Source organism: Engystomops pustulosus, chromosome 6, assembly GCF_040894005.1.
Source record: "Engystomops pustulosus chromosome 6, aEngPut4.maternal, whole genome shotgun sequence".
Taxonomy (NCBI): domain Eukaryota; kingdom Metazoa; phylum Chordata; class Amphibia; order Anura; family Leptodactylidae; genus Engystomops; species Engystomops pustulosus.
In genome coordinates this window covers 100579525-100651613 of record NC_092416.1, presented here as the reverse complement: position 1 = coordinate 100651613, position 72089 = coordinate 100579525, and the positions used below count along the sequence as shown (strand labels likewise).

At 42.2% G+C, this 72089-nt stretch overlaps 1 protein-coding gene and 1 long non-coding RNA gene across 2 annotated transcripts; both read right to left on the bottom strand.

Moving 5' to 3' along the window:
* Positions 1 to 12855: 12855 nt before the first annotated feature.
* LOC140064048 (uncharacterized) lies at positions 12856 to 15439 on the bottom strand. The gene is made up of 2 exons (XR_011847685.1): positions 14913 to 15439; positions 12856 to 14791 (listed from the first exon to the last, which is right to left on the bottom strand). It is a non-coding gene; the product is annotated as an uncharacterized lncRNA (long non-coding RNA).
* Positions 15440 to 15596: 157 nt separating this feature from the next.
* On the bottom strand, positions 15597 to 54367 carry LOC140064047 (cytoplasmic phosphatidylinositol transfer protein 1-like). Its single transcript, XM_072110479.1, has 7 exons — positions 54306 to 54367; positions 39874 to 39945; positions 36411 to 36503; positions 23729 to 23884; positions 20403 to 20466; positions 18891 to 18977; positions 15597 to 16517 (listed from the first exon to the last, which is right to left on the bottom strand). Exons 4-7 carry the CDS (start codon positions 23804 to 23806, stop codon positions 16360 to 16362), a joined length of 387 nt encoding a protein of 128 aa, XP_071966580.1. The 5' UTR covers positions 23807 to 23884; positions 36411 to 36503; positions 39874 to 39945; positions 54306 to 54367; the 3' UTR covers positions 15597 to 16359.
* Between the last annotated feature and the right edge of the window lie 17722 nt (positions 54368 to 72089).

Sequence of the window (72089 nt, the reverse complement as noted above, 5' to 3'; positions counted from 1 at the left end):
CCAAGTGACAGTACAGCAACGTTTCCTGCTTGATATCACTGCTTGATAATGGCTACATTGAGTTAGCTGAAACGTTGCTGTACTGTCACTTGGTGAATAAACACCCTTGAATTGGACACGGAGTGCTGCTACTTCTTTGATTTGCTGTTGAACGTAGCGGTCTTGGATCAGACACGCCGTAGCCTGCACCCATCGGGTTGAACCCCTTTTCTTTTACTGTGCCGCCCACCCATACAGCAGTTAAGCCTGTACACACCATGCCAGAGAAGGGTCCAGCTTTTCTATCCACCAAACAATAGACAGAAACGGGAAGTTTGACCCATTCCACCCACTGACTGGGCGTTTTGGCGTTTGATAAAGCTACCATTCCAGCCCGCTTTAAAATGTAATGGTGAAAAATGGCCCGCAAAACATCATTCCCAGCAGTTAATACTTTCCTATGCAGGCCATCCCCGCCCATTACCAACAGGTTGTGGGGAAAATAAGGTTTGCACTGTGCAATGTCATTAGTCGCAAGGAGTAGATCACAACTTATATGTAGACTAGCAAGCATGGGCAGGGACGTTACATCTCCTTAACTGTCCAAAGGGTTAATGGTGGCTGAGCTTGAGGCAAGTATCGCTGTGGCAGATATACTTCTGAGGATTGTAGGAAATCTTTCCTTGCCTTCTCCTCCTAATCTGCGAGCTCTTCTCCTGCCTCCTCATCCAGTCAGCGACGACCAGCATCACCAGTGTCAACATAGCCATGGGAAAACACCACAAAAGTAGTAATCTATCCCGACCCCTATGGTGTTATGACTGTTTGTAATATTATATTTGTATATGTACCCTATGATTTGTAAAAATGATGGCGTTATATAAATGTAGAAAGGAGAAAGAGAAGACAGCAATCCAAGGCTCCAATTACAATTGGGTGGTGCTCGCAGCTGGGGATCCAGTGCTCAGAGTCCCAAAATCAGCATAAAGGATGGAGAAAGCCACAGCACCCGGTACGGTTCAGTTCCAGAAAATCTTTATTGTAACATCATCCAGGCATAAAATTGCAATTCCAACTGAATCTTTCTCAAGCATAAAAATCATGACCAAGACTAACATATATATAGAAAAAGTAGTAGTGACATAATTTCGTGTGTGACGTGATCAGCCAGTGAAAATTCATTATCAGTGTTCTTATTTACAATATATATATAAAACATATAAGATATAAAATGTACAGTATACATCCTAGAAGACCTTGTATCCCATAAAAATATACATCGTCTAGTGAAAAGGAAAATATGCGATAAAATGGACAACCATCCCCGTGTGCCGCAGCACCGCACGTGTATACTATTAAAATAACTGGCCCGTCTCCTCACCAGGGATCCGGGAGCCCAACTGCGCTTGCGTAGCTATTATGGTTGTCATGGAAGTCGAGTAATCCAGATGAACTCATTGGGCTCCGTAGCTCCATCTCTGGCTCCGGTCATGTGATTGCTACTCCGATCATGTGACCTCTTCGTGGTTGTCACGAATAAAATAGAACTACGCTGTTATACTTGATGAGAGCAATATCTTAGGTAAGTATATCGATTTAAACAAATCAAACAGTATAACAATCATCAACTGTTCCTATTAGGAATGACCATTTAATTCTGAGGGGCAACCCACTCAACGTATGAATAAACGCATATATCGCTCCCAGACGCAAAGTCGCAAAGAAGTAAAAAGTGGAGATAGATATGCATATAGCATTAGTAGTGCAGTTTATAGAAATCTGATTATTCAGTAGTGGGATGTCGCAAAGGGACAATCCACTGTGTCCATATGGATCTCAACAGAAAAAAAGAGTCTGATGGGTCCATAAAAATGGGATATATCTATAGAAAAAAAGTGTTAAAGAATGTATTCGGAGGTACATGCATTAATCTCAAGCACACATAGTTTCATAACATACATATTTATGCCTCCATTTTGGTACCAAGGGGGTGGCATGGAAAAGGTTGACAAAAACCCATAGGTGGTAATGTCCTATCCCAGCGCACGTCCCCATTCGATACTCCATACGGGCTAAACGGACCAAACGTGAATGGCACATCCTTCAGCTCATGCCAGACATATCCGGACATGTCATAAGCCAAGATTTCTATGCCCACGTATTTGTCCAACAATATATAGTCGCTACATTGAGCTACAGAGATAAAGTAACAGTCACTCTTTTTTTATGTTGAGATCCATATGGACACAGTGGATTGTCCCTTTGCGACATCCCGCTACTGAGTAATCAGATTTCTATAAACTGCACTCATAATGCTACATGCATATCTATCTCCACTTTTTACTTCGTTGCGACTTTGCGCGTATATTCATACGTTGAGTGGGTTGCCCCTCAGAAATAAATGGTCATTCCTAATAGGAACAGTTGATGATTGTTATACTGTTGGATTTGTTTAAATCGATATACTTACCTAAGATATTGCTCTCATCAAGTATAACAGCGTAGTTCTATTGTATTCGTGACAACCAAGAGATGGAGCTACGGAGCCCAATGAGTTCATCTGGATTACTCGACTGCCATGACAACCATAATAGCTACGCAAACGCAGTTGGGCTCCCGTATCCCTGACGATGATAGTATATTTTAATTAGTATACACGTGCGGGGCTGCGGCACACGGGGATGGTTGTCTATTTTATCCCATATTGTCCTTTTCACTAGACGATGTATATTTTTATAGGGTACAAGTAGAGATGAGCGAACATACTCGTCCGAGCTTGATGCTCGTTCGAGCATTAGCGTACTCGAAACTGCTCGTTGCTCGGACGAATACTTCGCCCGCTCGAGAAAATGGCATCTCCCGCCGTTTTGCTTTTTGGCGGCCAGAAACAGAGCCAATAACAAGCCAGGAGACTCTGCACTCCACCCAGCATGACGTGGTACCCTTACACGTCGATAGCAGTGGTTGGCTGGCCTGATCAGGTGACCCTGGAATAGACTAGTCCCTGCCCACGCTGCTCGGATCATTCTCTGTCTGGATGCCGCTAGGGAGAGAGCTGCTGCTGGTCAGGGAAAGCGTTAGGGTGTTCTATTAGAATCGTGTTAGGCAGGAGTGATTCTACAAGAACCCAACAGCCCTTCTTAGGGCTACAATAACGTTTTATTTAACTTTTTTTTTGGTTTGCCTGTGGCTGGGCTTGCTGCCATTAGTAGTGCAGCTAGTACCATATTGTGAGTAATTTGCAGGGAGACTTGCTACCGTTGTATTTAGCTCTTAGTGACACACATATCCACCTCAAACACCGAAGTGGGACAATTTATAAGGGGTTTGATTAGAATTAGGCAGAGTCTGCTGATTTATTTTTTTTTCCCTTTCTTTTTATAGCTCAAAGTCATCAGGCACAGCACAAAATCTAGTTGTGTGCTGTCAGTGTAGGTTAGAAACTAGCCATAGCAATAGGATAGCATCGTTTTGTTTAATAAAAATAAATAAAAAACACACAAAAAAAAAAATTTAAGTTTACACTTTAATTTTGAAAATGTTTAACCCGAGGGCTGGGGGTAGAGGACGAGGGCGTGGACGTGGGCGTCCAACTACTGCAGGGGTCAGAGGCCGTGGTCCTGGGCGGGGTGAGACCACCTGCTGATGAGGGAGCAGGGGAACGCCGCAGAGCTACATTCCCTAGGTTCATCATGTCTCAAGTTACTGGGACTCGTGGTAGAGCACTGTTGAGGCCAGAACAGTGCGAAGAGGTGATGTCGTGGATTGCGGACAATGCTTCTAGCCATTTGTCCACCAGTCAGTCTTCCACGCAGTCCACCCATGTCACCGAAATCAGCACTCCTCCAGCTCCTCCACCTCAGCCTCCTTCCCCCCAGTCTGCCCCCTCCCAGCAAAATTTGGCATTTGAACCGGCATACTCTGAGGAACTGTTTTCTGGACCCTTCCCACAGTCACAAACCACTTGTCCGGTTGCTGCTGAGCAATTTTCCGATGCCCAGGTTTTCCACCGGTCACAGTCTGTGGGTGATGATGACATTATTGACGTAGTGGAAGAAGTGTGTAAAGAGGTGTCGGACGATGAGGAGACACGGTTGTCAGACAGTGGTGAAGTTGTTGTCAGGGCAGGAAGTCCGAGGGGGGAGCAGACTGAGGGATCGGAGGATGATGAGGTGACAGACCCAAGCTGGGTTGATAGGCCGGGTGAACACAGTGCTTCTGAGACGGAGGTGAGTCCTATAGCAGAACAGGTTGGAAGAGGCAGTGGTGGGGCCAGACGGAGAGGCAGGGCCAGAGCTGGTGCATCAGCGCCAAATGTTGCCCGTAGTCAAGTTCCTGTGGCCTTCCACGCAGTCCACCCATGTCACCGAAATCAGCACTCCTCCAGCTCCTCCACCTCAGCCTCCTTCCCCCCAGTCTGCCCCCTCCCAGCAAAATTTGGCATTTGAACCGGCATACTCTGAGGAACTGTTTTCTGGACCCTTCCCACAGTCACAAACCACTTGTCCGGTTGCTGCTGAGCAATTTTCCGATGCCCAGGTTTTCCACCGGTCACAGTCTGTGGGTGATGATGACATTATTGACGTAGTGGAAGAAGTGTGTAAAGAGGTGTCGGACGATGAGGAGACACGGTTGTCAGACAGTGGTGAAGTTGTTGTCAGGGCAGGAAGTCCGAGGGGGGAGCAGACTGAGGGATCGGAGGATGATGAGGTGACAGACCCAAGCTGGGTTGATAGGCCGGGTGAACACAGTGCTTCTGAGACGGAGGTGAGTCCTATAGCAGAACAGGTTGGAAGAGGCAGTGGTGGGGCCAGACGGAGAGGCAGGGCCAGAGCTGGTGCATCAGCGCCAAATGTTGCCCGTAGTCAAGTTCCTGTGGCAAGGGCTAGATTTTCAGAAGTCTGGAGGTTCTTTAAAGAAACACTGGATGACCGACGGACTGTGGTGTGCAACCTTTGCCAAACCAGGATCAGCAGGGGTTCCACCACTACTAGCTTAACTACCACCAGTATGCGCAGGCATATGAATGCTAAACACCCCACTCAATGGCACCAAGCCCGTTCACCTCCGGCCGGGCACACCACTGCTCCTTCCCCTGTGTCATCTGCTAGTCAGCCCCCTGCCCAGGACCACGGGCCAAACACCTCCGGTGCGAAAACCCCATCTTCGCCTCCACGATCCTCCACAGCATCCACCAGCGTTCAGCTCTCCATACCTCAGACGCTGGAGCGCAAAAGGAAGTATAGCGCAACCCACCCACACGCCCAAGTCCTAAACGTCCACATCTCCAAGTTGCTTAGCCTGGAGATGCTGCCCTATAGGCTGGTAAAAACCGAGGCCTTTTGAAACCTCATGGCGGCGGCCGCCCCTCGGTATTCGGTCCCCAGCCGCCACTACTTTTCCCGATGTGCTGTCCCAGCCCTGCACAAGCACTTGTCAGAGAACATCATCCGTGCCCTGACCAACGCCATTTCTGACAAGGTCCACCTGACCACGGACACGTGGACGAGTGCTGCCGGGCAGGGCCACTATATATCGCTGACGGCACATTGGGTTAAATTGGTGGAGGCTGGGACCGAGTCTGACCCTGGGGCTGCTCATATACTGCCGACGCCGAGGATTGCGGGGCCTACCTCTGTCCAGGTCTCAAAGGCCTACTATGCCTCCTCCTCCTCCCACCCCACTTCCTCCTCCGAATTACCATCCGTGGGCATGGCGCCATCAGTCGGTAGCTCTAGGCACAGCAGCAGTGCCGTCGCTAAGTGACAGCAGGCGGTGCTCAAACTGCTGAGCCTAGGCAATAAAAGGCACACCGCTCAAGACATACCCCAATCTGTCTGATTTGCTCACGAAGGTGCGCCGCATCTGTGCGCATATCAGGAAGTCCAGCACAGATGCTGCCACTCTCAGGGCAGCGCAGCGCCACCTCCAACTGCCCGCTCACCGACTGTTGTGCGACGTGCCCACGAGGTGGAATTCAACATTAACCATGTTATCCAGAGTTTACCAGCAGCGCAGAGCGATTGTAGACTGCCAGATGTCAACTTCCACCAGAACTGGTAGTCAGGTCAGTCAGCTTCCTCAAGTCTACAATGAGGAGTGGACGTGGATGTCTGATATCTGTCAGGTGCTGAGTAACTTTGAGGAGTCAACACGGATGGTCAGTGGCGATGCCGCCATCATCAGCCTCACCATCCCGCTGCTTGGCCTGTTGAAAAACTCTCTGGTCAGCATGAAGTCGGAAGCTTTGCGCTCGTCACAAGAGACAGGGGAAGAAGATTCCCTTGTTGATAGCCAAAGCACCCTTAGGTCTGTTTCTCAGCGCATATCGGAGGAGGTGGAGGAGGATGAGGAGGAAGAGGAGGAGAATGTTGGCGAGACAGAAGAGGGGACCATTGTTCAGTCCTTCACTGTTCAGCGTGTATGGGCAGAAGAAGAGGATTTGGAGGAGTTGGAGGAGGAGGAAGAAATGGGCAGTCAGGCCAGTGAGGGGAGTGAATTCTTGCGCGTTGGGACTCTGGCGCATATGGCAGATTTCATGCTAGGCTGCCTATCCCGTGTCCCTCGCGTTCAAAGAATTTATTCCAGCACCGATTACTGGGTATTCACTCTCCTGGACCCACGGTACAAGCAAAATCTTTCCACTCTCATCCCTGGAGAGGAAAGGAGTGTGAGAATGCATGAATACCAGCAGGCCCTGGTGCACAAGCTGAAACAGTATTTCCCTTCTGACAGCGCTAGCGGCAGAGGGCGTACTTCTGCGGGACAAGTAGCGAGGGAGAGTAGGCGAGCAGGCAGCTTTTCCAGCACTGGCAGGGGTACACTTTACAAGGCCTTTGCCAGTTTTATGTCACCCCAGCAAGACACTGTCACCTGTCCCCAGTCTCGGCAGAGTAGGGCTGATCTTTACAGAAAGATGGTGAGGGAGTACGTAGCTGACCATACCATCGTCCTAAATGATCACACAGCTCCCTACAACTACTGGGTTTCAAAGCTGGACATGGCACGAACTGGCGTTGTACGCCTTGGAGGTTCTTGCCTGCCCTGCCGCTAGCGTGTTGTCTGAGCGGGTTTTCAGTGCAGCTGGTGGCATCATCACCGATAAGCGTACACGCCTGTCGACTGACAGCGCTGACAGGCTGACGCTTATTAAGATGAATAAAGCCTGGATTTCTCATAATTTCCAATCTCCACCAGGTGAAGGAAGCTCAACCTGAATAATTTATCCACTCCTCCTCCTCCTCATTTTCCTCCTTCTCCTCCTCTTTGTACACTAAAGCAGAGGAAACTGGCTATTTTTTGCCAGGGCCAACTGGCTCTAGCTATAGTACTCTATGTATTTAATTTTCTGGAGGGCCACCTACCCGGTCCTCTGTTTTAAGCAATTTTTGGGAGTGCCACATACAGGCACTCAATTTATTAAATTTTTCTGGAGGACCACCTACCTGCTCCTCTGGTTTGAAAACTTTTTTGGACTGCCACATACAGGCACTATCCAAATTAAATTGTCTCCATAGCAACCTCCACATGTCGTCTTTCTAGCTGGCTCCACACGTTGTCTCCATTGCTACCTCCACATGTCATCGCCATAGCTGCCTCCAAAAGTCGTCCATATAGCTGCCTCCATACATGGTCTCCCTATCAAACGAACTGTGTCAGGCAGAATTTTGGGTTGTTTTCATGGCTTCCACATCAAACTTGTTAACTTTGTTGCCACCCTGCTGTGTAATCCACAAAATATACTGGCAAACTTTTATCATTTACCGATATTATTTCAGCGCTTCTTGCGCATCTGTTTACATTCCCCTCACCCGCCATATCCTAAACTTATAAGAACGCTACTACACTTGATCTTATACAAAAGGTTCTTAGAAGTGCTGTTTGGGGAGTAGCCTAGAGACAGGGGCTTGGATTGGCGAAAGCTCGCCTGGCAGCGGAGCGCCAGCTCCATCTCAAGATCCAACATACATAGTTTTAACTGCAGCACCTTTAATCTACTACTAGTTCACTGCCTCCATACATCGTCCCCTTATCAAACGAGCTGTGTCAGGCAGAATTTTCAGGTGTTTCACCAGATACATAGTGGAACTCGGCCCATCTGTCGCCGCCATGCTGGAGACCTGAAGTTGCAATCATAGCAGCGCAATATGAATGCCCCATACTGTCGCTCTTAATCATGGAACCATTTCCGTAAAAATAGAACCACCATGCTATTCCATTATTCCTAGGTGAAATATTCAAACGACCCGGCCTGCTTTGAAAATTATAATTTTTTCAAAGTAAACGCTTCTGGCCCCCAGGCCCATTTTGGGTGGGCAGGAGCCGAGAGACAGGGGCTTGGACAGGCGAAATCTTGCCTGGCAGTGGACCGCCAGCTCCATCCCAAGATTAGGCAGCCTCAGAGGCATCCATACATGCTGCCCCTGCTGTTTCCTGTCCATTTTGCCTCCACGATCCTCCACAGCGTCCACCAATGTCTCATTTCAACTCTCTATATCCCAGACGCTGGAGCACGAGAGGATATGCAGCACATCATCCCCTTATCAAACGAGCTGTGTCAGGCAGAATTTTCAGGTGTATCACCAGATACCTAGTGGAACTCGGCCCATCTGTCGCCGCCATGCTGGAGACCTGAAGTTGCAATCATAGCAGCACAATATGGATGCCCCATACTGTCGCTCTTAATCATGGAAGTCGTCTCCATGGCTGCCTCCACATGTTGTCCCCTTATCAAAAGAGCTGTGTCAGGCTCATTTTTCGGGTGTTTCACCAGATACGTTATGGAACTTGGTCACTATGTCGCCACCATGCTGTGTTATCGACTAAATATACCGTCAACCTTTTGTTCACATAGGAAATCTAGCCTCATTCGGTCACTCTGTCATGGCCATGCTGTTGCCCATAATTTTGGCATAATGGTGCGATTAAGCAGCCTCAGAGGCATCCATGCATGCTGCCCCTGCTGTTTCCTGTCCATGTCTGTGGTGTTTCCATCCTTTTCTGAGGTTCCCAGGTGTTTGGCCAAGCTTCCCTGTGCAGAGCCTTGGTCCCCTTGAAAAATGCTCGAGTCTCCCATTGACTTCAATGGGGCTCGTTATTCGAGACGAGCACTCGAGCATCAGGAAAAGTTTGTCTCGAATAACGAGTCATTTTAGTGCTCGCTCATCTCTAGGTACAAGGTCTTCTAGGATGCATACTGATGTCACTACCACTTTTTCTATATATATGTTAGTCTTGGTCATGATTTTTATGCTTGAGAAAGATTCAACTGGTTGTTACAATAAAGATTTTCTGGAACTGCTGTGGCTTTCTCCATCCCTTATGATATATAAATGTAGTTTATTCTTCTTCTTATTATTATTATAGTACAGGCGGTCCCCTACTTAAGAACATTCGACTTACATACGACCCCTAGTTACAAACGGACCTCTGGATATTGGTAATTTATTATACTTTAGTCGTAGGCTACAATAAACAGCTGTAACAGTTATCGAATGTGTCTGCAATTAACCCCTTAACGCTGAAGCCACTTTTCACCTTCCTGACACAGCCCATTTTTTCAAATCTGCCTTGTGTGACTATAAATGGTTATAACTTTGAAATGCTTTAACATAGCCAAGTGATTTTAAAATTGTTTTCTCGTGACACTTTGTACTTCATGTTAGTTGAAAAATTTTAGTGGTATGTTTTGCATTTATTTATGAGAAAATCAGATATTTGTTGAAAATTTGGAAAAATTCTCGATTTTCAAACTTCAAAATGTTCTACTTTTTCCACACATAGTCATAACAGCAAAAAAACTTAATAACTAACATTAACCAAATGTCTACTTTATGTGGACATGGTTTTTTATGCATACTCTTATTTTTGTAGGATGTTATGGGCCTTTGAACGTTAGGTGCGATTTTTCACATTTTCATAAAAACCGCAAAATCCTGCTATTGAGGGACCTGCTCAGGTTTTAAATCACTTTGAGAGGCCTAAATAAAAGTAAAACCCCTTAAATTACCCCATTATAGAAACTACACCCCTCAACGTACATAAAACAACTTTTATGAAGTTTATTAACCCTTTAATTGTTTTACAGGGGTTAAAACAAAATCGGCAGTCCCGGGGCTGCGATCGGAACCACGGACCCCCCCGGTAAGCGCCGCGGGGGGGTTTGATTCTTGCGAAACGCCCCTAACACGCCGCGGTCAGCGCGGAGATTTCTCCGATCGCGGGTGTTAGAGGCGGGTGTCAGCTATAATATATAGCCGAAACCCGCAGCTTCTGGCCCCGGCTCCGTTCAGGAGCCGGGGCCAGACGCTTGGCGTAATAGTACTGCATTTTGCGGGAACGCACCTCCCGCCATGCAGTACTATTACGTCAAATGTCGGGAAGGGGTTAAGATTTAGTGTAAATATTGATTCTTATGACAACCCAACATTTTTAAAATCCAATTGTCACAGAGACCAAAAAAGTTCTGGCTGGGATTACATTGATAAAATATACAGTTCCGACTTACATACAAACTCAACTTAAGAACAAACCTACAGACCCTATCTTGTATGTAACCCGGGGACTGCCTGTAATGGTGATCAACCAACTAAAATGTTTTGAAAAAAATTGTAAAAATAAAAACAAGCATGCATGTGCAAACATTTGTATTGTGAGAAAAAAAAATCAAGTTCTACACAACAGAATGGGGCACATTAACTTACTGTCTCATCGCAATCCCCGCTGTGCGTTGTTCGATGAGGATTCGGGTCTGCCACGATTCACTAAGAACGTGGTTCCAATTTCCTGCATATGTCGCTTCCCCCGCTGAGGTCCGCCGGAGTTAACCTTTTTCTTCCAGGTGCATGTGAGTGCTGATCTTGCAACACAATTTTGTTTTTAAGTTGCACAGTTTGTCCGAATCAGTGGGGTTGTCTGACGCCCACGCCTCCCGATTTGTGTCGCATGCAAGCTGGCTCTAATGCGCCCATCACGTGCAGTGAACACGTATGTGGCGGTTTGTAATTATGGATGCAGAAAACGAATACTGCTATTTAGCAAAAAGAATAACCTTGCCGTGAGCTCATATGTGCAAGTTTGTGATGTATGCTCATGCATAAAACAGACATGGCTACTTAGAAAATAAACAATATTCTTGCATTGAACACATCAATGCAAGTTTGTGATGATTACTTATGCAGAAAAGTGAAAAAGCTACTTAGCAAAAATAACATGCTTCTATTGAACACCTGCTAGTTTGTGATGTATACTTATGGAGAACATTGACATGGCTACTTAGAAAAAAGCATACTTGCAGTGAACACCTCTGTGATGTATACTTATGCAGAAATCTAACACCGGCACCCAGCAAATAAACATGCTTGATGTGAACACATATGTGCTGGTTTGTTATTATGGATACAGAAAACTGACACTGCTACTTTGAAGCTATCAAGCAGTAATCCATAAAGTTTTTCTGCCGAATAATGAACTATTAACACTAAGTTTTAAATAATTTGGGGTTTTGGATCCACTCTTCACTTCTCATAAACCATTAATAAATATCTTGATTTACATTTAAGTAAATAAAACAAATATTCAAAGATTCAGTATAGTGAAAATAGTTCACTTTAGGATTTATTAAGATATGTGCAAAATATTCTGTACAGTACACAGTGCTTGAAAAATATCTGAAATAGTAAATATAATATATTTCACTTAAGCAAACTGGTTTGGGTAGGCATATCACTATGACTGGTCATAGAATGCACAGAAGAGGAAAATCAACTAAACACATTTCTACAGTTAGCTGGGACATCAGCACAGACACTTCTTAGTAGTTCTTTTATATACAGTGCCAGCAAAACCATAGGAAGGACTTGATTAAGGAGACCAAGATTACTTCCTCAACTTCAGGACCGTCCAAGAAAATTTCTGGTTCCATAATATAACTTTCCTCTGGTGCTTACTTTAATGTGTATATTTTAGACCTTTTATGATATTGTGCCCATTGGGGCAAAAGACCACTTGCTGTATCTTTGTGATGTAGGACATATATTATCACAGTCTACAGTGACATTTTGTCCATAGGAATGTATCACAACCATTGGGCCAAATGTGTATTCTAGCCCAGTAGAAGCTGAGGGAGATCTATACAAGTATAGCAATCTTTATTTTCTTATTTTCAATAGTCTTGGAAAACTATTGCCATGACAGACGGCTCATTCAAGCTCTTGCCCAGCACTAAAAAATATAATTTGGGGGAATTCATTAAGGCTCAACTGACAAACACCAGTCTTAAAATTTCCCCCCGCCGGTGGTTCTGCGCCGATATTCACTTAGCGGCTCCGGCCACTTATTTAATATGGGGATGCAAACTTCACCCATTCTGCCTTTAGCCCAGAACTGACAGAGTTTCCACCAGTTTTCCATTCACACCACATATTGGAGTACGGGTCGGAGAAACTCTAAAACTGGTGGGTAAATACAAAAGCTATTCCCTTTCCTAGATATAATACCCAGTTGAGGGTTTGTTCTTCATAATGATAAAGTCGGCTCCATGAAGTTTATGACAGCACATGCCGGCTCTGGAGACGCAAAAAATCCTGAGGTCACTACATTGCTTGATCATAATCCTGCAACTAATTTTTACTCAATTTCACTATTTACAGTGAAATCTTTGCGTGTCTAATAGCATCGTAAAACACAGTAATGTTTAAAGCACGTAATATTGGATAGGAAAAATGTCTGACTGTGAAATGCAATTTTATAACAAGCATATGTATAGTAAATAAAACAAATATTGCTCCGTCCTAAACATAACAATTAACAGCCAGCCACATCAAATACAAATGACAGGTCAGGAAAACAACTTTTTCTTTATCATACAAAATTTATAAAAAAACCTCAGCCCTTTTTTTTTTTTTTGTGCCACCAGATTTAGTTTAAAGGAAACCTACCACTTTAAAATGGTAGTTATAACCCACAAATACCTTGCTCCAGCTCAGGGTGAGCTGGTGCCGGAGCATATCTTTATAATTTTTAGAAACCGCTGTATTGCTTGAAAAACTCGTTTATTCATTAGATTTCACCCCCCTAGGCGCACCATGATACGTTCTTGGCGCACCATGTGCGCGACCGTGCCTGCGCCTGAATAGGAAGTGCCGGAGGGCCAGTGACTTCCCAGAGCTCTCGGGCACACTCGTGTATGCGCAACTTCAAATTTTTATCCTGGCTGGCTTCGCACGCAAAGTTGCAGAGGCGCGAGTGTGCCCGAGAGCTTGGTGATGTCACCGGATCTCCGGCACTTCCTATTCGGGCGCATGCACGGACGCGCGCTTGGTGCGCCGAGAACGCATCATGGTGTGCCGAAGGTGGGTTGAAATTTAATGCAAAAACAAGTTTTCAACTCGTTTTCTTTAATCCTAAATACATCATCATAAGTCTGTAACAGCACCAAAATTTTTATGGTGTGTTTAACAGTCATAATGTTGTGCTTGGGTTGATCTACCTGAATAATAGAAGTGGGACTTTTTCATCTATACACAGACAGATGTTATACACTGTATACATAACATGTAATTATAATCGTCATAACTAAGCATGAGTTATCCAAAGGCTAGTTATATGGCTTTAATGAGGCTTAAGGGGGTTGGCCACTTTACCTCATGTTTTTTGTAATGTGTGAGGTGCAGGATATTAAGTAATTTACCAATATACATCTATCAATAGTTTCTGCTTTCTTGATATGTAAAGTGAAGTCTCTTGTCTTTTACCTCATCAACCAGATATTCCTGTCCATAAAATGGCTGCTGATGGAGGGTCATGTGATCTCTAACTGGAGATTGTTCATGGACAGTTAGAGATCACATGATCCTCCATCTGCATCCATTTTATGGACAGGAATGTCTGTCTGATGATGTAAAAGACATATTAAGAAAGTAGAGCAGAACTTTCAAGAGATGTATTTTGGTAAATTACCTAATATCCTTCCCCACACTTACACACACATTACAAAAACATGAGATAAAGTATTCAACCCCTTTAAAGTTCATTTCTAAGATTATGAAATTCATGATTTACAGTAAATTATAAATACCATTGGTCACTTGAGTTGAGTGGGAGTTGAGCTGCAGTAGCTTGCCACAATCACCCATTACATTATACTACATGGAGCTCTGTGCACTGCAGCTGCTGGTGTAAGGACCACAATTAGCTGGTGTTGCTGACCTATCCTAGAGTTCAGGTATTGGGTTTAAACAAATGTGAAAAGATGGTAGGTGAATTTTTCATTTTGAGTTTCACATTAATCTTAAAAACAGAACTCCAACTGGACATTCACGCTTACATCTGAAAATGTATATGTATAATATATACCTTCAATTACATGTTAGTTAAAATATGTACCTGTCTGAAAATAATTTCCCATAAATGGGAATTTCTGTGGGACAAATAATTTCCCATAAATGGGAATTTCTATGGGACAATATTTGTGGGAAATTATCTTCACATTTTTGAATAACCTGCAATTGAAGAAATAAATATATACATATACAGTGCCTTGCAAAACTATTTGGCCCCCTTAAACCTTTCTACCTTTTGTCACATTTCAGGTTTCAAACATAAACAGATTTGTGCAGTGTGAAGTTTAAAGTTTGTGAAATCTTTACCGTCACCGGTTGCCTGACCATGCGAATAGCTGGGAACGGTCCATACGAATAAGGCAGGGCAGGGGCGTGCATTAATTAGCTTTCAGAGGAGCCAGGAGGCGCTTGTCAGACGAGACACTGAGAGCCTCTGGCCAGAAATTTATTTTCTCCATACAACAGGGGCCCTGGAGGAAGCGCAAAGAGGGTCGTAAACATAAGGTAATGAGAGTGGCATATGAGACAGTCTACCACTGGGAAAATGTTGGTAGATGTCCTTTACACTTCTCCACAGTTTAATGGACCTACCTGGTGTGTTCCTCGGTCTTCATGGTGCTCTCTGCACTTTAAAAAGGACAGAGATTTGATTACACACAGGTGGATTATATTTATCATCATCAGTCATTTAGGACAACATTGGAGATTTCCTCACTGAACTTCTGGAGTGAGTTTGCTGCATTAAAAGTAAAGGGGCCAAAAAAATATTGCACATCCCACTTTTAGATTTATTATTTTTTGTTTATTTTTTACCAAATTTTAAAATACATTTTGTTCCATTTCACTATTGTATCCCACTTGCTGTTGATTCTTCACCAAATATTGACAACTTTATATCTTTATTAGAGATGAGCGAGCACTAAAATGCTCGGGTGCTCGTTACTCGAGCCGAACATTTCCCAATGCTCGAGTGCTCGTTTCGAGTAACGAGCCCCATTGAAATCAATGGGAGACCCGAGCATTTTTCAGTAAAATTACAAACTGAACGAGCACAGTGAAAGAACACAGTGCAGAACAGATTGCAGATGTTCGGGAACATCTGCGATCTGTTCCGGAGACACGCGTGCAGAACGGTGTTCTCTGCAATAGTATTTGAAGAACAATATGTGTGAAGAACAACTTGCAGATGTTGCCAACACATATTGTTCTTCAAATACTATTGCGGAGAACACAGTTCTGCACGCGTGTCTCCGGAACAGATCGCAGATGTTCCCGAACATCTGCAATCTATTCTGCACTGTGTTCTTTCGCTGTTTTCTTCAATTAAATGATTAAATTAATTGTTTTAATTGTATTTTTTTACTGTTCTTCACTTCTTTTTTTTTTAATTAAATGCTCGTTATCGAGCAGGGCAAATACTCGTCCGAGCAACGAGCCGGTCCGAGTATGCTAATACTCGACCGAGCATCAAGCTCGGACGAGTATACTCGCTCATCACTAATCTTTATGTTTGAAGCCTGAAATGTAGCAAAAGGTAGAAGAGATCAAGGGGGCCCAATACTTTCGCAAGGCACTATATAATTAATTGTGTATACCCAAACAGAAACCCCTATAACATTTGTTCAAATAGGTTTAAGAGTACTTCAGGGCCTGGATATAGTATATGGACGTTATAATCTTGATATACATACAACATCTCTACACAAATGTCACCATAATGTCATTTAATTACTGTTGTGCTCATGTTGCCTGAAGGTTATCTGTTCCAGAAAAAAAGACAAGGAATTAGGAAATAGCAAAGGAGGGTTATGTGGTCAGTAATTGTTCCAGTATATGACATGTACAGGAACAAGTTCAAGTCTTGTAGGCTTCTTCTGCATCTCACTAATCAAAAGTAAACATGATGCACATCAAAGTAACCACGTTATTCCATCAAGTATATAGTAAATGATTTGTTCAGAAGACATCAGTAACATATTCCAGGATTTTTTTAAACAATGTCTTATTTTGTATTTGAAAATCTCTGAATCTCTAAACTTTATTCTGGAGCTGATGGCAGTCTTGGGCGTGGTTTGGGTTCTGCTGTTCCATTGGTTGAAGCATATGAACATGCCTCTGTTCCATTATTCCAAGAGGTTGATCTGTTAATTGAATGTTTTCCTCCACCAATGTTTAACAAATTTTCACTCCTTGGATCTGTAAACGTAGAAAGAAAATTGTCATTGATGAACATACTGGAAAGAAAAGTTATGGATTAAAAGGAGGAAAAGAAATATGTTGTCATGCAACCAACAACCTTAGCTTTGTCAATTTCTCTGTTAAAAAGCTGTTATGTTATGCATTAGTTAGCTTATTAGAACAAACCACTGCTTATAAGTGCCTTTTTATAAAAGAAGAATGTAAAAATCCTTGGTGAATCATCTCTTACTGTATTCCAGGAATGTTTTTGTAACTGGACTGGGAACACCGTCGGTTAAGGGACCTACAATCTACAAGAGATGTGAGAAAGTTTGATTGCCAGGAGTTTCCATTTATCAGGTAATGATTCCCCACTCCTTCACAAATCACAATGCAAGCAGCATTTTCTTAAAATAAAGACTCTTCCACATCTCAAGATAAAATAGTACTTATAATAAATTAGGATTTTGGAGAGATGACTTTATAGGTCTTAAAGTAGAACAGGGGAAAAGATGAACTAATTGATCTTGGTTATTGAAGAGATTTATGATTCACTGTGAATTAGTCAGGTCCAGATTTGAATTGAAAAACAACCCTAGCAAACAAACCATACCTATCGACACTCAAGAAAATAACGAAATGTTCCAAATTTAGTATTGCTTGGTGAAAAAACAGCAGAATGTGGCTGCACTGTTCCTGAATTAGTTATGCTATGTCCTTTCATCCTCCAGCCTCCAGCTGAGTGACATGCGTTTGTCAAACTAAATGGACTGCTATGGGGAGTTGATACAGCATATTACATCCCTCCTCACAGCCTTGCTGAGCGCATACATCGCTGGGCAGGAGGGGCGACCCATGAGATATCACTGTCCTTATTTGGCTGTTGCCGATAAACTGTTTATTCCCACAGTGATGTAACTGTCCTATCACCGGCTGTACTCAGGGGGTAGAGGAAGTTTCCGGGAGACATATTCCACTGTATAGACATACAGTGGGATTTGTCTGTGCCATACGTTGTTAGGGCACGTTGGATTCCTCCTGATGAGTCCATACAACGTATGGCAAATAATGTGGTGTGAACCCACCCTTATAGAAATAACTAAGCAGAGCTTGACCTCTTGAGGGCTACAGGAGGAAGAGAGAGGAAAGCAGAGGGAGCTCAGCTGAACAAATAACATCCTGACACTGGTTAAAATTAGAACATTTTATGTATTGTTTCCCAAGGCTCAGAGGGAAGCTTTTATGTGTATTTTACATAGCCAGCCAAATGACCTACTAAATGACCAGATCGCAAGAAACTTACCCAGTAGGTTAGGTTAAGCTGCTAACTTGTAACATGCATGAGTATGGAAGACTAATAACTTTTTGGCTTTTAGTCAACAGCTACAAAAGATGTATGAGCTTAAGCATATATAGGAGCTATGTACTTGAGTCACATACCTAGTGTATTTTTCTGCCAAGAAAGGTGATCTTGATCTCCTAAATTGCAATCGAATGCCTCACTGGTACTAAACATACAGCTTTATTGCTTTAGGGATAATAATAAGTCTTTATTTATATAGCGCACCCAGATTAAGCAGCGCTGCACAAAGCATGGCATATCGGTCCCTGTCCCCATGGGGCTCACAATCTAAACAACCTACCAGTATGTTTTGAAATGTGGGAGGAAACCGGAGGACCCAGAGGGAAACCCCCGCAAACACGGAGAGAACATACAAACTCTATGCAGATGTTGACCTGGCTTGGATTAGAACCCTGGACTCCAGCGCTGCAAGGCAGAAGTGCTACTCACTCAGCCACAATGCTGCCCCACTTGTCAGATTTAATATTTTTTTATTATTTAGGACAAAATACTGGATGGTTATATAATAGAGCATACTTACCTCCCTTTCCCCCAATGATCCCTCACTGCTTCCATTCTGCTTCATCCAGCATTTGACTGCTGAGTGGTCATGTGCCGTATACATGCCAGGCTGTGTAGAACTGCTCAGTCAGTATATGGTATGTATATATACCGATCAACCCTTATCTGCAGCATTTGGGATCAATATCAGTTAACAGGTAGCTGATTTATAATACGTTGTACCTTATCCTATGAGTCTCCTCCATAAAGCCTTAATGACCTAAATGCCATTGCCCCTCAATAGTTTGGTAAATTTCCTTGGCCACATATTCCATCCACCCATAATGTTTACTACTCTACATTTCCAAAAAAAAAAAAAAAGCTAAACTGTTTAAATGATTTAGGTAAGTAATATAAAGAACAAATTTGATTTAAATTATTTTGTTTCTAGAGTAGAGCTTTTTTTTTTAAATGGGATGTTTGTAATGTTTTAATATATTTTACTGTACAGGTTCCATAGAAGACTTGCTGGGCACATATTTGCTTACCTGCATTCTTTTTCTGAGAATTAACTTTGCAGTTTGTTTCCTCCTGAATCTTTTTCTCAAATTTGCGAACATCTTCTAATGACATACCTGTAAACATAGCATGCATGTCATATGTTCTTCTGATGTAGATTTCAGTAGAAAACACTCACAGCCTTATATAACATGGAGAAGGCAAAGGTTTTAAATAAACTGATTCACTGGCTAAGCCCACCAAAACAAAATACCCGGATGCTAATTAAATAACACTGGCCACAAACTGGGATCTGGGATGATCTAAAATCACCATATGTGCTAGAGGGGGGGGGGGCATCTGGAACTCTCCTCCATATAAATCACTCCATCCATATGCTTTTTGACATTCTAATATATCTAGAATACCCAGTGAAGAATGCATGGTCTTTGCCGATGAAGTATGAAGACTTAAAGGCAAAATCTCACTCACTGTCCTTTCACCTAACCAAACCAGTTTCCTGCACTATTGATGAAATGCACAATGGAGATCTATTCCTTTTGAAAAGTGATATTGGTTTGAGTCTTGTCCCACATCAAACTACCAGATATGTATTGGTATTGTATTGATTGGTCATGTATTGATTTGTAGGGAGCTGTCATTAAAAGTAGCACAGAGACAAAGTATCCATCCATGGCCTTGAAAGGGGTATTCCCATCTCGGCATTTACATTTAATTTCATTCATTTGCCATATGTAAACATTACTTCAATTGGATGTTGTTAAAAAAAATGTTCATGTGTGAAGATAATTTCTCATAAATGCAGCCATGTTGTCCCTTAAAAACGAGATGGCTTCTTCGGATACGACCACCTCACATTTAGGCAGCAGTGGCCAGATGCTATTGAGCCCTGCCTGACCACCTGACTTCAGCTATCATTACCACAGGACAGCTGTAGGTAATGCAGTAACTCCCAGACATTTCCTATACAAACACCCTTTGTGTCTTTGTGCAAACACTCCAGAAGAGGTGGCCGTATCCAAGGACACAGTCTTGTTTCTAAGGGACCATATCACTACATTTATGGGAAATTTTCACACAGGAACAATTTTTTTTAATAACATCTAATTGAAGAAATGTTTGTGTATGGTAGGTTAATGAAATTGAATGTGAATGCCAAGACGAGAATACACCTTTAAGTCAATGTATCTCTGTAATGGTGGCCTAAAATGGCAAAATCCCCATAAGGAGTTTAGTTTCTTCCCTGACCTACAAAGTGATCAGGTCATGCATAGCCTAGGTGGCATGTAAATGTCTTGATTATTGCAATTCAATGAGGCCATGTACTGTATACAACAACAAGAGAAAACTATTTAGCAAATAGTAGGAGGTGAAATGAAGTATGATGGACTGAAACACATGCCGTTATTTGCACATTGCTTAACTTCTGATGGGGGATAAGTTATATATTCATGGATTTTGATTTAATTCTACTACATTTTAACAAAAAATCTTCTGCTTTGACTAATAACAATTAGTATAAGGATAAGCCAGGTACTTACCATACCATTCATCCATCCAAGCGACTGCGTGTCTGTGGCCTGCAAGCAAAATGTCTTTGATGTTCTATAAAAATACAAAGACCACTGTTTGACTATGGTAATAGAACCTGGGATTTGTTCAGTATATTTAACAAATCAACAAGCATAGTTTAACCCCTTAACGCTCTGTGCCGTAGCTCTACGGCGCAGAGGTATAAGGGATGTATGAAGAGGGCTCACGGGCTGAGTCCTCTTCATACAGAGGTGGGGGTTTTTGCATTTTGCACAAAACCCCCACCGCTAATAACCGCGGTCGGTGCTTGCACCGATCGCGGCTATTAACCCTCTAAACGCCGCCCGCAAAGTCGCGGGCGGCGTTTAAAAGACGGCGGCGCGCGGGCGCCGCCATCTTTTTTTCGATCGCCACGCCCCCGAACGTCATCGGGGGGCGGCGATCGGTTACCATGGTAGCCTCGGGTCTTCTTTTGACACGAGGCTACATGGTTTATGCAGGTTCGTTACAATGAGCCAGTGGCTCATTGTAATGTATGACCTGCAAAAACGCCATATATTGCAATACTGTAGTATTGCAGTATATGGTAGGAGCGATCTGATCATCTAGAGTTAATGTACCCTAGATGGACTAAAAAATAGTGAAAAAAAAAAGAAAAAAAAAAATTTAAAAAATAAAAAAAAAAAAATAAAATATTAAAAGTTCAAATCACCCCCCTTTCCCTAGAACGGATATAAAACATAACAAACAGTAAAAATCACAGACATATTAGGTATCGCCGCGTCCCAAAATGCCCGATCTATCAAAATATAAAAACGGTTACGGCCGGCGGTGACCTCCGAGGCGGGAAATGGCGCCCAAATGTCCGAAATGCGACTTTTACACCTTTTTACATAACATAAAAAATGAAATAAAAAATGATCAAAATGTCGCACAGACCTCAAAATGGTAGCATTGAAAACGTCGCCTCATTTAGCAAAAAATGACCCCTCACACATTTCCGTGCGCCAAAGTATAAAAAAGTTATTAGCGTCAGAAGATGGCAAAAAATTTTTTTTCTTTTTTGTACACATTCGTTTAATTTTTGAAAATGTATTAAAACACAATAAAACCTGTATAAATTTGGTATCACCGCGATCGCACCGAACCAAAGAATAAAGTAGGCATGTTATTTGGAGCGAAGAGTGAAAGTCGTAAAAACTGAGCCCACAAGAACGTGACGCACGTGCGGTTTTTTTTCAATTTTTCCACATTTGGAATTTTTTTTCAGCTTCGCAGTACACGGCATGTTAAAATAAATAACATTACGGGAAAGTAAAATTTGTTACGCACAAAATAAGCCCTCACACAGGTCTGTACACGTAAAAATGAAAAAGTTATGGATTTTTGAAGTTGGAGAATTTAGCCGAAAAACCCTCCGTCCTTAAGGGGTTAAAGTAGTCTCTGAATGCTTAATAATATATATATAATATATATATTATTCATTACTATCTCAAATTACAGTGCATTCAAAGCAAAAAATAAGGGATAAACATTCTCAAAAATGTATCATCTTGCAGCATGATAAACAGTTTTATTATAAATATGATGAATGAGATTTCTAAAAGTTGCACAAGCTACAACTGCCAAAAGACTTATTTATCAGGTGTACCATATCCTAAATGTGACTCATAGTTCTGCAGCGCTTGGGTTATTATGGGCAATATACAAAATGCTCTCCCTCACCCACACAGCTCAGAGAATTAAACACATTTAAAACGACCACATTACTTTAATTACCTTCAAATTTGTACCAATATACTTAAATCATTATGTCAATATTTGACGTCAATAGAAGATTTTAAAAAATTATGAAAATATAAAGGCAAAGTATACTGCTACTTAGCAGCCAAGAACATCATTCTTTCAACTGCATTGTTAGCAAGCAATGGTATGAAGAAGTGGTCAATGAAGAGGACAAGCATAATCCATGGCCTTGGTATTATAATGGTGGTGGCAAATCGCTCTGAATGGGATCAAGTTTTAAACTTCTGTGCTTGAAAACCACACCCGGACCTGCCTGTGATTGACAACTTGCTTTCAGGATCTTTCCTTAGAGAAAGCTTGGTGCAGGTTTGAGCTTGTTTTGTCTGCAGCTGTGGCTTGTGTGATGGACGGCTGAACTGTGGGCAGTTTTCTTTTCTCCCCTTAGATTCTGCCCAGTTCCTTCAGAGGGTGCTGATTATTCAGTCTTGTCTTGCTATCTAGTGCTATTTCTTGTTTGCTATTATGTGTATTCGACTACTGCTGCACTTCCCGACCATTTTGTTGCTTTCTGACACTGTACCTTTGCCGCCATTTGGGTTTTGACCCAGTTCTGTCTGACTCTGCTTGTCTATTTGTATCTGTTTGTCCATCTGTGTCATGTGACTCCTAGTGTGACCCCGCTTTCCCTGTCTCAGTCTGGTTTGTTTTTGGCTTGACATTTTTCTGTGTGCTAGGGTGAACACTGGTCTAGTTGTCTTCGCTGTCACCTTGTAGGGTCTCTCAGGGTCCGTTAGTTAGATTCCTGATAGTGGGTTTGCCATTGTCAGGCTGGTTTTATCTGCTGTAGGGAGGACCACCACTTACCCAGTCTAACAGCTGCCGCCAAGTCTGGGTGTGTTTGTGCTGTTGCTAGACACGTTTGTTACAGGGGGCTCAGTTTGGTCTTTGATATTGAGCCCTACTTCCTGCCATATATACCTTTTGTTTTTATAATATATGATTTTTCTTTTTAACCACTAGTTGATGCCTCTCACATACACATTATGGAACTGCACAAATGTGCAAAGTAAATAATCTGTACTTCTGTATTAGCACTTAAATTAATTATGATATTATAAAGGGAACGGGTCAAAAAAAAATATTCTAATAAAATCCTGTGAGTACCTTTATCAAGCAGGTTAACATCACTAACATGATGGAGGCACCAACATTTTGGGGAGGATGGTAAATCCCCAATGATGTTATTGGGAGCAAAGACTCTCCCCAAAATGGTGAATTTTAGGGGGTCTGCTCATAATGACTCAGCAATAAAGTCAAATTCCCTACACCTGAAACAGCCCCCTCAACTGTAAGACTTCATGAGAATTATTATTAATATTCTCAGTGCAGGGACATCAATCACAGCATTAGGAAAGGAGAACTTGACTTTAACATAGAATTTTCTGTCTCTGTGAGTTTATATGACAAATTTACATATCATGATGCTGCAGGAAGGCATCCCGTTTTTTAAGTGACTGGTAATAGTGTAATAGCTTCCTTTTAATAATCTCTAATTCAGCTGGGTTTACAATACAGAAAAAATACCTACCTTATGAATGAAACTTTCTACTCTTGACTGAAATCCGTACACTTCAAATTTTGCTGCTACTAATTTATAAGAGCACATAATGGGCTTTGTGGTTTTATGCCAGTCCTGCAGCAATGGCCCTCGACCAGTCTTTTGAGAATGGAAGGTCCTGAGGTCCTAGTAATATATTAGCATATGAATGATTGATATGATGGTAAAATAGACCACACAATTTTGTAAAAGCTTTTCAATGTTACCAAACTAGAGCATTTAATGTAGAGCATTCAATATTTGAAAACTTTGAAGGCAAAATCTCTAGGGGGAGGAAGTAAAATGTAAATTTTATATGATTGTGTGCTCATCTCACCTGCTACCTCCTCGCCTTTCGAATGCATGGAGTTACACCTTGAAGCTTGTGCAAATCCAGTATAGAAACAAAGGCACTCGCATAGATGATATTATTCCATATATAAAAATTACACAGTATACATGTAAGAGGCCCAACAAATGACTAATTTGTTTTGACTACAAAGAAGTCTTAATCATGGTCTGGGGAAACTAAGAAAGCCCTCAGTATATATGGTAGCTCTTCCTCCTCACACACAAATCACATGTAACAATCCAATCATTTGACCTACATAAAATTAAGATAGCAATTTGATTAAAACATACAAACAATAGATTCCTAAATACATAAATGTACCAATACCAAAGTTTCCTCGTAGACAAAGTTTGTTATGGGCATACAGGCTCAATACCTAACTACCTTGAGTTACATATACAGTATCTAATTAAAATTAATGACAAGTAAGACTTCCACCGATATAAGAGCAACTGATGGGCGTCTGTACCAAGGTATATGCTTACCAGCTTCCTCCATCTGTTGAGTGTCATCACAGCAAACAAGTAAGCTAAATGTCAGGATCAAGTCACATGTTAACATTTCTCATGTGACCAAGAAGCAGAGCATTCGGTACGATACCCTGATACATATAAATAACTATAACATAGCACATTTACATATAGTTTATAAAAACTATATGTACATAATTTGTTCACACCATATTAAAAGCAAAGGATGAGTAAACTAGACCCAATGCATAAAGGGAAACATGTATTTAAATTACAAATCAAAACCCATTATTCAATAGTATGTATCTCCTAAAATCAAATCCTGTTTAAGATTGAGGCCAAAGGATTGCCTGGAGTTTAAGAGAAATATCCAATAGGACTCTGAACAGGATGACTCTTTTCAAGTTCCTTCCTCTAGGTGGTCTGTATATTTTCTCTAACAGAGAACCCTAACCGAGGACCCTCAGGTTTTTATCTAAAATGCCTAGAGATAGCTGAAACATTAATTGTTTCCTTAGAGGAATCAAACATATGCCTTATGCTGATTACTCCTTAAGGACACAGGGTTTTTTCACTCATTTCCTGCTTTCCACCTTCAAAAATCCATAACTTACTCATTTTTCCATGTAGTGTTGTGTGGGGGCTTATTTTCTCTGTAACAAATTTTACTTCCCAGTGACGTTGTATATTATTCCATGCTGTATACTGGGAAGCTTAAATAAGATTCCAAATGTGGTGAAATTGGCAAAAAAAGGCATTTGAGTCACGTTGTTGTTGACACAGTTTTTACAACCTTTACTGTTCACTACAAATAAAACCTCTTATTTATCCTTTGGTTCAGTAAATTCATGGTGATACCAAATTTATATAGGTTTTATTGTGTTTTAATACATTTTCAAAAATTAAAGGAATGCGTACGATAACAAATTATACTATGTTGTACGAAGCTATGTGAGGTATAATTTTTAGCGAAATGAGCTGATGTTTTCATTGTTAGCATTTTGAGGACTGTGCAACATTTTGATCACTTTTTTTTATTATTTTTTTTAATGTGATTTAAAATTATGTAAACATAGCATTTCGGACATTTGGCGCTAAATCAGACTACGTTTTAAATCCGTTCTAGGGAAAGGGTAGTGATTTAAATATTTAGGTCTTCTAAATTTTTTATTATTTTTTTTAACACTTTTTAACTTTTTTTTTAGATTCTCTAGGGCAGTGGTGGCTAACCTATGGCACCAAACAGAACCAAATTCACCAAATCTTCCTGCAGTCCCAGGCAATTTAAGAGATTCTGCTCTCAGCGCTATTTTAAAGCGACACTTCATTGACTGTTTGGAACTGCAGGAAAAGTGAGAAGGTGTTGATAGAACTGCATTATCTTTGGAGGTCCTCCTACTGGACCCACCATTCTTCCTGAACAGAGAGACCCTGGTGAGAAGCTACAATAATAGACTGAATGTGCCCTTCTTCTTTCAACTGTATTAGTGGCCTCAGGTGGCTTATACGATCGAAAGATGTTGAAAAACAGATAGCAATAACTTACTGCTTAAAACGCAATGTTGGGACTTTGCGGTAAATAAGTGGATTTTGGTTAGAGTTTGGGCACCCGGTCTCTAAAAGGTTCGCCATCACTGCTCTAGGGTATATTAACACTAGATGATCCGATTGTTCCTACCATATACTGCTGTATTGCAGTACATGGCATTTTTACACAGTATTCATTGCAATGAGCCTCTGGCTATACTGAATTTGCACCAGCCATGGGGCATAACTCGGGGAAGATGAGGATTGCAAGACAAGGATTTCTCATGGGGATAACTGATCCTGAAGTCTATACTGAAGAGATGGCAGAAGAAAGGGAAATATAGAGGCAAGAATAACTCTGATGTAAGTTTTTCTTATACTGAAGATCCATTTATTAGCTCAACACCTAATACATCACAAGAAAGTGTAGATGCTTCCTCGGTATCCAATAATTGTAGGGTGGCAGGCCATAAACATTGGAGCAGGAGGAATGAAAACATAGCAACACAAGGTGAAATAATAAGACTTATCAGTATTTAATCTTTCATGTTATATCTTATCCCCTTATCAGATCATGTTATTACAAAAAGATGATTAATAGAGATGAGCGAACACTAAAATGCTCGGGTACTCGTTATTCGAGACGAACTTTTCCCGATGCTCGAGTGCTCGTCTCGAATAACGAACCCCATTGAAGTCAATGGGAGACTCGAGCATTTTTCAAGGGGACCAAGGCTCTGCACAGGGAAGCTTGGCCAAACACCTGGGAACCTCAGAAAAGGATGGAAACACCACGGAAATGGACAGGAAACAGCAGGGGCAGCATGCATGGATGCCTCTGAGGCTGCTTAAACGCACCATTATGCCAAAATTATGGGCAACAGCATGGCCATGACAGAGTGACAGAATGAAGCTAGATAGCATCTAAAACATGCAATAATTGACCCTGACACTATAGGGGACGGCATGCAGAGGCAGCGGCAGCAGGCTAGAGAGTGTCATGGCGACATACCCTAAATGGACTCAGGCTTCAAACCAATGGGTGGCAGAGAGGAACCAAAGGAGGTGAGCAAGAAGTGCTCAAATAATATCGGTACATGATAAAAGTTTGCCAGTATATTTTGTGGATTACACAGCAGGGTGGCGACAAAGTTAACATGGAAGCCATGAAAACAACCCAAAATTCTGCCTGACACAGCTCGTTTGATAAGGGGACCATGTATGGAGGCAGTGAACTAGTAGTAGATTAAAGGTGCTGCAGTTAAAACTATGTTAGTTGGATCTTGGCATGGAGCTGGCGCTCCGCTGCCAGGCGAGCTTTCGCCAATCCAAGCCCCTGTCTCTAGGCTACTCCCCAAACAGCACTTCTAAGAACCTTTTGTATAAGATCAAGTGTAGTAGCGTTCTTATAAGTTTAGGATATGCCGGGTGAGGGGAATGTAAACAGATGCGCAAGAAGCGCATGATGCGCATGGAGCTGGCGCTCCGCTGCCAGGCGAGCTTTCGCAAATCCAAGCCCCTGTCTCTAGGCTACTCCCCAAACAGCACTTTTGTATAAGATCAAGTGTAGTAGCGTTCTTATAAGTTTAGGATATGGCGGGTGAGGGGAATGTAAACAGATGCGCAAGAAGCGCTGAAATAATATCCCTAAATGGTAAAAGTTTGCAAGTATATTTTGTGGATTACACAGCAGGGTGGCGACAAAGTTAACAACTTTGATGTGGAATCCATGAAAACAACCCAAATTTCTGCCTGACACACCTCGTTTGATAAAGGGACGATGTATGGAGGCAGCTATATGGACGACTTTTGGAGGTAGGAATGGAGACAACGTGTGGAGGCTGCTATGGAGACAATTTAATTTGGATAGTGCCTGTATGTGGCAGTCCCAAACATTTTTCAAACCAGAGGAGCAGGTAGGTGGCCCTCCAGTAAAATGGGATAGATTGAGTGCCTGTATGTGGCAGTCCCAAAAATTGTTCAAACCAGAGGAGCAGGTAGGTGGCCCTCCAGTAAAATGGAATAGATTGAGTGCCTGTATGTGGCAGTCCCAAAAATTGTTCAAACCAGAGGAGCAGGTAGGTGGCCCTGCAGTAAAATGGAATAGATTGAGTGCCTGTATGTGGCAGTCCCAAAAATGTTTCAAACCAGAGGAGCAGGTAGGTGGCCCTCCAGTAAAATGGGATAGATTGAGTGCCTGTATGTGGCAGTCCCAAAAATGTTTCAAACCAGAGGAGCAGGTAGGTGGCCCTCCAGTAAAATGGGATAGATTGAGTGCCTGTATGTGGCAGTCCCAAAAATGTTTCAAACCAGAGGAGCAGGTAGGTGGCCCTCCAGTAAAATGGAATAGATTGAGTGCCTGTATGTGGCAGTCCCAAAAATTCTTCAAACCAGAGGAGCAGGTAGGTGGCCCTCCAGTAAAATGGAATAGATTGAGTGCCTGTATGTGGCAGTCCCAAAAATTGTTCAAACCAGAGGACCGGGTAGGTGGCCCTCCAGAAAAATGGAATAGATTGAGTGCCTGTATGTGGCACTCACAAAAATTGTTTCAAACAGAGGACCGGGTAGGTGGCCCTCCAGAAAAATTAAATGCATGAAGTATAGCAAGAGCCAGTGGGCCCTGTCAAAAAATAGCCATTTTCCTCTGCTTTACTGTACAAAGAGGAGGAGAAGGAGGAAAATGAGGAGGAGGAGGAGGAGTGGATCAATTATTCAGGTTGAGCTTCCTTCACCTGGTGGAGATTGGAAATTCTGAGAAATCCAGCCTTTATTCATTTTAATAAGCGTCAGCCTGTCAGCGCTGTCAGTCGACAGGCGTGTACGCTTATCGGTGATGATGCCACCAGCTGCACTGAAAACCCGCTCGGACAAGACGCTAGCGGCAGGGCAGGCAAGAACCTCCAAGGCGTACAGCGCCAGTTCGTGCCACATGTCCAGCTTTGAAACCCAGTAGTTGTAGGGAGCTGTGTGATCATTTAGGACGATGGTATGGTCAGCTACGTACTCCCTCACCATCTTTCTGTAAAGATCAGCCCTACTCTGCCGAGACTGGGGACAGGTGACAGTGTCTTGCTGGGGTGACATAAAGCTGGCAAAAGCCTTGTAAAGCGTACCCTTGCCAGTGCTGGACAAGCTGCCTGCTCGCCTACTCTCCCTCGCTACTTGTCCCGCAGAACTACGCACTCTGCCGCTAGCGCTGTCAGAAGGGAAATACTGTTTCAGCTTGTGCACCAGGGCCTGCTGGTATTCATGCATTCTCACACTCCTTTCCTCTGCAGGGATGAGAGTGGCAAGATTTTGCTTGTACCGTGGGTCCAGGAGAGTGAACACCCAGTAATCGGTGCTGGAATAAATTCTTTGAACGCGAGGGTCACGGGATAGGCAGCCTAGCATGAAATCTGCCATATGCGCCAGAGTACCAACGCGTAAGAATTCACTCCCCTCACTGGCCTGACTGTCCATTTCCTCCTCCTCCAACTCCTCCAACTCCTCTTCTTCTGCCCATACACGCTGAACAGTGAAGGACTCAACAATGGTCCCCTCTTGTGTCTCGCCAACATTCTCCTCCTCTTCCTCCTCATCCTCCTCCACCTCCACCTCCTCCGATATGCGCTGAGAAACAGACCTCAGGGTGCTTTGGCTATCAACAAGGGAATATTCTTCCCCCGTCTCTTGTGACGAGCGCAAAGCTTCCGACTTCATGCTGACCAGAGAGTTTTTCAACAGGCCAAGCAGCGGGATGGTGAGGCTGATGATGGCGGCATCGCCACTGACCATCTGTGTTGACTCCTCAAAGTTACTCAGCACCTGACAGATATCAGACATCCACGTCCACTCCTCATTGTAGACTTGAGGAAGCTGACTGACCTGACTACCAGTTCTGGTGGAAGTTGACATCTGGCAGTCTACAATCGCTCTGCGCTGCTGGTAAACTCTGGATAACATGGTCAGTGTTGAATTCCACCTCGTGGGCACGTCGCACAACAGTCGGTGAGCGGGCAGTTGGAGGCGGCGCTGCGCTGCCCTGAGAGTGGCAGCATCTGGGCTGGACTTCCTGAAATGCGCACAGATGCGGCGCACCTTCGTGAGCAAATCAGACAGATTGGGGTATGTCTTGAGGAAACGCTGCACTATCAGATTTAACACATGGGCCAGGCATGGCACATGTGTCAGTCTGCCGAGTTGCAGAGCCGCCACCAGGTTACGGCCGTTGTCACACACAACCATTCCCGGCTTGAGGTTCAGCGGTGCCAGCCACAGATCAGTCTGCGCCGTGATGCCCTGTAATAGCTCTTGGGCGGTGTGCCTTTTGTCGCCTAGGCTCAGCAGTTTGAGCACCGCCTGCTGTCGCTTAGCGACGGCACTGCTGCTGTGCCTAGAGCTACCGACTGATGGCGCCGTGCCCACGGATGGTAGTTCGGAGGAGGAGGTGGAGGAGGGGTGGGAGGAGGAGGAGGCATAGTAGGCCTGAAACACCTGGACCGAGGTAGGCCCCGCAATCCTCGGCGTCGGCAGTATATGAGCAGCCCCAGGGTCAGTCTCGGTCCCAGCCTCCACCAAGTTAACCCAATGTGCCGTCAGCGATATATAGTGGCCCTGCCCGGCAGCACTCGTCCACGTGTCCGTGGTCAGGTGGACCTTGTCAGAAACGGCGTTGGTCAGGGCACGGATGATGTTGTCTGACACGTGCTGGTGCAGGGCTGGGACGGCACATCGGGAAAAGTAGTGGCGGCTGGGGACCGAATACCGAGGGGCGGCCGCCGCCATGAGGTTGCGAAAGGCCTCGGTCTCTACTAGCCTATAGGGCAGCATCTCCAGGCTAAGCAATCTGGAGATGTGCACATTAAGGGCTTGGGCGTGCGGGTGGGTTGCACTATATTTGCGTTTCCGCTCCAGCGTCTGGGGTATGGAGAGCTGAACGCTGGTGGATGCTGTGGAGGATCGTGGAGGCGACGATGGGGTTTTTGGGCCAGGGTCCTGGGCAGGGGGCTGACTAGCAGCTGACACAGGGGAAGGAGCAGTGGTGTGCACGGCCGGAGGTGAACGGGCTTGTTGCCACTGAGTGGGGTGCTTAGCATTCATATGCCTGCGCATACTGGTGGTAGTTAAGCTAGTAGTGGTGGAACCCCTGCTGAGCCTGGTTTGGCAAATGTTGCACACCACAGTCCGTCGGTCATCCGGTGTTTCCTTAAAGAACCTCCACACTTCTGAAGATCTAGCCCTCGCCGCAAGAGCCCTCACCACGGGAGCTTCACTAGTTGACAGTGGCGCTGATGCACCAGCTCTGGCCCTGCCTCTCCGTCTGGCCCCACCACTGCCTCTTCCAACCTGTTCAGGTCGAGGACTCTCCTCCGTCTCAGAAGCACTGTGTTCACCCGGCCTCTCAACCCAGCTTGGGTCTGTCACCTCATCATCCTCCGATCCCTCAGTCTGCTCCCCCCTCGGACTTCCTGCCCTGACAACAACTTCCCCACTGTCTGACAACCGTGTCTCCTCATCGTCGGACACCTTTTTACACACTTCCACTACGTCAAGAAGGTCATCATCACCCACAGACTGTGACTGGTGGAAAACCTGGGCATCGGAAAATTGCTCAGCAGCAACCGGACAAGTGGTTTGTGACTGTGGGAAGGGTCCAGAAAACAGTTCCTCAGAGTATGCCGGTTCAAATGGCAAATTTTCCTGGGAGGGGGCAGACTGGGGGGGAGGAGGCTGAGGTGCAGGAGCTGGAGGAGTGGGGATTTCGGTGACATGGGTGGACTGCGTGGAAGACTGACTGGTGGTGGACAAATTGCTCGAAGCATTGTCAGCAATCCACGACATCACCTGTTCGCACTGTTCTGGCCTCAACAGTGCTCTACCACGAGTCCCAGTAACTTCAGACATGAACCTAGGGAGTGTAGCTCTGCGGCGTTCCCCTGCTCCCTCATCAGCAGGTGGTGTCTCACCCCGCCCAGGACCACGGCCTCTGACCCCTGCAGTAGTTGGACGCCCACGTCCCCGCCCTCGTCCTCTACCCCTAGCCCTGGGGTTAAACATTTTTAAAATGAGAGTTATAACTTTTTTTTTTTTTTTACTTTTTTTTTTTTTTTTTTGTGTGTTTTTTTTGTGTTTTTTGTTTTTTTTTGTGTTTTTTGTTTTTTTTTGAGTTTTTAGAACCAAACAATCCTATCCTATTGCTATGGCTATTTTCTAGCCAAGTATCAAAGGAAGCACACTACTATGCCAGATGAGATGACACTGAGTTATTGCCTAATAGAAATCCAACCCCTACTGAATTTTGCCACTTCAGCCTTTGCTATGGATATGTGCGCCACTAAGCGCAGAACACAGCGGTCGCAAGTCTCACTACAAATTGCTCAGAATTGGCAAGTACATGCACTGCAGAAACTACAGCCACCAGCAGATCAACCAGAAATCAAATATATAGAACGCTACTGTAGGCTTCAAGAAGCTATTTGTATTCTCCTATGGCTATTTTCTAGCCAAGTATCAAAGGAAGCACACTACTATGCCAGATGAGATGACACTGAGTTATTGCCTAATAGAAATCCAACCCCTACTGAATTTTCCCACTTCAGCCTTTGCTATGGATATGTGCGCCACTAAGCGCAGAACACAGCGGTCGCAAGTCTCACTACAAATTGCTCAGAATTGGCAAGTACATGCACTGCAGAAACTACAGCCACCAGCAGATCAACCAGAAATCAAATATATAGAACGCTACTGTAGGCTTCAAGAAGCTATTTGTATTCTCCTATGGCTATTTTCTAGCCAAGTATCAAAGGAAGCACACTACTATGCCAGATGAGATGACACTGAGTTATTGCCTAATAGAAATCCAACCCCTACTGAATTTTCCCACTTCAGCCTTTGCTATGGATATGTGCGCCACTAAGCGCAGAACACAGCGGTCGCAAGTCTCACTACAAATTGCTCAGAATTGGCAAGTACATGCACTGCAGAAACTACAGCCACCAGCAGATCAACCAGAAATCAAATATATAGAACGCTACTGTAGGCTTCAAGAAGCTATTTGTATTCTCCTATGGCTATTTTCTAGCCAAGTATCAAAGGAAGCACACTACTATGCCAGATGAGATGACACTGAGTTATTGCCTAATAGAAATCCAACCCCTACTGAATTTTGCCACTTCAGCCTTTGCTATGGATATGTGCGCCACTAAGCGCAGAACACAGCGGTCGCAAGTCTCACTACAAATTGCTCAGAATTGGCAAGTACATGCACTGCAGAAACTACAGCCACCAGCAGATCAACCAGAAATCAAATATATAGAACGCTACTGTAGGCTTCAAGAAGCTATTTGTATTCTCCTATGGCTATTTTCTAGCCAAGTATCAAAGGAAGCACACTACTATGCCAGATGAGATGACACTGAGTTATTGCCTAATAGAAATCCAACCCCTACTGAATTTTCCCACTTCAGCCTTTGCTATGGATATGTGCGCCACTAAGCGCAGAACACAGCGGTCGCAAGTCTCACTACAAATTGCTCAGAATTGGCAAGTACATGCACTGCAGAAACTACAGCCACCAGCAGATCAACCAGAAATCAAATATATAGAACGCTACTGTAGGCTTCAAGAAGCTATTTGTATTCTCCTATGGCTATTTTCTAGCCAAGTATCAAAGGAAGCACACTACTATGCCAGATGAGATGACACTGAGTTATTGCCTAATAGAAATCCAACCCCTACTGAATTTTCCCACTTCAGCCTTTGCTATGGATATGTGCGCCACTAAGCGCAGAACACAGCGGTCGCAAGTCTCACTACAAATTGCTCAGAATTGGCAAGTACATGCACTGCAGAAACTACAGCCACCAGCAGATCAACCAGAAATCAAATATATAGAACGCTACTGTAGGCTTCAAGAAGCTATTTGTATTCTCCTATGGCTATTTTCTAGCCAAGTATCAAAGGAAGCACACTACTATGCCAGATGAGATGACACTGAGTTATTGCCTAATAGAAATCCAACCCCTACTGAATTTTCCCACTTCAGCCTTTGCTATGGATATGTGCGCCACTAAGCGCAGAACACAGCGGTCGCAAGTCTCACTACAAATTGCTCAGAATTGGCAAGTACATGCACTGCAGAAACTACAGCCACCAGCAGATCAACCAGAAATCAAATATATAGAACGCTACTGTAGGCTTCAAGAAGCTATTTGTATTCTCCTATGGCTATTTTCTAGCCAAGTATCAAAGGAAGCACACTACTATGCCAGATGAGATGACACTGAGTTATTGCCTAATAGAAATCCAACCCCTACTGAATTTTCCCACTTCAGCCTTTGCTATGGATATGTGCGCCACTAAGCGCAGAACACAGCGGTCGCAAGTCTCACTACAAATTGCTCAGAATTGGCAAGTACATGCACTGCAGAAACTACAGCCACCAGCAGATCAACCAGAAATCAAATATATAGAACGCTACTGTAGGCTTCAAGAAGCTATTTGTATTCTCCTATGGCTATTTTCTAGCCAAGTATCAAAGGAAGCACACTACTATGCCAGATGAGATGACACTGAGTTATTGCCTAATAGAAATCCAACCCCTACTGAATTTTCCCACTTCGGTCTTTGCTATGGATATGTGTGCCACTAAGAGCTAAACACAACGGTAGCAAGTCCCCCTGCTAATTCCTCACAAAATGGTAAAAGATGCAAATTAAAATAAAAAAAGTAGAACGTTATTGTAGCCCTAAGAAGGGCTGTTGGGTTCTTTGAGAATCACTCCTGCCTAACAGTAAGCTAATAGAACACCCTAACGCTTTCCCTGACCAGCAGCAGCTCTCTCCCTAGCGGCATCCAGAGACAGAATGATCCGAGCAGCGCGGCCAGCGGCTAGTCTATCCCAGGGTCACCTGATCTGGCCAGCCAACCACTGCTATCGACGTGTAAGGGTACCACGTCATGCTGGGTGGAGTGCAGAGTCTCCTGGCTTGTGATTGGCTCTGTTTCTGGCCGCCAAAAAGCAAAACGGCGGGAGCTGCCATTTTCTCGAGCGGGCAAAGTATTCGTCCGAGCAACGAGCAGTTTCGAGTACCCTAATGCTCGACCGAGCATCAAGCTCGGACGAGCATGTTCGCTCATCTCTAATGATTAAGACCATGATTAAGACTGTTTTGTAGTGGAAATGTGTTAGTCATTTGTTGAGCCTTTTGCTTAAATACTATATAAATTTTAGATATGGAAGGAAACAAATATATACATGTATATAAGGAAAACATTTTTTATCACCTATGGGAGAGCCGGAGGAAATCTTTTGTTTCTATACTGAATTTGCGCATGTTTTGGGGCATAATGGGGAGCACCGGGAAGACAAGCTAAGAACACAATCAAAAATTTGCCAATTTACCAAGTCCACCCCTTTGAAGATGAGGATTTTTCTTGATGCCTACAAAGGTTTCAAATACCGATTGCTCACATTAGGTGCTTGAAATTGGGAAAAATTGGATAACTTGTAAAAAATATTACATACATCAATTTTCAGATTTTATATCTGATGTGTATGTAATGAAATATCCCCCTTTTCAATTTTGGTGACAGATGGTATAACATGTGAAAAAATGTTGAAAAGTCCTGGGGCAAATCAATATAATTTTTCTTTGGAATCTAAATCTGCAATGAAAAATAGGTCTTCCTATGTAAGATTTGAAAGTTGTGCCCACCCTCAGGGGAATCGGGTGGGGGTTGAGTTTGGTATAATCAAATAGACTTTGTTATATTTGGCAAGTATATTTTTAGTTTTTTGATTTAATGTGTATCTCACAAGATATATCTTTGAAAAAACTAAAAAATAATTTCAAGTACAATTTTACAAATATACAGACATACAGTTCAAGTTTCCTTTCATTAATTTCTCCAGGGGCATTGCCATGTTTCTTCACAACTCCACGAGCGAGCATTGCCCCTTTACAAAATTATTAACAGCCCCCATAGAAAGGAGGCGTGTAAGGAAGAAAATGGCAGGCACAACCACACCTCTGGTGCTTCTGAGCAGCTTATTTGCATAAATAAGTTTCTTTATAAAGACAAATGTTTGGAAAGCTAAAAAGTGCTTCTAATAGTGTACTTATATTTTACTGTTTGGTGCTCTGGGAGCTGTTAGTATCCATTTGATATGTTGCATAGAACCATCTTGTAACTCTAATAATATCTAAATAGATGGTACACATGCTTTTTAACCAAACTCCTTGGTACATGGATGGATTCAATTAGGTGAAATACTAATACAATTTGCAATCTTTTTATTCATCTAAAAATGCTGCAATATAGTAAATAAACTATTTCTTACCTCAGATTTTTTGTAATATCCTTCTGGAAGTTCATCAGTAGCTATGTCAATAAAACACACATCATCCTCTGGAGTTGGCTTTTCACCAAAAACCTTGAAATATAATTTGATAATATGTTTGGCATTTGTAAATGAAATGATGTGCATCAGTATTGCAGTGTATTTTCATGAACAAGCAATCAGATGATAATAAATCAATAAAACGTCCATAAGCCCCTAAAAATATTATGCACAGAAAAGTCTAAATCAGAACACAAACCCCAAATATATAGTATATATATATAGAATAAAAGTAAACAATTATTGAACCCGTATGATGAATTTGTTAAAAAAAAAACGTTAAAAACCTGCCAAAAATTATGATTGTTACCTATTTAATCATACAAAAAATGCAATAAAAAGTGATTAAAAACATATGTACTCCAGAATGATACTGTTGCAAAGTACAACATGTTCCACAAGAAACAAGCCATCTGCCAGCTCCATAGCCAAAAAAGTAAAAATATTGTGCCACTTGGACAGCGATGCAAAAATGATAGATTTTTCCCCACATTTTGCAAATTTAGTAGAACATAAGAAAAAATATTCATGTATGGTATCCCCATAATAGTATCGACCCATAGAATAAAGAAAACATGATTATTAGGCTATACGGTGAACACCAAAAAAAAAAACTCCAGTACAGAATTGATGCTTTTCTACTCCTGACCTAAAAAAGTTAATTCATTTTCGACAATAGGGGATACCATCCCATAAATGGTAGCACTGGAAAAAGCATCTCTTCCCGCAAAAAAATGCTGTCACATGGCCCCAATAACGAAAAAGCGAAAATTTTATAGCCTAGAAAGGGGGTCAATGAGGAAACTATAATCCTGGCAGCTGCAGGGTGCTCCTTCCCTTCTGAATCTCTCTGTGCGCCCATAAAACAAGTAACGGCCACATGTGGGGGGTTTCTGTACTCGGGAGAAATTGCTGAACAAATTGTAAGATGGGTTTTCTCTTTTTATCTTTTGAAAATGTGTAAATTTTAGGGCTAAATGAACATATAACCGACAAACTTTGACCATTCTAAATTTCACCACCATTTTGATTTAAGATGATCGCAAGGGGTTAACAATCTTCCTAAAAGCTGTTTCTGATAGTTTGAGGGGTGCAGATTTGAAAATGGGTTGGTTATATAGGGGGTTTTAATGCTAAATATTTAAAATTTCATTCAAAACAGTATTTATCCCCAAAATAGTAAATTCTGAAAATACAGAAAATTGTTATCGATTTGTAAGCCGCGCGACATAAAAATTTCAAAAATTATGAAAATGTAAAGTAGACATATGGAAAATGTTATTCAGCAATTCAGCAATATATTTTTTGCAAATAAACACAAAACTTATCAGCCAACATTTACCTCTAAAGTGAAGTACAACATGTGGGGAAAAAACATTCTCAGAATCGCATTGATAAGTAACAGTGTTCAAAAGTTATAACCGTATAAAGCGACACATGTCAGAATACAAAAAAATTGTGGCAGAGCCTTAAGCTATAAAATGGCTACGTCCTTAAGTTGGTTTCACATGTGTAAAAGTTTTTTATCTTTATGTGTTGACATTGTACATCCAAGTTTATACTTCTGGCTTCATTTCTAGTCATGATTGCAGTCTGCTAGCTATTATTTTGCCAGCTGAGTCATTGTTCTTTGCATGTCTCTGATTTGTATACGTATTTGTTTAGTGTTTTTTACATTGATGCAAAAGACAGAGACTTTGTACTTTCTGATTTGCAACACAAATGTGTACATATTCAGGAAACACAAGTAATCTATGTATGGCATTTTCATAGAACATAGTCCAGTAGGCCCAAAGTAACTCATATTTGATAGAATGTTAGAATGTTAATGATGAGTTACCATTTAAAGATGCAAGGCAAATGTTAACCAGAATGCCTGGATTAGCTAAAAGCTACTTTGCATTTTATATTTAAAAGATGTTGAAAGGTAGATGAACATTTAATTTGTGATTTTGTTAACAGTATCTTATCTTTATGCATTGAATGGGGTTTCCTATTACCTGAAAAAAGTGTCTAAGAGGATGCATAATTAACTTATATAATTATATAAAAGTGCCCCATAATAATCAGGTGAATAGCTGTTGTATGTAGAATTACCTTTAAAGACAAGGGGTCACTCTATCAATCTTGGCCAGTTGTGACAAACCTCGGAGCCCCCTCTGCAGGCACATAGTGCGCCACCCAGTACAGACTTCACCAGACAGGACTCAAAGCCTCCTCCGGCAGTCCTGGGTAGCCCCAGATTTGTTGCATTCAGCACTATTTTAAAGCAACACTTCCTTGGACTAAAGGAGGAGCAAGGAGATATGGAAAGGTCTGGATTATGGTTGGAGCTCCTGCCCTGCAAATCTTCCTGTTTTAGGGGACCCTGAAGGGAATGATAATCCAAATTTCCCCTCATTATTTCAACGGTATTGTGTCTCAAAAGCTGGTAACAGCAGAGAGACAGTCAAAGGCATCAAAATGGTCTAACACATAGATTTATTCTTAAAGAAGAGTAACATTATGAGACATCATCCTAAAAGCCTTTGGCATTACACTTTGATGTGTATCCATGAGATCCAAAACAAAATCTCAAACAAAATGTGTGAATTTTTTATCCCTCGCCCTTGCCCTCTAACTTATTTTTGATGGATGTGTCTTTTTTCAACCTTATTTCTTCAGCCTTATGTCACATGTTCTCTTTTTATAAGAATTCTATAGGCCCTATGCTAATTGTGTTCTTGAATTTTGCATATAAAATAGTACACGGTTAGCTCTTACATTCCCACTACTGGGGTCAACTTATTCAGCAGAGAAGTTTTGAATTAAAAGCTACAGTATTTTAAAAGAAGAATGAAAAATGATAAGGATAAGACATAACGGGAACATGTCATCAGAAATTGGCCTAATAAACCACTACCTTCATGTTGTCAAGATGAAAAGCTTCTAGATCATGTCTATTCCACAGTCCAGTGTGGCATCATCCATAAAATCAACTTTGAAGTGAGATTTAAATTGGTTTTATGAAGTCAAGTTTTAAAACTGAAGTTAACCTTAGAATGCCCCCTTCACTGTAATAATGGTCCTGCCTCCAGGGACATCATGACCAGATCTCCTGAAGTCCGATGCATTATGTCAATCACAAGGGAGGAGGTGTTGAGAGGCAGGGAGAGCTTGACATCAGTGCTAAACTCTCTGCATCCCTGACTTGATGCAACCAATTAACATCTCACTTCAAAGTAGATTTTTTTGGATGATGCCACCACACTAGGCCTGAAAGAACCATGATCTGGAACCTATCCAGCTGTTGACATACTGGTAGCGGTTTATTAGGCCAATTTCTGATGACAGGTTCCCTTTAAGGAAGATCAATGACAAGATGTTTGTTTCAGCAGTAATAAGAGAGAGAGAGAATGCTCACCCTTGTATTGCAGCCATTGTTATTTTCAAACTTGGTTTCTATTCGGATTTGAAATTTTGGCAGAAAAGAGCACTATAAAAAAAATATCATCCATAAATATCATGTGTTATGTTACAGGAAAAAGAAATTGTTTAAACTTGTAGGTTGGACTGAAACTAAAACTAAGAAGTGGTAAATGGTAAACACAGTTAAATGTCCGAGTTTCAACTACAAAGGCCTGGATATTTGTACCTTGGACCTGTTTTAGCACTTTCCCATAAAACTGCCTGGAGATGCATTTCTTCTAACCCTAAAATGCCTTTGTTTATAGGTTTCTATGAAACTCTGTTATGCAAGGAGTTTCTAGTGCTATATTAACTTGAGATGTTAAAGGGAATATATAACACCAGTCTTGATACCCAGTACATTGGAGTAGTTCTTTAGAAGTCACACTGTCATTAAATAATACCATATATCTTCAGCTTTCTTGGTGTAAGAAAATAAAAAGCCAAGAGATTATATATTTGAACCACCAATGATACCAGTTTTTACTGTAAATTAAACAGAATTAGGGCAACATATAACGTTAAGAAGGCAAAAATTCTTGTGTTGAAATTTCCACGCCGCAAAATAGGTGATTTTCTTTCCACTAAATTGTGCACTGGAATTATGAATTCACCTTTTTATTGTTAAAAGGGAACCTTTCACCAGCATACCCCACAAAATCCAAAGCACACTTGGGTAGGGTAGTGAATATCCTTTAGCACTCCGTCTTTTATCCTTAAAAATTGTCCATTTACGTACAAAATAATGATTTCATTAAAAATGTAAGTGAGCTAAGAAGTGTCTCTCAGTTCTAGTTATCTGAAGTTATAATTTAGGGTATTTCATGTCTTCATGAAATTCTGAGGTTCTTTTGGTCTGCAGACTAGTACACCCTGGTTTTTGTAAATTTTGATAGCTGCTAGTTACTGGCTCATTTAACATAATTTATCTATTTTATTTCTTTAATTATTTTATCCCTTAACCCCTTAACGCTGAAGCCACTTTTCACCTTCCTGACACGGCCCATTTTTTAAAATCTGACATGTGTCTATTTAAGTGGTTATAACTTTGGAACACTTTAACATATCCAGTTGATTTTGAGATTGTTTTTTCGTGACACATTGTACTTCATGTTGGTCGAGAAATTTAATCAATATGTTTGGTATTTATTTATGAAATAAATGAAAATTTGCCAAAAATTTTGAAAAAAAACAATGTTTTCAAAATTCAAAATTTTCTACTTTTTGGAAAGTTAGTCATATCACTAAAATAACTTGATAACTAACATTTTCCATATGTCTGCTTTAACTTGGCATCATTTTTCAAACCTCTTTTCCTTTTTTTTAGGATGTTAGGAGGCTTATAACTTTAGGTGCAATTTTTCTGATTTTCACGAAAATCATCAAAACCTACTTTTGGAGGGTCAGTTTAGTTAGAAGTGACTTTATAAGGCCTACATGATAGAAAACCCCCACAAATGACACCATTTTAGAAACTACACCCCTCAAAATATTCATAACAACCTTTGGGAATTTTGTTAACCCTTTGAGCGTTTCATGAGGGTGAAAGATAAATGAAAGTGAAATTACAGAAATGTAATTTTATCTTACAATAGATTCATTGAACACTAAAATTTGCACCTTCACAATGGGTTAAAAAGGAAAATGCATTTTACCATGTTTAAGGCAATTCCTCCTGAGCATGCCAATGCCCATTTTGTCACTGTACCCTTCTGTACGGGCACAGGGGGGCACTTGGAATGGAAAGAGCGTTGTTTCGTTTTTGCAGGGCAAATATGGCTGAAAAATTTTTCATGTGTCAGGATGCATTTGGAGAGCCATAATGGTACCAAAACAGAGGAAAGCCCCAACAAGAGACACCATTCTGGAAAGTACACCCCTTGGAGAGTTTAGCAAGGTGTAATTTGTGTATTTGCCCAAACAGGTGTTTGATTCAATTAGGCCCCAAAAGGGAAAAAAGGTGAAAATGTTCTCAAAAAAGTCACTTTTACCCCAAATTTTTGTAAGCCACAAGGGATAAAAGATGAAACAACTCCCATAAATGTGTAAAACTATTTCTCCTAAGCACAGAACTGCACCACTTTTGCATATAAAGTGTTGTATGGGTACACAGTAGGGCTCAGAAGGGAAGGAGGAGCTTTGGCCTTTTAGAAGCCAGATTTGACAATCATCCATTACATGTGTCAGGATGCATTTGGAGAGCCCTAGTGGTACCAAAACAGAGCGGAACCCCAACAAGTGACACCATTTTGGAAAGCACACCCCTTAGAGAATTTAGTAAGGTGTAATATGAGTATTTGTCCATATAGGTGTTTGATTTAATTAGGGCTTAAATAGGACAAAGGTGAACATTTTCTTATAAAGGTCATTGTACCCCTAATTTTTTGAAGCCACAAGGGATAAAAAAAATGTAATAACCCCCCAAAATGTGTAAACCTATTTCTCTCAAGTGTAGAAGTACCCCACATGTGTATATAAAATGTTGTATGGGCGCACAGTAAAAGGAAAGGGGGAGGTTTGCCTTTTAGAAGCCAAATTTGACAGAAATGTTTGACATGCATTTGGAGAGCCCTAGTGGTATAAAACAGATAAGAATCCAAAAAGTGACCCTAATTTATGAACACACACCCCTTAGAGAATTTTGCAATGTGTAATATATGTATTTGCCCCTACAGGTGAATGATCCAATTAGGCCCTAAACATTAAAAAGGTGAAAATTTTCCTATAAATGTCACTTTACCCCTAATTTATGTAAGCCACAAGGGATAATATATTAAATAACCCCGAAAAAGGTGTAAAACTATTTCTCCTGAGTGTAGAAGTACCCCACATGTGCATATAAAATGCTTTATGGGCGCACAGTAGAGGAAAAGAGGGATGTTTGTCTTTTAGAGGCCAAATTTGCAAGAAATCCTTCACATGTGTCAGGATACATTTGGAGAGCCGTAGTGGTACCAAAACAGAGGAAAACCCGAAAAGTGACCCTAATTGTTGAATGTACACCCCTTGGGGAATTTAGCAAGGTGTAATATGTGGTGTAGTGTAAAACACGTGGTGAAATGAGCATTTGAACATACAGGTGGTTTCCAAATACGATGTGCGATGGAGTCCAAGATGGAAATTGCAATTATTTCTGGAACGTTCAGTGCCCGTTATGTGGCGCCCCTTATGAAATAATGTGGAGGGGTATAGGGAGCAACGTGACCTACCAGTTGTTACAATTATTAATTTTACTGAATTCACAACAGGTTGGGCGTGAATTTTGAATGTGTTGCGTATAAGGAGGTAGAATAGACCAGGGGACCATCTAAACTTTTGTCACACTTGGAGTTGTCGCAGGTCTCTTAGTAGTATATAGTGTCCATCCTTAGTATATAGTGTCCATCCTTAGTATATAGTGTCCATCCTAACTCCTCTTTTGGAACAGACTCTTTATTGAGTCCTACCTTTAGAAGCAGCAGAATTTACTGTGAAAATGCTGCCCTGACAAAATACAGGAACATCTAAACCAGAGGTACAGGGGCCCCGTCCTTCTTGTCCCAATATTAGTTTCCTAATATCTTCCTCTTGAAAACGGAGAAATGATACGGCAGGACCTGCACATTGGAACAGCTCGTAAGAGTTGTACAGCGTAATCTGTACAATGTACACGGCCAGCGCTTTTGTACCATATCTTCGTTTTAGTAGGGAAATTATCGCCAAGTGTTGCTCTTATTCACCCTAGCGATGCCCATTGTGACGAATATTGCTGCTTTTAGCTGGACCAAATCGACCAGCCAATAGCGGCAAACATGGACAGAGGGGGGCAACAAAACCCCTCTGAACCACAAGGCACAATTGGTGGCTGTCAGGAACAGCCGCCACTCTGCCCCGATCACCGTGTCTACAGACATGGTGACCGGTATTACTGACGTCATAAGTAAATTCGCTGCTATTGGCTCGTCTGAATTGATGAGCCAATAGCAGCGATAATAAACTGGGGGTGTGTGGGGGGGACATAACCCTTCTGGTCCATGGGGCAGGATGGATGGCTGTTAGGATCAGCTGCCATCTTGCCCCGATCACTGTGTCTGAACCGTGTTGGCAAGTCACTACCCGCCGCACCGTTCTATTACAACGCTCGTTGGGAATAGGCTATACAATCTTTATTTTTTAACCCCTAGGGGACGCAGCCTCTTTTGGCCTTAAGGACGCGGTCCCATTTTTCAAATCTGACCTGTGTCACTATAAGTGGTTATAGCTTTGGAACGCTATGAGATATCCAGGGGATTTTGAGATTGTTTTCTCGTGACACATTGTACTTCAAATTAGTTTAAAAATTTGGATGAAATCTTTTGCGTTTAGTTATGAAAAAAACCAAAATTTGGCAAAAATTTGGAAAAATTCTTTATTTTCAACATTCTAAATTCTCTACTTTTGATGCAGATAGTCATAGCACCCAAATAAATTCATAACTTACATTTCCCAAATGTCTGCTTTATGTTGGCATGGTTTTTTAAGATTCCACATATTTTACTAGAATGTTATGAGGCTCAGAATTTAGGTATCATTTTTCACATTTTTTGTAAAATCACCAAAACCTGTATTTAGATGGACCTGCTCAACTTCTAATTGACACCGAGAGGCCTAAATAATAGCGAGACTCATAAATTACCCCATTGTGGAAACTACACCACTCAATGTATGAAAAACCACTTTTAAGAAGTTTGTTAACCCTTTAGGTGTTTTATAGGGGTTAAAACAAAATGGAGGTGCAGTCTGCAAATTGTAATATTTTTTCACAATACACTCATTTTGGGTGGAAAATTAAACATTTACAATGGATTAAATTAAAAAAGGCTCCACAAAGTTTGTTACCCAATCTCTCCCGAGTACACGGATACCCCACATGTGGTGGTAACCTGCTGTATGGGCGCACGCCTGGGCATAGGAGGGAAGGAGGCGCCATCCAGATCAGATTTGCTATGTCACATTGTACAGGCTATAATTTTTTTTCTTTTTTTATTGTGGACCTATAGGGGCTTATTTATTTTGCCACATGAGATGCACTTTTCTGGTACGTAATTTCGGGGAATCTCTAGGCTAATTGGTGAGATTTTATTAACTCTTTGTTGGTGGAGGAAATGAAAATCATCACTTTTTAGGAAGATTTTTGTTTGTTTTTTTTTTGGCCGTTTACCATACCATAAAAATAGTATATTATTTTTATTCTATGGGTCGCCACGATTACGAAAAGACCTCATTTATATAGATTTTTTATTTTTCCCATTTTTACTGAATAAAAAGTAATTTGGCAAAAATGTTGTTAATTTTAGCATCACCGACTTTCATATGCATAACTTTTTTATTTTTCGCCTCACAAATCTGTTTAAGGGCTTATTTTTTGCGAGAAGGATGGTTCTTTTTAGTGGTCTTATTTTAGATTGCATAACATTTTTTAAATTAATTTTTAGAGCATTTTTTATAGGGTATTAATTGAAAATTGTCTTTTTTTTTTTAGCTTTTTTTGGGGTTTTTTTAACGGGGTTCACTTTGCGAATCTAATAACGATTCTGTTTTATTATTCAGATTGTTACGGACGCAGGGATACCAAATATGTGGGGGTTTTGTGTATTTTATTCAATTGTACTGAATAAAAACCAATTTGGAGAAAATCTTGTTCATTTTAGCATCACCATCTTTTCATATGCATAACTTTTTTATTTTTCGGCTGACAAATCTAGTTAGGGGCTTATTTTTTGCGAGAAGAGTTGTTCTTTTTAGTGGGCTTATTTTGGAGTGCATAACATTTTTTAAATCACTTTTTAGAGCATTTTTTATAGGGTATTAATTAAAAATTATCTTTTTTCGGAACGTTTTTGCTTTTTTTTTTCCTACGGCGTTTACCGTGCGGGTCCAGTAACGATTCGGTTTTATTATACAGATTGTTACGGACGCGGCAATACCAAATATGCGGGTTTTTTTTGTGTTTTTGTGTTTTTTATACTTTATTAAGTGTTTTTATAGGAAAGTGACATTTTAGGGGCTTATATTTTAATGTATTTATTTTTTATTTATTGTAATGTGATAACTTTAGTGTTTTTTACTTTTTTTTACTTATACATACTTGAACTTGAACCAGTGATGCTCTGATCACTGGTTTAAGTCCAATACACTGCTCTACAATACTATTTTATTGTAGAGCAGTGTAAACTGTCTGAGCAAGCTTGCGCATGCTCAGACAGTTTACAGTCAGACCCGGAAGGGGTCTGGCTGCCATGGCAACCGGGCAGCTCCGAGGCACATGCCAGTCATCGGAGCTGCCCAGAAGTGGATCGGATCCCCCGGTAAGCGGCACGGGGGATCCAATTCACGGCGCAGACACCCTTACACGCCGCGGTCATGCTTGACCGCGGCGTGTAAGGGGTTAACACCCGCGATCGGAGCCGGCTCCGATCGCGGGTGTTAGCGCAGGCTGTCAGCTGTACTAGACAGCTGACAGCCGCTGCTTCTGGTGCCGGCTCCGTTCGCGAGCCGGTGCCAGAAGCAGGACGTTATAGAACGTCCTGGTGCGCTCAGTATGTAGCCTCGGGGACGTACTATAACGTCCTGGTGCGCCTAAGGGTTAAGCAATTTAGACAAATAAGGGCTTATTTTTTGCGAGACGCGATGCACTGTAAAAAAAAACTTTATTTTAGAGGGTGTTTAGCTTATTGAAGCAATTTTATTAACTTTTTTCGTGTGGAAGAAAATAAAATCATCAATTCTTGTTTTGGATTTTTAGCATTTTTGAGGGGGGGTTCGCTGTAGCATAACAATAATATATTATCTTTATTCTACGGATCACTACGATTACGGTGATACCTCATTTATATAGTTTTATTTATATTTGTCCAATTTTATTGAAGGAAAACTAGAATAGAAAAAATTTAATTTGTTTTAGTATTGCCATCTTTATAGCGGCATAACTATAGTATTTTTTGGTTGACGGAGCTGGTTGTGAGCTTATTTTTTGCGTGACAAGTTGTTCTTTTCAGTGGTATCATTTTGGCGCTTGTAACTTTTTCGGATCACTTTTTAGAACATTTTTTGTAAAGCAATTTGATAAAAAGTTTTAATTTTTGGCAAGTTTTTGGTTTTTTTTTTTACCACGTTCACCGAGCGGGTCCAATTATGATTAGGATTTATTGTACAGATTGTTACGGACGCGGCGATACCAAATAAGTGGGGTTTTTTTGTGATTTAGTGTATTTTATACTTTATTACTTGTGTAAAGGGAAATGTGGTGTTTGGGGGGACTTTCACTTTCTTTTATTATTTATTTTTATTTTAAAAAACCTTTATTTATTGTTTTAACTTTTTTTTACAGGTTCGTTTTTTTTTAATGCTCGTTTAACTCTCAGCATACTCTACTTTTGTAAGTCATGCATGTGAAAAACGCACCATACAAGTCTATGGAGATGCATCAAAGACACATGGCACTTGCAATGCGTTTTTGACTGATAAATTGCCATAGAAAAGATAGATCACAGTCCTGAATCTTTTTCACATGCATTTTCTGGGTGTGAATAAGGCATTGAAATTGTCAAAAAAAATGTGCATGAAAAACTAACTAACTGAAAATTGATTGAACTCTGATGAAAAATGTCAGTTTTTCACTGACCAAACCCTGATCAGACTCTGAAGTGGTCTGCAACGCAAGTGTGAAAGAGGCCTTAGTTCCCAATGGTAGCAATGAAAACTTCAGCTTGTCAATGCTTGTTAATAAAACATAATGAAACCTATCTAAATTTACTAAAGAAATAAAATGAATATGCAATTTGGCATGCACAGTGAAAGCTGCAAGAACTGAGCTCTCACAAAAATTTCGCAAATGTGTTTTTTTGTCAATTTCAATGCATTTGGAACCATTTTCCAGCTTCCAAGTATTTCACATGCAATATCAAATACTGACAGCTGCAAGTACAGTTTGTTAGAAATTAGTAGACTTGCTTTTTGCTGGTCTGATTATATTCCAAAAATGGTGCCAAAAAGTGCTGGGAAATCAGTGCAGGAAAAGTGTTGGATTTCAAAAACTGCACCCAAATTGAGCGTCCAATAAAAGCATGGGCGTTTGTGTCAGAAAACTGAGGATTTGTGGCACTGACAGAAACCTGTAAGAAAAGGCACAGAATAGAAAAAAATCCTAGGATTCCTGACAACAAAACAGGTGCAAAACCTTTCATAAATGTCCCCCTTTGACTTATCAGTTTTTTTAAATTTCAGGCATCACTAACTTCATACAGCAACTTGAGTTTCAGATTTGCTGGCTTCAGTCAATTTTAAATTTTTTCGTGTTGATCCGTTTGAAGGGTTATTAATAGAGACCAGCGAGCACTAAAATGCTCGGGTACTCGTTATTCGAGACAAACTTTTCCCGATGCTCGTCTCGAATAACGAGCCCCATTGAAGTCAATGGGAGACTCGAGCATTTTTCAAGGGGACCAAGGCTCTGCACAGGGAAGCTTGGCCAAACACCTGGAAACCTCAGAAAAGGATGGAAACACCACGGAAATGGACAGGAAACAGCAGGGGCAGCATGCATGGATGCCTCTGAGGCTGCTTAAACGCACCATTATGCCAAAATTATGGGCAACAGCATGGCCATGACAGAGTGACAGAATGAAGCTAGATAGCATCTAAAACATCCAATAATTGACCCTGACACTATAGGGGACGGCATGCAGAGGCAGCGGCAGCAGCGGCAGGCTAGAGAGTGGCATGGCGACATACCCTAAATGGACTCAGGCTTCAAACCAATGGGTGGCAGAGAGGAACCAAAGGAGATGAGCAAGAAGCGCTCAAATAATATCGGTACATGATAAAAGTTTGCCAGTATATTTTGTGGATTACACAGCAGGGTGGCGACAAAAGTAACATGGAAGCCATGAAAACAATCCAAAATTCTGCCTGACACAGCTCGTTTGATAAGGGGACCATGTATGGAGGCAGTGAACTAGTAGTAGATTAAAGGTGCTGCAGTTAAAACTATGTTAGTTGGATCTTGGCATGGAGCTGGCGCTCCGCTGCCAGGTGAGCTTTCGCCAATCCAAGCCCCTGTCTCTAGGCTACTCCCCAAACAGCACTTCTAAGAACCTTTTGTATAAGATCAAGTGTAGTAGCGTTCTTATAAGTTTAGGATATGGCGGGTGAGGGGAATGTAAACAGATGCACAAGAAGCGCCGAAATAATATTGGTTAATCATAAAAGTTTGCCAGTATATTTTGTGGATAACACAGCAGGGTGGCGACAAAGTTAACAACTTTGATGTGGAATCCATGAAAACAACCCAAATTTCTGCCTGACACACCTCGTTTGATAAGGGGACGATGTATGGAGGCAGCTATATGGACGACTTTTGGAGGTAGCAATGGAGACAACGTGTGGAAGCTGCTATGGAGACAATTTAATTTGGATAGTGCCTGTATGTGGCAGTCCAAAAAAGTTTTCAAACCAGAGGAGCAGGTAGGTGGCCCTCCAGAAAAATTAAATGCATAAAGTACTATAGCTAGAGCCAGTTGGCCCTGTCAAAAAATAGCCAGTTTCCTCTGCTTTAGTGTACAAAGAGGAGGAGAAGGAGGAAAATGAGGAGGGGGAGTACATAAATTATTCAGGTTGAGCTTCCTTCACCTGGTGGAGATTGGAAATTATGAGAAATCCAGGCTTTATTCATCTTAATAAGCGTCAGCCTGTCAGCGCTGTCAGTCGACAGGCGTGTACGCTTATCGGTGATGCCACCAGCTGCACTGAAAACCCGCTCTGACAACACGCTAGCGGCAGGGCAGGCAAGAACTTCCAAGGCGTACAGCGCCAGTTCGTGCCACATGTCCAGCTTTGAAACCCAGTAGTTGTAGGGAGCTGTGTGATCATTTAGGACGATGGTATGGTCAGCTACGTACTCCCTCACCATCTTTCTGTAAAGATCAGCCCTACTCTGCTGAGACTGGGGACAGGTGACAGTGTCTTGCTGGGGTGACATAAAGCTGGCAAAAGCCTTGTAAAGCGTACCCTTGCCAGTGCTGGACAAGCTGCCTTCTCGCCTACTCTCCCTCGCTACTTGTCCCGCAGAACTATGCACTCTGCCGCTAGCGCTGTCAGAAGGGTAATACTGTTTCAGCTTGTGCACCAGGGCCTGCTGGTATTCATGCATTCTCACACTCCTTTCCTCTCCAGGGATGAGAGTGGAAAGATTTTGCTTGTACCGTGGGTCCAGGAGAGTGAATACCCAGTAATCGGTGCTGGAATAAATTCTTTGAACGCAAGGGTCACGGGATAGGCAGCCTAGCATGAAATCTGCCATATGCGCCAGAGTCCCAACGCGCAAGAATTCACTCCCCTCACTGGCCTGACTGCCCATTTCCTCCTCCTCCAACTCCTCTTCTTCTGCCCATACACGCTGAACAGTGAAGGACTGAACAATGGTCCCCTCTTGTGTCTCGCCAACATTCTCCTCCTCTTCCTCCTCATCCTCCTCCACCTCCTCCGATATGCGCTGAGAAACAGACCTGAGGGTGCTTTGGCTATCAACAAGGGAATCTTCTTCCCCCGTCTCTTGTGACGAGCTCAAAGCTTCCGACTTCATGCTGATCAGAGAGTTTTTCAACAGGCCAAGCAACGGGATGGTGAGGCTGATGATGGCGGCATCGCCACTGACCATCCGTGTTGACTCCTCAAAGTTACTCAGCACCTGACAGATATCAGACATCCACGTCCACTCCTCATTGTAGACTTGAGGAAGCTGACTGACCTGACTACCAGTTCTGGTGGAAGTTGACATCTGGCAGTCTACAATCGCTCTGCGCTGCTGGTAAACTCTGGATAACATGGTTAATGTTGAATTCCACCTCGTGGGCACGTCGCACAACAGTCGGTGAGCGGGCAGTTGGAGGCGGCGCTGCGCTGCCCTGAGAGTGGCAGCATCTGTGCTGGACTTCCTGAAATGCGCACAGATGCGTGAGCAAATCAGACAGATTGGGGTATGTCTTGAGGAAACGCTGAACTATGAGATTTAACAGATGGGCCAGGCATGGCACATGTGTCAGTCTGCCGAGTTGCAGAGCCGCCACCAGGTTACGGCCGTTGTCACAGACAACCATGCCTGGCTTCAGGTTCAGCGGTGCCAGCCACAGATCAGTCTGCGCCGTGATGCCCTGTAATAGTTCTTGGGCGGTGTGCCTTTTATCGCCTAGGCTCAGCAGTTTGAGCACCGCCTGCTGTCGCTTAGCGACGGCACTGTTGCTGTGCCTAGAGCTAGCGACTGATGGTGCCATGCCCACGGATGGTAGTTCGGAGGAGGAGGTGGAGGAGGGGTGGGAGGAGGAGGAGGCATAGTAGGCCTGAAAGACCTGGACCGAGGTAGGCCCCCGCAATCCTCGGCGTCGGCAGTATATGACCAGCCGCAGGGTCAGACTCGGTCCCAGCCTCCACCAAGTTAACCCAATGTGCCGTCAGCGATATATAGTGGCCCTGCCCGGCAGCACTCGTCCACGTGTCCGTGGTCAGGTGGACCTTGTCAGAAACGGCGTTGGTCAGGGCACGGATGATGTTGTCTGACACGTGCTGGTGCAGGGCTGGGACGGAACATCGGGAAAATTAGTGGCGGCTGGGGACCGAATACCGAGGGGCGGCCGCCGCCATGAGGTTGCGAAAGGCCTCGGTCTCTACTAGCCTATAGGGCAGCATCTCCAGGCTAAGCAATCTGGAGATGTGCACATTAAGGGCTTGGGCGTGCGGGTGGGTTGCACTATATTTCCTTTTCCGCTCCAGCGTCTGGGGTATGGAGAGCTGAACGCTGGTGGATGCTGTGGAGGATCGTGGAGGCGACGATGGGGTTTTTGTGCCAGGGTCCTGGGCAGGGGGCTGACTATCAGCTGACACAGGGGAAGGAGCAGTGGTGTGCACGGCCGGAGGTGAACGGGCTTGGTGCCACTGAGTGGGGTGTTTAGCATTTATATGCCTGCGCATACTGGTGGTAGTTAAGCTAGTAGTGGTGGAACCCCTGCTGATCCTGGTTTGGCAAAGGTTGCACACCACAGTCTGTCGGTCATCCGGTGTTTCCTTAAAGAACCTCCAGACTTCTGAAAATCTAGCCCTCGCCGCGGGAGCCCTCGTCACGGGAGCTTCACTACGTGACACATTTGGCGCTGATGCACCAGCTCTGGCCCTGCCTATCCGTCTGGCCCCACCACTGCCTCTTCCAACCTGTTCTGGTCGAGGACTCTCCTCCGTCTCAGAAGCACTGTGTTCACCGGCCTCTCAACCCAGCTTGGATCTGTCACCTCATCATCCTCCGATCCCTCAGTCTGCTCCCCCCTCGGACTTCCTGCCCTGACAACAACTTCACCACTGTCTGACAACCGTGTCTCCTCATCGTCGGACACCTCTTTACACACTTCTTCCACTACGTCAAGAAGGTCATCATCACCCACAGACTGCGACTGGTGGAAAACCTGGGCATCGGAAAATTGCTCAGCAGCAACCGGACAAGTGGTTTGTGACTGTGGGAAGGGTCCAGAAAACAGTTCCTCAGAGTATGCCGGTTCAAATGCCAAATTTTCCTGGGGGGGAGGAGGCTGAGGTGCAGGAGCTGGAGGAGTGCCGATTTCGGTGACATGGGTGGACTGCGTGGAAGACTGACTGGTGGACAAATTGCTCGAAGCATTGTCGGCAATCCACGACATCACCTGTTCGCACTGTTCTGGCCTCAACAGTGCTCTACCACGAGTCCCAGTAACTTCAGACATGAACCTAGGGAGTGTAGCTCTGCGGCGTTCCCCTGCTCCCTCATCAGCAGGTGGTGTCTCACCCCGCCCAGGACCACGGCCTCTGACCCCTGCAGTAGTTGGAAGCCCACGTCCCCGCCCTCGTCCTCTACCCCTAGCCCTCGGGTTAAACATTTTGAAAATGAAAGTTATAACTTTAATTTTTTTTTTTACTTTTTTTTGTGGTTTTTAGTTTTTAAAACCAAACGATGCTATCCTATTGCTATGGCTATTTTCTAGCCAAGTATGAAAGCACACTGCTATGCCAGATGAGATGACGCTGAGTTATGAAAAAATAAACGTAAAATAAAAAGTAAATGGCAGACTGTGCCTAATTGAAATCCAACCCCTAATAAATTGTCCCATTTCGGTCTTTGCGATGGATATGTGCGTCACTAAGCGCTAAACACAACGGTCGCAAGTCTCACTGCAAATTCCTCACAATATGGTAGTAGATGCACTACAGCAAGGCCAGCCACTAGCAGATCAACCATAAATAAAATATATAACGCTATTGTAGGCCTAAGTAAGCCGTTTGGATTCTCCTATGGCTATTTTCTAGCCAAGTATGAAAGCACACTGCTATGCCAGATGAGATGATGACGCTGAGTTATGAAAAAATAAACGTAAAATAAAAAGAAACTGGCAGACTGTGCCTAATTGAAATCAAACCCCTAATAAATTGTCCCACTTTGGTGTTTGAGGTGGATATGTGTGTCACTAAGAGCTAAACACAACGGTAGCAAGTCCCCCTGCAAATTCCTCACAATATGGTACTAGCTGCAAATAAAAAAAAAAAATGTATAACGTTATTGTAGCCCTAAGAAGGGCTGTTGGGTTCTTGTAGAATCACTCCTGCCTAACACTATTCTAATAGAACACCCTAACGCTTTCCCTGACCAGCAGCAGCTCTCTCCCAAGCGGCATCCAGACACAGAATGATCCGAGCAGCGCAGGCAGGGGCTAGTCTATTCCAGGGTCACCTGATCTGGCCAGCCAACCACTGCTATCGACGTGTAAGGGTACCACGTCATGCTGGGTGGAGTGCAGAGTCTCCTGGCTTGTGATTGGCTCTGTTTCTGGCCGCCAAAAAGCAAAACGGCGGGAGATGCCATTTTCTCGAGCAGGCGAAGTATTCGTCCGAGCAACGAGCAGTTTCGAGTACGCTAATGCTCGAACGAGCATCAAGCTCGGACGAGTATGTTCGCTCATCTCTAGTTATTAACTAAAAAGTCAACATTGCTTAGAGGGACATTTGGCATATTCACAGGATCTTTGAAACCAACATCAAATTTGCCTCCAACTCCCTGCCCCTACTGGCGCTTTGGCTGCTCTGAATCAAAAGGTGGTTTTAAATATACTTCTGTAAAACTCAACAACTGCCAGCAAGTAAGACAGCCATGAATGTGATGTTAACTCTGCATTCACTAAAGATAGGGAAACTGTAAGGAAGTAGGAAGCACCTTCCTTTCTGAATGTCGAAATGCTGCAGACTCTATAAACATCTTGTCTGACCATTAATAGATTAGTCCTGGAAACTCCCTTTAAATGCTGTACAAAACCTTGTTGATGGTCAAAGAAAAAAAAAAAGTAGGATCATTTGACTTACTGTGTATTCTGTTTTCAAGCCAACAGGGAACCATAAAGAAAAAAAAAACACAAGGTACAGATTAGATAGGTGCACATTATATTTCAGTACAATGTTGAGACATTTTAAGTGAAACGTACATTGCTAATAAAAAAAACTCACTTTTGTTTATCTATTTTGCGTTAATTTTTATTGATTTATAAAAATAGCACTCTGGTGACAGGTTCCCTTTAAATGAGTTTTGTCAGTATTACATAATTAGATAGAAAGTTAGAAAATTAAATATGTCCAACAAGTTTAACGAAAAAAAGAAAGGGGACAGCACAGGGGAAGGGGAGCAAGGGAAAATAATTCTACATAACTACATTATTAGAAATATAACAGCATCTATGCTCATTTGGAAGCTCTCTGCAAACTATTAAATACTTAAATACAATTCCAAACAGTTTTTTCAAAAAGGATGTAAGGATCTGCAGTATGCAAAGGTTGGGATTTACTCTTAGAAATTTCAGCAATGTTGACCAGTGCTCTAATTACTTTAGATTTTGAGTGTTGCTTATTTCTATTTTTCCGTATTTTTCTTCATGAAGGAACTGACAAAACTGCTGTGGATCTTATTGATATTTTTTGCTGTAGATTATGATCTGAACTAATATTAGAAAATGTGTGTCTTGTTTCATGGATACTGGATATATTTTGTTGTGTCCCTCTAAATATAAGGAAAATAACAGAATCAACTAAATGTTTCTTATCTATAAAATGACATTCATATAAACTTAAATAATATTGACTGATAACTGCTACTTTAGAAATGGTTGCAGAAAAAATTGTAATATGACATTCTCTTACACAGAAAAAAATTTATGTGAACAAATGGAAATTAGATCAGCAAAACCAGGGTTGAATAGTTGACATTTAATAGGACCATTTTAATATTCATAAGTACAAATCTACAAATAAGCCATTGAACTTCTTCTGTTAGTAATTGTCCCAGTAGTGACCAGACCAAATTGTCTGGGAGTGACTTACTAAAACTGTCTAAAAATGAGGCAGTGTTAAGCTTGATTAGACAATTGCAACACCCCTGCCGACACAAGGATTAAAGGGGTTTTCCCACGGACTAAAGTTAGGACCTTTCCACTGGATAGGGTCTAACTTGCTGATCAGTGGGAGTCTCAGTGTTGAGACCCCTACAGATCACGAAAGTGAGGGGTCCGATGGGATCCCACAGAGATCAAGCCCTCACCAAGAAGCAGGTGAGAGTCTTCCTTGGCATAGTGGGTTATTATCACCGGTTTATTCACAATTTTGCAACAATAGCGGCACCCCTGACTGACCTAATTAAGGGCAGCGGGTCAGTGATTGTGAAGTGCAGTGAAGAGGCTGAGGAGGCTGTTTCAGCATCTTAAGATGATTATGGGCAAGGGACCGGTACTGATCACCCCTAACTTCACCAAGACCTTTATTGTGCAGACCGACACTGCTGATGTGGACTTAGGGACTGTCATGTCACAAGAAGTAGAGGGTGAGGAACATCCCATAACATTCCATAGCTGCAAGCTCTCTCCCCTTGAAAAGAACTATAGAATAATTGAGAGGGAGTGCCCAGCAATCAAATAGGCTCTGGAGTCCCTGAGATATTACTTCATAGGGCGACAGTTTGTTAGTAACCATTCACTCTCCCCTCACCTGGATGAGTCAGGCTAAAGAGAGGAATGCGAGGGTCAAAAAGTGGTTCCTTGGTAGAATTCAAGGTAGAACACAGAGCAGGAAAGCTACATGGTAATGCAGATTCCCTGTTTCTTACCCACTGTGTGATGGCCAAAGTTTTTGGCCCCCTCCCCCCCCCCCCCACACACAGTCAAACAGCGCGCGGGGGGGTATGTGAGACACTGAAGGGGTGAACTATGGATGTTTCCCCTGGGTTTTCTTTTCATGCAAGGCCTTAATGCGGAGGTTGTGCTTGTCCAGCTGCAAACACTGTAAATCCGGGAAATATGGCTCGAACAAGTTATTTGTTTGAGCGGTTATTTAACACTCTACTCAGCTGGATTAATATGGAATGAATTTGCAGGCTGGTAGTGGGTCAGTGCATTCCACCTCCCCTTTAGGCTATGTCAAATTTTATGTTGTTCAGCACCTTGGAGACAGGTGGTGGTAGCAGCCTAAACAGGCTGCATAAAACTGCTGAGCAGAGCTGACTGATAGGAGGCTGGAGAGCGCACTAAAACCCTGGCTTCCATACCTGGAACAGCGATGTCCTTGCAGGTGACTTTATGTTTTAGTTGTGAGTTAGGAGAACTCTCTGTTTAGCTAGCACCCAGATGGGTAGGATTTTGTATGTTTGCCTGAATGTCAAGGCTGTTACCTGCTACTTGAATAAATGCAGGCCAGATCTGTTTTAGACTGTACTTTGGTGTCTTGAAGTTCATCACAAATCTTGGCTACCTCAGAAGTTACTGTGCCAAATCTCCCACAAGGGGTTAGTATGATCTTTCATCAAATTTGTCTGTCAGCATTTTCTTATCGACTGGTAAGGACGGTTTGTCTGCCTACATGGGGAATTATACACTCAACAATTACTGTTAGTGGCTGTATATGTGACCCCACCATATTCAGCTATAGTCTTAATTCAGGTTCTTTGTTTTCTTGAAAAATTCCCTGGACTGCCACTGTTAATATTGGGAGACTTTAATAATGTTGTAGATAGTATGCTAAATAGGTTTAGTGCCTCCCCTGGCCCTTCAGGATGCAGTTTGACAGGACTATAGCGGATGTAGGTCTCCTACGTTTGTGGCGCAAATCATCCAACTGAGAGACAATATTCCTGCTATTCTAGATCCCATCGGACTTTGTCCTGGATTGACTGAGCCTTAGGCAACCAAATGGCAATCCCGCTTATAACTGATGTCCAATATCTCCTGTGGTGGTTAACGGATCAATCCCTGCTCCTCCTCCAACTGAGGCTACTCTTGGAACATGCTAGGGGATTACGTTGTATTCGGTTTAATACCTTTTGGCTCCCTGTTTTGTCAGAAAAGTGCTGCATACCGCAGCTGCAATCAGAGCTAGTGGACTTTATTGAGTGCAATGAGGGTACTGCCTCTCCTTTAACCCCTTAAGGACGCAGCCATTTTACAGCTTAAGGCTCAGTCCCATTTTTTAGATTCTGACCTGCGTCTCTTTATATGGTTATAACTTTTGAACACTGTTACTTATCAAAGCGATTCTGAGATTGTTTGTTTGTTTTTTTTCCCCACATGTTGTACTTCATTTTAGTGGTAAATTTTGGCTGATAAGTTTTGCGTTTATTTACAAAAAAAAAGAAAAAAATGATGAATTTTTAGAAAAATGTACCATTTTCGAAATTCAAAATCACCGCGTTTTCAGGCAGATCGATTTACCACCTAAATAACTTGCAGAATAACATTTCCCATTTGTCTACTTTACATTTTCATAATTTTTGAAATGTTTGGATAATTTATTTTGACGTCACGCGGCCTACAAATCGAATAGCGATTTTCCGTATTTTCGGAATTGACTATTTTGGGGATAAATACTGTTTGAAATCAAATTTTAGATATTTAGCAACAAAAACCCCCTATATAACCAACCCATTTTCAAATCTGCACCCCTCAAACTATCAGAAACAGCATTTACAAAGATTGTTAAACCCTTGAGATCTTCATAGTAATTGAATCAAAATGGCGGTGAAATTTAGAATGGTCAAATTTTGTCGGTTATACGTTCATTTAGCCCTAAAATTTACACATTTCCAAAAGATAAAAAGAGAAAACTCACCATAAAATTTGTTCTACAATTTCTCCTGAGTGCAGCGACCCCCCACATGTGTACATTGCTTGTGTTATGGGGGCACAGCGAGGCGCAGAAGGGAAGGAGCACCCTGCAGCTGCCAGGATTTTAGTTTTCTCGTTGCCCCCTTTTGAAGGCTATAAAACTTTCGCTTTTCTGTTATTTGGGTCATGTGACGGCATTTTTTTTGCGGGATGAGATGCTTTTTCCAGTGTTACCATTTTGGGGTTGGTATCACCTATTGTTGAAAATTTAGGAACTTTTTTTGAGGTCATGAGTAGAAAAGCATCAATTCTGTACTGGATTTTTTACTTTTTTTTTTTTTCGTGTTCACCATATATCCAAATTATCCTGTTTTCTTTATTCTATGGGTCGATACGATTACGGGGATACCAGACATGAATATTTTTTCTTATGTTTTACTAAATTTGTCAAATAAAACCCTAATGTGGGGAAATTTGCATCGCAGTCTTCTAAGTGGCATAACATTGTTACGTTTTTGGCTACAGAGATGGTTGATAGCTTGTTTTTTGCGGGACATGTTGTTCTTTGCAACAATATCATTCTGGAGTACATATGTTTTGTTGATCACTTTTTATTGCATTTTTAGTGGGATATAATAGGTAAAAATCATAATTTTTGGCGTGTTTTTAACGTTTTTTTTTTTACGGCGTTCATCATATGGGTTCAATAGTTATTTAGTTTTATTCTATGGATTGTTACGGACGCGATGATACTATATATGTGGGGTTTGTGTTATGATTTAGACTTTTTTGAGCGTTATATGTCTCTTTATATGTTTTGGGGCTTATGGGCATTTTTAGTGATTTCTAAAGTAATTTTTTATTGAAAAACATTTTTTTTTTAATTTTTTTACATGATCCACCATGGGATATGAACAAGCAATCATCTGATTGCTTGTTCTTGATAATACTCTGCAATACTAATGTATTGCAGGGTATTATCAGTGCCAGCCTATACAGACGCCATCTTAAAGGTAAACCCTCCAGGCTTCTCTGGGGTCCCGATCGGACCCCAGAGGTGCCAAAACAGCGATCGGCCCCCCAGAAAACGGTGCAGGGGGGGGGCGATCGTGGGGTAAAGACCCCCAGAAGGCATGTTAAATGCCGCGGTCGCGCTGACCGCGGCATTTAACGGGTTAAACACCCGCGATCGGAGCCCACTCCGACCGCGGGTGTTAGCTGGGGATGTCAGTGGTACATTACCGCTGAAATCCCGCGGCTAACGATGCGGGTTCGGCTGTTGTGCAGCGCTGAACCGGCATCGTCTCTGCGCCGTAGCTGTACTGCGCTGAGCGCTAATCGTCGGAAGCTGCGCAGTACAGCTACGGCGCGGAGCGCTAAGGGGTTAATAGTCTGGGACTGTATTAAAGTTTTGGTTAGACAATTTGGTTAGAAACGTCTCCAAAATAAAACGTAAGTCTGGAGATCTTTGAGATATGCTTAGAAATGCTGTCTCTGAAGGTGAGGTTAAATACATTCTTGAACCATCTGAATTGAATGGCCAGATATGAAAGGATGCACAGCACCAATTATCTGAACACTTACTTACAGTCGGAGATGATAAGCAGCTTTTACTTAGACAGAGGTTTTATGAGGAGGGGGAAAGGCAGGTCACCTCCTGGCGGATATGGCATCTGCCCAGAAAGGGACTTCTCACATACAGCCCAGAACTAGGATTGTGGACATAGTAAATCAATCTCAAGATATACTAGAGAATTTTAAACTCTTTCACTCCTCTCTATATTACTCTAAGGTGAACCCTACCTAACAACAGTTAGACCTGTTTCTGGATGGTCTCTCTCTACCCTCTTTAGCAGGTGAACAGAGCGTAAAGTTGGCTTGAACCATTTACATTAGAGGAATTGGAGTTGGCGTTAGACTCTGTCCAATAACAGAGCACCAGGTATTGATGGCCTCCCAGTGGAGGCTTATCAGGGAACAGCTTCTCCCTGGCCTATTGAAACTGTATAAGGAAGCATTGGCACAGGGGGCTCTCTCCCCTATGATGCAGAAGGTGATAATAGTAGATATTCCTAAACCGAGAAAAGATCTGTTGGAAATGGATTCCTATCAACCCATATCGCTCCTTACAGTAGATATCAAACTCCTAGCAAAGATGTTGGCCAAAAGATTATCTATGGTTGTAGCCTCAGTTGTCCATACTGACCAGGCGGGATTTATGCCTAATATGTCTTCGGCTTTGGTTGTATCATTTGATGCAACCAAGGCATTTGATAGTGGGTAATAGCCCTATTTATTTGAGGTGCTCCACCGTTTAGGCTTTGGACCCAAATTTCTGTCTTGGATATGCCTGCTATATTCCTCTCCCATGGCTACATTTCAAATGCATACACTGCTTTCCGCTCCCTTGCCGCTATTCAGGGGGATCCATCAGGTGTGTCTACGATCTCCTTTGCTATTTTCAATTACAATTACAATCCTCGGCATCAATCAAGGGTTTTCAGTATGGTTCTATGAATGAACAAGCAGCGCTATATGCAGACAACTTGCTGCTATTCTTAGACGACTGGACCCACTACTTGCCTATGGCAATAGAGGTTATTACCTCTTCTGGCATGCTGTCTGGTCTAACTATAAACTGGACTAAATCTGTGCTACTGACTTTATCTCACCAAGTCTGTCCCAAAGCTATATTTGATAGTGGCCACTCTTTGGTCTCTAACTTTAAAGAGGACCTGTCACCCATAATTTCTGCACTAGGAGCTGCTTACTAAAGTAAGCAGCTCCTAGTGATTAAACAAACGCCGCAGTGTTAGAAGGATACTGTTACCGGAAACCTCCGGTAACACTATTGAACACTGCGGTGGAGTACAATTTAAATGTAGGACCGCTCGCAAGCAGTTATTGTGACATGTGCAGGGAATTTCTAGCCTGTTGAAGGGCCAGTAGGCAGAGATGTGTCGATCTGTACATAAAAGTTTGTTGACACTGAGATTAATAGATAAGGTCTTTTGTTGGGGATGGATGGCAATACGGTACACACACCCCATTTGGCCCAATGTACTCTACACTGAACTGGGCAAACTGCAACCGCTCACTCAATGGACTTCAAGGGGAGTGTCCAGGGTAGCCCTACTTTATTAGGGAGCAGATCTAAAGTCTTGTTAAGCAGTTGCAATCAGAGTTTAACCTCCCCTGATCTTGTTTCGATCAGTTCCTACAACTCGGGCATGCTGTAATTCAACAATCATGGTCTGGGGCTCTCAAAAAATCCCCAAATAAAGTAGTTGTAGAGATGGGTGCTAAACAAGGAGGCACTTGAGGGGTAATTTTGTCCAATTATTGTTATTTGCAACAATAATAATTCCCCCTGTGAATATGCTCCAAGTGGGAGATAGATGTTGGCAGCATCTCTGAAGACCAGTGGAGGGAGGTATTAGAGATAGCCCCAAAGGTGTCAGTTAGTGAAGCACATTTGCTGTCTAATCTATAACTTCTACAAAGGGTTTATTTTGCAATAGCCAGACTATTTCTAATGGGCTGTAAGGGGAGGGGACCTCTGTCCTAGGTGTAATGAATCTAATGCCGATTTGATTCACTTAACCCTGACAAGACTGGCTGTCTGGATTTAACCCATGCATTTTTATGTGCTAATTGTTCATTGTAATGAATGAGGATGAAAATCCCCATATACTGCCATACAGTGGCTCCATCCCCTTTGTATTGTCACCTCTGTACTCAATATCCTTCATACTGTATTGAACTTCATCCCCTTCATATTGTGGTCCCTCTATTTCTCTCTGTATTAAAAAAATAAACCTTTGTTACTTACCTTGCTCCCTCACAGCATGCCTGCTTCCTCGTCTTCTGCTGGGGCTCTGAAAGTTGACTTGAAGGGTAAGGGGCAGGGAATTCCTAGGGGAGGTGCTACCTCCACACATGTGCGTGGAAAAGGAGAAGCAGATATGGGTGGAGATAGTAGGAAGCTGGTCCGGCCTCCTGGTCCTGATACCTAGGCTGCTCTGTGGCTCTGCAGATTAAGTGTGTTGGGATGAAGAGGAGGTGGGACACAGCAGGGTATGCCAGGATAATCAGGGAGCTATGATGCTAGAGAACAGCTGTCAACAATAGCCATCTTTCTTCATATAGAGGAAGTTAAAAAGATTCTTTTTAATAAAAATAAATGTTAGAATATCCCAGAACATGCAATGTGTATGGTTTTCTGGTGAGAATCAGCAAGAGTCCTACTGCTGATTTTCATTATACATTTTGTTTGGCTACTGCTATTTATTCTCTGGTTTTTAAATAGCAGCTTATATTCATTCCAGTAAATCTTTCTTTCATTCTGTATATAAACCCTTTCAATGTGCCTTCTGTGAATATAAAGCCTCCCTCCCCCATGTTGACTCTTGTTCAAATGACAGCCTGCAAACATTTGTTCTGTATTTACTCAGCGCCAGTTCAGTGACAAGCTTCAGTCAAACTCCCTCGATCACAGAGCAGAGTGCACCTGCTTGATGTAAACTTTCAAGCAAGCGATCACTAGAAACACCACATAATTAAGTAGTCACTAGAGACACCACATTGGGCCTTAGCAACGATTTGTGACTCACAATGTTAGGGATAATCAACACACAACTTGCCTTTTGCTTGCCTAAGATCTGTGCATGCCTAAGTAAAATCAATTAATATATAACAGGTAGTCATAGAATAGGGAAAAATTATAATGACCATGGCTTCTTACTGAAGAAAGTTAAAGCGATTGTAGAAGTGTTCATTTGTCTTAAGTGGTATTTAGCAAGCAGTGACATAGGAAAGATTTAGGGATTGAGGAGGTGATTTTTGTGGTTTTCTGCTGTACTGTTTGTATGTTTAATTTAACTTGATTAACTTTTATTTGTAAACCCTTTCACGGGTCGGCTGAGGGTGCATGGAGAGGGCTCACGGGCTGAGCCCTCTCCATGGCGGTTAAGTCTTTGCTGCATATCACCCAGTATTTAGCCAGCGACCCATTCCCTCTCAGTATATAGCCAGCTCATGCCCCAGTATATAGTCAGCCAACCTATGCTCCCCCTGTATATAGCCAGCCAGCTCCCTGGACCGGGTGTGTCAGCCTATAAAAAAAATAAACTCTCTACTTACCTTGCTGATGCCACCCACAGGTCCGCTTCTTTCTTCCACTGCTCCGTCTCCGGCTTCCTGTCCTCTGCACGGGTAGAAGGAGCAGGAGCACTCAAGTACATACGGTAATTGAATAAATAATGTTTCATTTGTTAAAATGTAAAATGATGATTAAATGTAGACTGATGCCTACAGCACATCTGGCTTTATGACAACGGCATGTAAAATGCGAATGTGAAGTCTCTATGCGCAGGGATAAGGAGACAAAAAATAGTAGGAATTTGTTAGAAGTCTTCACGTATACGGTATTAGAAGAAGCAGAAAATGTACTAATTTGTCAAATAGATGATAGATACTTTTGGTCGCAGATCGTTTTGAATGCTGAGACAACTTCTTTTAATTAAGCAACATCCCAGCCCCTTGGAACTTTCTTCTTTTAAATCATGTTGCCATCTTGAATGATCTGACAGGCGCAATGCTCCAAGCCGCTATCAGGGGGGGCCCTTCTTCTGGATTCAGCAAAACATGTGTGGTGCCTTCCTTGCGGATGAGGAGTTTGAGGGGGAACCCCCATTTATATTGAATATTATGGGACCATAGAGAAGCTGTAGTTTGTACAAACTTCTTCCTAACCTGCAGTGTAGCTTTAGATAGATCAGCAAATATTTTGATGTCATTGTATGGAGTGGGGAAAACTGTGATTTTCTGTGATGCAAACATTAACAATTGTTTCACGTGGAAGTAATGTAACCTCGCTATATCATCTCTGGGTTAGTTTTCTGGCACAATTTTTGGTAGTCTGTGAGTTCTGTTGATCAGACATTCTGGAGCAGGAGTATCAGGAAGAATGGCCGCCATAAGTTGAACCAAATATTTCTTTAGATCGCCCGATTCCCTCTAAATTTTACATTATTCCTCCTTCCCCTATCTTCCATATCTGCCAGTTTCAATTTCATTTTATCCACCTCTTCCTCCAAACTGTAATGAGCGTCAATTAACTTGTGCGATTTGGTTAACTCTGCCATTTAATTTTCTATATAATCCAGCCTTCCTCGTAGCTCCTCTTTGGAGGACTGCAAGCTATTTGAGAGGAGAATAAAGTCCTCTCTTAGTGACCCTTTCAGGCCCAGCATCATATTTTTTATGAAAACTTCAGAGGCTACCTGATCAGACAAAGGAACATCCGATAATGGGTCCCGTTCCTCTTCCTCTAACTGCAGATCTTGACTGCTATGGCCATGTGCTGACAGCCTGGGTCTGTGTTTCTCCGGGCTTTTGCTCGGGGATGAGGGATTGCTGTCACTTTCCTCCGCCCTTTTGTGTGACTCTGACACCTCTTTCTCCCACACTTTCCTCTTTTCTTTAGATTTGCTGCTTGTGGGGGAATCCCCCTTACCGCTTCCCGTCTCCTTTGCATCACGGCTGGAGTTGGATGATGCCGAGGAGGCAAGTTCTTCTTCCCATAGCAGAAGTGATGCAGGTGCCCTCGCGCCATCTTGGGACCCCCCCGGACCATGTGGTCTTGTGGCAACGAAGTCCGTGAGTCTCTTTTGGACCGCTCCCAGCAGTCCCATCATGATGGTTAGGGCTTCCTGGTGTTTTTATGCTTTCTGGGGTTTCTCATCAATGCTTGAATGTAGTCGCTCTAGAGACGGAGCTCATACGGGCCGCGCCCCCCACTATATCATATTTCTGACATGTTTTGGACTACAAGGGCCCTTAGTTGTAGCTTTTTCAAGTATGATTTCCAAAAGGATCACCATTTGGGATTTTACTTTTGAATTTTATTTCTTTAGTTCAGAGCTTTAGTAATTGCCCACCAATTCAGAATAAATAATTATATTAGACCTCAAGTTTGCATTGTGCCCTACTATTTCTAAGCCTTGTCACATTTCCAGGCAAAAGATTAGAGCTACATGTGCTATTTTTAGAAGGGACACTAATTGGGTACAACATATTAAACCCTAGAATCTCATATTATTAACAAAATGTTAAGGTTACTTAGAACCAGCATTCGGGCATTAATTTTTGGAAAACACTTTTGGGTTCAGTTTGGAAACAATACCCCTTGATAAATGCCCTCTGGGGTGTACTTTCTCATATGTGGTTTCACATATTTTGGCATCTCAGAGGCTCTGCAACTGTAATATCTGCCAACCAAAGGCCAAGTAGCGTTTTTTCTCTTTGCAAGTCCACAATATTTACAGTTTACAGCCACATATTGTGTATTTCTATATTTGCAAGAAATGTGTGTTAATATAGAAAGTAAGTTGTGCATTGTTTTCAGTAACCCCTACAGGCCCTAATGTATAACATTTTGAAAATGGTACTAATACTTGTGATTTCTTTTCATTAATGGAAAGCAGATTTTGGCAATTTTTGTGGGAAAAATAAAGATTCATTATTGTTATATGCTCCGACTCTATTTTTCTTTTGGCAATGTAACAAAATTCATGGTATTCTTGTGTTAATATTTACACAAAAAACAGAGGTGCTTCAAAAAAAAATTCTAAATATATTGAACAAGAACAGAAACAGTGGAGTGCCTTATGTGAAGGAATGGAAAAAGTACTTTTATGTTGGAGGTAAGCTATGATGCTCACCTTATTTACATATTTAAAATTCTAAAAATAGGTGAAAATTGGCTCTTATTCAAGACATAATGCTCCCATCCTGTGTGTATCTGAATTCAAACAAACAAAATACTACAAGCTGGTAAAGAGAGTATTGTTATCAGGAGTATTAAATGGGTTTTCCCACAACAGAAAATTCTCAAATCTCAATCTCAGGTTCTCTTTAACATAGCTAATCTTACAATGGAAGAAAAAGGGAATTCCCCTTGCTTTTTATGATATCTATGCTCCAAGTTTCCTTCCTCAAAGTGCTTAATAGGCTTTCAAAGCTCCCCTTTAGACTGGCTTTACCTTAAAGGAGACCCTCCCTCCCATGCACCCAATGCTACCTCTCATTAGGTTTCTGTAAATGGGAGCAAAGATTACTTGCAACACCAATGACCCATAGATCACTAAAATTTGCACTGCATAGGAATAGGTTCCTTGAATTATAAATGCATGCTATAGAATGCCTAATGTTGTATGTTAAGCAAAGATATTATTAGAGAGGCAACCAGGTCCATATGTTCCTAGATAGGCAGTTGTGTGATAAGTTGGTACAGTCTACACCTCAGGCCTTTAGATGAGGGCATGGCTCTCTCTACTAAACGCTAAACTAAAAGTCAAGAAATTCTCCTACTCTTACTTGAAGCACTCCTCTCTTCCAGATACCCTCGCCTGGGATCCCTTAACCTATCTTTAATGCTCCTATTACTAGTGAGGAAGTGGAGGAAATGTTGAAACTCAATGGAAAAGCACCAGACCTAGACTAAGTATTTATACTATTAAACATTTTATGTGCTGTTAGTTGGACATATATTTTATATGCTTGTCATGACTGATTGGCTACACCACTGTTGCTGCATTCTTATATTTATTTTATTTCTGTGGCGGGGAAAGATCATGTTTCACTAACCCCTTAGTGACCAAGCTCATTTGCGCCTTGATGACCAAGGCCTATTTTTCAAAACCAGCATGTGTCCAAGTGTTGTTGAGTTAGTTTTTCCATTACATTTTGTACTTTAAGCCCTAGGGGACTCAGCCTCTTTTGGCCTTAAGGACGCGCTCCCATTTTTCAAATCTGGCCTGTGTCACTATAAGTGGTTATAGCTTTGGAACGCTATGAGATATCCAGGGGATTTTGAGATTGTTTTCTCGTAACACATTGTACTTCAAATTAGTTTAAAAATTTGAATGAAATCTTTTGCGTTTAGTTATGAAAAAAACAAAATTTGGCAAAAATTTGTTAAAATTCTTTATTTTCAACGTTCTAAATTCTCTACTTTTGATGCAGATAGTCATAGCACCCAAATTAATTAATAACTTACATTTCCCAAATGTCTGCTTTATGTTGGCATGGTTTTTTAAGATTCCATATATTTTACTAGAATGTTATGAGGCTCAGAATTTAGGTATCATTTTTCACATTTTTTGTAAAATCACCAAAACCTGTATTTAGATGGACCTGCTCATCTTCCAATTGACTGTGAGAGGCCTAAATAATAGCTAGACTCGTAAACTACCCCATTACGGAAACTACAGCCCTCAACGTATGAAAAAACACTTTTAAGAAGTTTGTTAACCCTTTAGGGTTAAAACAAAATGGAGGTGCAGTCTGCAAATTGTAATGTTTTTTCACAATACACTCATTTTGGGTGGAAAATGAAACATTTACAATGGATTAAATGAAAAAAGGCTCCACAAAGGTTGATACCCAATCTCTCCCGAGTACACCGATACCCTATATGTGATGGTAACCTGCTGTATGGGCGCACGGTCGGGCATAGAAGGGAAGATCCAGATCAGATTTGCTATGTCACATTGTACAGGCTATAATTTTTTTTCTTTTTTTAATGTGGACCTATAGGGGCTTATTTCTTTTGCCACATGAGATGCACTTTTCTGGTAGGTAATTTTGGAGCATCTATAGCTAATTGGTGAGATTTTATTAACTCTTTGTTGGTGGAGGAAATGAAAATCATCAATTTTTGGGAACATTTTTGTGTTTTTTTTTTTTTGGCCGTTAACCATACCATAAAAATAGTATATTAGTATAATAGTCGCCACGATTACAAAAAGACCTCATTTATATAGATTTTTTATTTTTTCCCATTTTTCTGAATAAAAAGTAATTTGGCAAAAATGTTGTTAATTTTAGCATCATCGTTCATATGCATAACTTTTTTATTTTTTGCCCCCTACATATCACCCCGTTCTATTAACTTACTCCTCAAACTATTCAAAACAGCAGGTAGGAAGCTTGTTAACCCTTTATGTATTTAGCAGAAATTCCAACAAAATGAAGGTTTGATTTAGAATTCACTAATATTTACCATTAATACATTCATTTAGCTGCAAAATTTACCCACATAAACTGAAAAAATTCACAATATATTCCTAATATTTTCTACTTTTATTCAGAGTAAGAGGACATCCTATATGTGGATGTAACCCACTGTCTGGGCACATGGCGGGGTGCGGAAGGAGCCATTGAGCTTTTGTAGGGCAGGATAGTTTTCAGGTGCCATGATGTGTTTGTAGAGCCCCTGAGGCCACGTTCACATGTGGCTTTTTGGTTGCATTTTGAAACACAATTGAAAGGCTCCACCTGTGATCCCACATTGATGTAAGATTGCTTTTCCTTTGCATTTAATTAACATGTTAGAAACACAAGGTTAACAAAATATGTGATTACAAGTGGAGCCTTAAGATTGCCTTACCAAACGTAACCAAAATACCACATGTGAACATCGCCTGAGATACCACAAACCTTTATCCCAGAGAATTTGTAAACTTTTTATCATGTGGTATTGGAGGCATATTAACCCCTGCCACTGATGGACTTTTTCCATTTTGCTTTGTTTATCGCTCCCCACTTTCAAGAATCAATAACTGTATTTTATATTCCATCCCTTGTACTGGGAAGTGGAAATACAATTCAAAATGTGGTAAAATTGACAAGAAACCGCATTTGCGCTTTTTTCTTGTCTGCTTTGTTTTTGTCTTTCACTGTACATTCTGAATGACATCTTTTATATTGGGTATCCCTGTGATCGTACCAAACTGAAGAATATATTACTCCAATAACTTTTACCATTTTGGGACTGTGTGACCTTTAGATCACTTTTTATTATGTTTGTTATGTGCTGCAATAACTGGGAATAACAGTTTTTATATATTTATAGATTGGACGTTTTGGAATGTGGTGATAACTGACATGTTTTTTAACATTTTTTTCCACTTTTTTATTATTTTTTTTGTTTTATATGTGTTAGGGGCTTTTGGGACATTTTTATTAATTTTAGTTTCCATTTTTATTAATTTTTTTTATTATTTTTTTACTTTTTTTATTTTCACATTACTATCATATGAACTAGTGATCAGCATAGCATAGCGGCAGTTGGGAAAGCCAGGTGAGCGGGACTCGTTATTTAAAGCTCAACAGCCATAGATCTGCCTCCCCAGGGCCTGACCACATTGAGAACATCCGAGCAAGCTGGGTCCAGCCCCTAGCACAGGGTGCAAAATCTCCACCGACCACCATGAGCCCCTCATGGGAGGAAGAGGACTCAGAGGAAGATTTAGGGGCAATGCCATCTATGTCCCAGTTTGCACATATTGCTTTAGACATGGGGCTCATTTCATTAACTGTCGTTACCCGACAGTATGTCTCCCAGCTGCAAGCCACAGTGACTGGGCATTCAGAGGCTATGAGGGGTATGCAACATCATCTTGATGACCTGGATAACTGGGGGAGGCGTATTAACGTCCGATTCGGGGTCTGCCTGAGAAAGTGTTAGACGCAGAGATCCCGCAGGCTCTAGAGTATATCTTCAATAAGCTCCTGGGCAATCCAGTGACAAACAAGATCAAGCTAGACCGAGCCCACAGGGTCCTCCGCCCTGAGGAACTTTCCACCTTCACATATCTACCCCATTTCTGCAAGGGCTAAGGAATTTCAGAACCCCAACTAACTGATTGGGAAGTGGGACCTCCATTGCCATCCCTAGCTTGGCAACCAGTACGTCAGAAGAAGAGGCATCTACGGTGGTTTAGGTCCCCACCTGATCGGTCTCCAGCAGCCCCATCAGAGGGCTGAATGATATTGTTACTGTTTGTGACGTATGTTGCTATGTAACCATCTATTTTCTCTTTATTTTTCCTTCCTTGTCAGGTCTTCTATTGATAAGTTCAGCTATATAGTGGTGGTTTATCATAACTAGAGGTTTTCTCTTCATAATCTGCCTTATTGTGGGAAGAGGAGGTGGTGGGGGGCAGAAGGCTGCCTCCAATCTTGTCAGATAATTGTATACCCCTCACTTTATGGGAATTGGGCTTGTGTCGTTGCCCCTTATGGGACACTGTTAGTTCGTTATAGGATAGTTGGCCCTTGGAAGAGTTCCCTGAGACCAGGTGCCTATGACACTATGTTTGTCTTTGTCAAATTTTTGTCTTTGTCTTCCCTAACCTTATGTTCTCCCCCTTCTTCTCGAAGCTGTGAATGTGGAAGGCTGCCTTTACTGCCCCGGCTGGTGGGTAAGCATGACTTAAGGACTTTCATTAATCCTTAACTCTATATGTTAAGTGCCATCTACTACAAAGAGAGCTCCGTTTATTGCAAGCAGAAGTAGCCTTTATACAGGAGACTCACTTTGACTGAGCGGGGAACTTTAACCTTGCCAGGCATAACTTTCCATGCACTTACTTGGCGACTCGTGACCGTAAAAGAGCGGGGGTGGCGATACTCCTATCAAAAACATGCCCTGTAATAGTCTCCAACCAGCATTTAGATTTGCAGGGGAGGTATGTTATTCTAGAAGGGAAATTGAGGGGGAACCCGATTATATTATGTAACATCTACGCACATAATACGGCCCAAGCCCCCTTCCTATGGAAGGTGTTCCGCAAATTGGAGATACTTCCCTCGGCAGCCGTAATAATAGGAGGAGATTTTAACATGATCTTCATAACAACGGTGGATCACATACCTTTGACTGGTAGTCTGGCCTCCGCAACATAAGAGCGAGTAGCTAAGGAATTTCATAAGCTCATTAGGTTGCACTCCCTATATGATCTTTGGAGACTCCACCACCCAGGCGAGTGCTCCTTTTCTTTTTAATTGCATCCTCACAATTGTCACACTGTATTGATTATTTCTTTGGGAATATTATAGCCTTGTGACTCCTGGGCTCAGCTGATAATGGCACTCGTGGTCGGACTATGCACCTGTCGCCGTCGCCCTCACACGCTCATTGCGACCCTCTAAAATCTGCAGATGGCAGCTAAATGAATCGTTGATCAAAGACCCTACATTGTGAGAACAGGTTAGGGCTGCCATCCATACCTTCCATGAAAGAGAGGAACAGGCAGCACTATGGGAGGCCCATAACCCATGCTTTAACTTTATATCTCAGTGTCTTTCCTACCCTTCCAGGAGAGCTTCTCTGATTTTCTATTTTTTGACTATTAGAATGCTCAAGACCTGTAAAAGGGTTTTGGTAGCTTCACAGTGGTGTATTACAAGAAATGTACCGTGGTACAGAGCCCTAGCAAACTACTTTAATGCAATGTGGCAAAGTGGATTGGTGTGAGGCAAATCCTTGCCTGCATTGGTTTTTGTGATCCAAAAACCACATGACGACTGCAGGTAACTACTATTCTCTTACTAATGTTGATTTCGAGTTTTTCACCAAGACCTTAGCCTTACATTTAAACATGGCGTTGTCTTTGTTGGTTCAAAAGAAACCGATGAAGCTTTTCTACTGCTGGTAGGCCTCTAATAATAACTTCAAAATAGCATGCCTGCTTAATCCAAGTCACCATAGGCAACTGTTGGTCTAGTTGCTGTCTTTGGATATACAAAAGTCCTTTGATTTTCTTGGCCTTACCTATTTGCAGTACTGGACCACTGGGGCTTCCAAGTTCTGTCTCATGTGACTCAAAGTGCTTTATGCAAACCTTTGTCTTTGAAGCAGTAGCAAAAGAGTTTAGAAAAATCAATGGGCACTATTAGCAGTCCTTAGGCCGAGACTTTTCTTTAGTTGCGTGATTGAAGTACAACTTAGCAGAGAGTAAGCAGGGATCGCCCAAGAAGGACCAGCAAGCGCCAGGACAGTCTCTTAAAAGTCTTTCAGCTTCATGATCCGGCACTACCAGCAGTGCAGAGCTTGCTCAGGAATGGCAGCAGGCAGGTGTGAGTGCATCTGCACACACTGTGAGGTGGAGACTCTTGGAGCAAGGCCTGGTGTCAAGGAGGGCAGCAAAGAAGCCACTTC

Excerpts from the sequence above, each read along its gene's own strand:
- LOC140064047 (XM_072110479.1), bottom strand. The coding sequence starts at position 23,806 with ATGTGCTCTTATAAATTAGTAGCAGCAAAATTTGAAGTGTACGGATTT. Across the intron at positions 18,978-20,402 it reads TTGGATGGATGAATGGTATG|GTATGTCATTAGAAGATGTT; the intron begins GTAAGTACCTGG and ends CTATGTTTACAG. Across the intron at positions 16,518-18,890 it reads TTCTCAGAAAAAGAATGCAG|ATCCAAGGAGTGAAAATTTG; the intron begins GTAAGCAAATAT and ends CTACGTTTACAG.